Source organism: Pseudophryne corroboree, unplaced genomic scaffold (assembly GCF_028390025.1).
Source record: "Pseudophryne corroboree isolate aPseCor3 unplaced genomic scaffold, aPseCor3.hap2 scaffold_142, whole genome shotgun sequence".
Classification (NCBI taxonomy): domain Eukaryota; kingdom Metazoa; phylum Chordata; class Amphibia; order Anura; family Myobatrachidae; genus Pseudophryne; species Pseudophryne corroboree.
In genome coordinates, this window is record NW_026968046.1 from 1,281,658 (window position 1) to 1,352,714 (window position 71,057).

Sequence of the window (71,057 nt, forward strand, 5' to 3'; positions counted from 1 at the left end):
TTTCAAACCCCCTCTTATGGTGTAGGGTACCTGGCCTTCTCTGATGTAATCAGAGTTAGATTTGATTAAGTGATTTTATAAAAAAACAGCTAGGAAGCACAATTTAGCAGTGGGTTGCAGAGAAAAAGAAATATGCTGGCAGAAAAATCCAATTGAGTGATTAAACAGCTCTTCATTTTCTGGCTTTATTTTTATGCTAACTAATTTGTTCTCTGAAAAGTGTCCACAAAGCCAAGTGTCTGATTAACATCTTTGTAGGGATGGTTTTTAACCTATTACTAAATTAAACTTGCTTCATTGGAAAGGCAGCAAGATGCATCCTCATTTCAATATCTACGGAAATAATACAGGTTGACACCAGGAAACATTAACGCCACTGCATCTTTGCTGTTTTCTCATGTGGAAGTCTGTTTAATGTGAAAACAAGGTGATATCTAATTAGCACACAGGTAAGGAATTAAGAAAATCTTTATTTAAGGGTGAAGATGTTTCTCACAAAATCGTTGCCCCAATGCATCATTGAAATTCAAGCTGGAAAGATGATTTTAATATATCACTTGTACATTTTGTATTGCTCTTCTGGTGACAATGTAGTTTGTTTTTGTCAATTACCATTATAATAATAGGGTAAAGAAAATTAAGTGGATTTTTGAAAGAAAACAATACTGTCAATATACTATTAAAACAAATTAAAATGGTAAAAGTTATTGTACTTTAAGTAAAAATAAAAGAGCAAAAATATCAATCCCAGTTTTGGATTACTTTAATTAACAATAAAAAATGCATATAGCAGAGGATAGTTTCATTCTGCCTACCTCTGGGTTATGGGCCCAGCATGTTTCCAATGCAGTACTCTGCTGCACATGTAAGTGCAAGAGATCCTGAAGCACTCACTCATCATGGGAAAGTACCAATGTGTTTCTTCGTTGGTTGATGGAAGAAACATCTTACAAAAACTCTCCAGATTATTGACTTTTTAAAGTTTTTCTAGGAAACATTCTAGATGAATGCTTATTAGCCTTTGTCAGTAAGTACTTTTGCAAAGTGTCGCTGTGGCGCAATCAGTTAGTGTGTACGGCTATTAACCAAAAGGTTGGTGGTTCAATCCCACCCAGGGACGTAATTGACCTTGTTATCAGATTTTGTTGATCTTTAAGTAGACAAGTCAAAATTTCGAAAACCCCTGTTATGGTGTAGGGTACCTGGCCTTCTCTGATGTAATCAGAGTTAGATTTGATTCAGTGATTTTATAAAAACAGCTAGGAAGCACAATTTAGCAGTGGGTTGCAGAGAAAAAGAAATATGCTGGCAAAAAAATCCAATTGAGTGATTAAACAGCTCTTCATTTTCTGGCTTTATTTTTATGCTAACAAATTTGTTCTCTGAAAAGTGTCCACAAAGCCAAGTATCTAATTAACATCTTTGTAGGGATGGTTTTTCACCTATTACTAAATTAAACTTGCTTCATTGGAAAGGCAGCAAGATGCATCCTCATTTCAATATCTACTGAAATAATACAGGTTGACACCAGGAAACATTAACGCCACTGCATCCTTGCTGCTTTCTCATGTGGAAGTCTGTTTAATGTGAAAACAAGGTGATATCTAATTAGCACACAGGTAAGGAATTAAGAAAATCTTTATTTAAGGGTGAAGATGTTTCTCACAAAATCGTTGCCCCAATGCATCATTGAAATTCAAGCTGGAAAGATGATTTTAATATATCACTTGTACATTTTGTATTGCTCTTCTGGTGACAATGTAGTTTGCTTTTGTCAATTACCATTTTAATAATCGGGTAAAGAAAATTAATTGGATTTTTGAAAGAAAACAATACTGTCAATATACTATTAAAACAAATTAAAATGGTAAAAGTTAATGTACTTTAAGTAAAAATAAAAGAGCAAAAATATCAATCCCAGTTTTGGATTACTTTAATTAACAAAAAAAAATGCATATAGCAGAGGATAGTTTCAATCTGCCTACCTCTGGGTTATGGACCCAGCATGCTTCCATTACAGTACTCTGCTGCACATGTAAGTGCAAGAGATCCTGAAGCACTCACTCATCATGGGAAAGTACCAATGTGTTTCTTCATTGGTTGATGGAAGAAACATCTTACAAAAACTCTCCACATTATTGACTTTTTAAAATGTTTCTAGGAATCGTTCTAGATGAATGCTTATTAGCCTTTGTCAGTATGTACTTTTGCAAAGTGTCGCTGTGGCGCAATCAGTTAGTGTGTAAGGCTATTAACCAAAAGGTTGGTGGTTCAATCCCACCAGGGACTTAATTGACCTTGTTATCAGATTTTGGTGATCTTTAAGTAGACAAGTCAAAATTTCAAACCCCCTGTTATGGTGTAGGGTACCTGGCCTTCTCTGATGTAGTTAGATTTGATTCAGTGATTTTATAAAAACAGCTAGGAAGCACAATTTAGCAGAGGGTTGCAGAGAAAAAGAAATATGTTGGCAGAAAAATCCAATTGAGTGATTAAACAGCTCTTCATTTTCTGGCTTTATTTTTATGCTAACTAATTTGTTCTCTGAAAAGTGTCCACAAAGCCAAGTATCTGATTAACATATTTGTAGGGATGGTTTTTCATCTATTACTAAATTAAACTTGCTTCATTGGAAAGGCAGCAAGATGCATCCTCATTTCAATATCTACTGAAATAATACAGGTTGACACCAGGAAACATTAACGCCACTGCATCCTTGCTGCTTTCTCATGTGGAAGTCTGTTTAATGTGAAAACAAGGTGATATCTAATTAGCACACAGGTAAGGAATTAAGAAAATCTTTATTTAAGGGTGAAGATGTTTCTCACATAATCGTTGCCCCAATGCATCATTGAAATTCAAGCTGGAAAGATGATTTTAATGTATCACTTGTACATTTTGTATTGCTCTTCTGGTGACAATGTAGTTTGTTTTTGTCAATTACCATTTTAATAATCGGGTAAAGAAAATTAATTGGATTTTTGAACGAAAACAATACTGTCAATATACTATTAAAACAAATTAAAATGGTAAAAGTTATTGTACTTTAAGTAAAAATAAAAGCTAAAATATCAATCCCAGTTTTGGATTACTTTAATGAACAAAAAAAAATGCATATAGCAAAGGATAGTTTCAATCTGCCTACCTCTGGGTTATGGGCCCAGCATGCTTCCATTGCAGTACTCTGCTGCACATGTAAGTGCAAGAGATCCTGAAGCACTCACTCATCATGCGAAAGTACCAATGTGTTTCTTCGTTGGTTGCTGGAAGAAACATCTTACAAAAACTCTCCAGATTATTGACTTTTTAAAGTTTTTTTAGGAAACGTTCTAGATGAATGCTTATTAGTCTTTGTCAGTATGTACTTTTTGCAAAGTGTCTCTGTGGCGCAATTGGTTAGTGTGTTCAGCTATTAATCAAAAAGTTGGTGGTTCAATCCCACCCAGGGACATAATTGACCTTGTGATCAGATTTTGGTGATATTTAAGTAAACAAGTCAAAATTGCAAACCCCCTCTTATGGTGTAGGGTACCTGGCCTTCTCTGATGTAATCAGAGTTAGATTTGATTAAGTGATTTTATAAAAAAAACAGCTAGGAAGCACAATTTAGCAGTGGGTTGCAGAGAAAAAGAAAAATGCTGGCAGAAAAATCCAATTGAGTGATTAAACAGCTCTTCATTTTCTGGCTTTATTTTTATGATAACAAATTTGTTCTCTGAAAAGTGTCCACAAAGCCAAGTATCTGATTAACATTTTTGTAGGGATGGTTTTTCACCTATTACTAAATTAAACTTGCTTCATTGGAAAGGCAGCAAGATGCATCCTCATTTCAATATCTACGGAAATAATACAGGTTGACACCAGGAAACATTAACGCCACTGCATCTTTGCTGTTTTCTCATGTGGAAGTCTGTTTAATGTGAAAACAAGGTGATATCTAATTAGCACACAGGTAAGGAATTAAGAAAATCTTTATTTAAGGGTGAAGATGTTTCTCACAAAATCGTTGCCCCAATGCATCATTGAAATTCAAGCTGGAAAGATGATTTTAATATATCACTTGTACATTTTGTATTGCTCTTCTGGTGACAATGTAGTTTGTTTTTGTCAATTACCATTTTAAAAATCGGGTAAAGAAAATTAATTGGATTTTTGAAAGAAAACAATACTGTCAATATACTATTAAAACAAATTAAAATGGTAAAAGTTATTGTACTTTAAGTAAAAATAAAAGCTAAAATATCAATCCCAGTTTTGGATTACTTTAATGAACAAAAAAAAAATGCATATAGCAAAGGATAGTTTCAATCTGCCTACCTCTGGGTTATGGGCCCAGCATGCTTCCAGTGCAGTACTCTGCTGCACATGTAAGTGCAAGAGATCCTGAAGCACTCACTCATCATGCGAAAGTACCAATGTGTTTCTTCATTGGTTGCTGGAAGAAACATCTTACAAAAACTCTCCAGATTATTGACTTTTTAAAGTTTTTCTAGGAAACGTTCTAGATGAATGCTTATTAGTCTTTGTCAGTATGTACTTTTTGCAAAGTGTCTCTGTGGCGCAATCGGTTAGTGTGTTCAGCTATTAATCAGAAGGTTGGTGGTTCAATCCCACCCAGGGACGTAATTGACCTTGTGATCAGATTTTGGTAATATTTAAGTAGACAAGTCAAAATTGCAAAACCCCTATTATGGTGTAGGGTACCTGGCCTTCTCTGATGTAATCAGAGTTAGATTTGATTAAGTGATTTTATAAAAAAAACAGCTAGGAAGCACAATTTAGCAGTGGGTTGCAGAGAAAAAGAAAAATGCTGGCAGAAAAATCCAATTGAGTGATTAAACAGCTCTTCATTTTCTGGCTTTATTTTTATGATAACAAATTTGTTCTCTGAAAAGTGTCCACAAAGCCAAGTATCTGATTAACATCTTTGTAGGGATGGTTTTTCACCTATTACTAAATTAAACTTGCTTCATTGGAAAGGCAGCAAGATGCATCCTCATTTCAATATCTACGGAAATAATACAGGTTGACACCAGGAAACATTAACGCCACTGCATCTTTGCTGTTTTCTCATGTGGAAGTCTGTTTAATGTGAAAACAAAGTGATATCTAATTAGCACACAGGTAAGGAATTAAGAAAATCTTTATTTAAGGGTGAAGATGTTTCTCACAAAATCGTTGCCCCAATGCATCATTGAAATTCAAGCTGGAAAGATGATTTTAATATATCACTTGTACATTTTGTATTGCTCTTCTGGTGACAATGTAGTTTGTTTTTGTCAATTACCATTTTAATAATCGGGTAAAGAAAAGTAATTGGATTTTTGAAAGAAAACAATACTGTCAATATACTATTAAAACAAATTAAAATGGTAAAAGTTATTGTACTTTAAGTAAAAATAAAAGAGCAAAAATATCAATCCCAGTTTTGGATTACTTTAATTAACAAAAAAAAAATTCATATAGCAGAGGATAGTTTCAATCTGCCTACCTCTGGGTTATGGACCCAGCATGCTTTCATAACAGTACTCTGCTGCACATGTAAGTGCAAGAGATCCTGAAGCACTCACTCATCATGGGAAAGTACCAATGTGTTTCTTCATTGGTTGATGGAAGAAACATCTTACAAAAACTCTCCAGATTATTGACTATTTAAAGTTTTTATAGGAAACGTTCTAGATGAATGCTTATTAGCCTTTGTCAGTATGTACTTTTGCAAAGTGTCGCTGTGGCGCAATCAGTTAGTGTGTACAGCTATTAACCAAAAGGTTGGTGGTTCAATCCCACCCAGGGACATAATTGACCTTGTTATCAGATTTTGTTGATCTTTAAGTAGACAAGTCAAAATTTCGAAAACCCCTGTTATGGTGTAGGGTACCTGGTCTTCTCTGATGTAATCAGAGTTAGATTTGATTCAGTGATTTTATAAAAACAGCTAGGAAGCACAATTTAGCAGTGGGTTGCAGAGAAAAAGAAATATGCTATCAAAAAAATCCAATTGAGTGATTAAACAGCTCTTCATTTTCTGGCTTTATTTTTATGCTAACAAATTTGTTCTCTGAAAAGTGTCCACAAAGCCAAGTCTCTGATTAACACCTTTGTAGGGATGGTTTTTCACCTATTACTAAATTAAACTTGCTTCATTGGAAAGGCAGCAAGATGCATCCTCATTTCAATATCTACTGAAATAATACAGGTTGACACCAGGAAACATTAACGCCACTGCATCCTTGCTGCTTTCTCATGTGGAAGTCTGTTTAATGTGAAAACAAGGTGATATCTAATTAGCACACAGGTAAGGAATTAAGAAAATCTTTATTTAAGGGTGAAGATGTTTCTCACAAAATCGTTGCCCCAATGCATAATTGAAATTCAAGCTGGAAAGATGATTTTAATATATCACTTGTACATTTTGTATTGCTCTTCTGGTGACAATGTAGTTTGTTTTTGTCAGTTACCATTTTAATAATCGGGTAAAGAAAATTAATTGGATTTTTGAAAGAAAACAATACTGTCAATATACTATTAAAACAAATTAAAATGGTAAAAGTTATTGTACTTTAAGTAAAAATAAAAGCTAAAATATCAATCCCAGTTTTGGATTACTTTAATGAACAAAAAAAAATGCATATAGCAGAGGATAGTTTCAATCTGCCTACCTCTGGGTTATGGACCCAGCATGCTTCCATTACAGTACTCTGCTGCACATGTAAGTGCAAGAGATCCTGAAGCACTCACTCATCATGGGAAAGTACCAATGTGTTTCTTCATTGGTTGATGGAAGAAACATCTTACAAAAACTCTCCACATTATTGACTTTTTAAAATGTTTCTAGGAATCGTTCTAGATGAATGCTTATTAGCCTTTGTCAGTAAGTACTTTTGCAAAGTGTCGCTGTGGCGCAATCAGTTAGTGTGTAAGGCTATTAACCAAAAGGTTGGTGGTTCAATCCCACCCAGGGACATAATTGACCTTGTTATAAGATTTTGGTGATCTTTAAGCAGACAAGTCAAAATTTCAAACCCCCTGTTATGGTGTAGGGTACCTGGCCTTCTCTGATGTAATCAGAGTTAGATTTGATTCAGTGATTTTATAAAAACAGCTAGGAAGCACAATTTAGCAGTGGGTTGCAGAGAAAAAGAAATATGCTGGCAGAAAAATCCAATTGAGTGATTAAACAGCTCTTCATTTTCTGGCTTTATTTTTAAACTAATTTGTTCTCTGAAAAGTGTCCACAAAGCCAAGTATCTGATTAACATATTTGTAGGGATGGTTTTTCACCTATTACTAAATTAAACTTGCTTCATTGGAAAGGCAGCAAGATGCATCCTCATTTCAATATCTACTGAAATAATACAGGTTGACACCAGGAAACATTAACGCCACTGCATCCTTGCTGCTTTCTCATGTGGAAGTCTGTTTAATGTGAAAACAAGGTGATATCTAATTAGCACACAGGTAAGGAATTAAGAAAATCTTTATTTAAGGGTAAAGATGTTTCTCACAAAATCATTGCCCCAATGCATCATTGAAATTCAAGCTGGAAAGATGATTTTAATATATCACTTGTACATTTTGTATTGCTCTTCTGGTGACAATGTAGTTTGTTTTTGTCAATTACCATTTTAATAATAGGGTAAAGAAAATTAAGTGGATTTTTGAAAGAAAACAATACTGTCAATATACTATTAAAACAAATTAAAATGGTAAAAGTTATTGTACTTTAAGTAAAAATAAAAGCTAAAATATCAATCCCAGTTTTGGATTACTTTAATGAACAAAAAAAAAATGCATATAGCAAAGGATAGTTTCAATCTGCCTACCTCTGGGTTATGGGCCCAGCATGCTTCCATAGCAGTTCTCTGCTGCACATGTAAGTGCAAGAGATCCTGAAGCACTCACTCATCATGCGAAAGTACCAATGTGTTTCTTCATTGGTTGCTGGAAGAAACATCTTACAAAAACTCTCCAGATTATTGACTTTTTAAAGTTTTTCTAGGAAACGTTCTAGATGAAAGCTTATTAGTCTTTGTCAGTATATTCTTTTTGCAAAGTGTCTCTGTGGCGCAATCGGTTAGTGTGTTCAGCTATTAATCAAAAGGTTGGTGGTTCAATCCCACCCAGGGACGTAATTGACCTTGTGATCAGATTTTGGTGATATTTAAGTAGACAAGTCAAAATTGCAAACCCCCTCTTATAGTGTAGGGTACCTGGCCTTCTCTGATGTAATCAGAGTTAGATTTGATTAAGTGATTTTATAAAAAAACAGCTAGGAAGCACAATTTAGCAGTGGGTTGCAGAGAAAAAGAAAAATGCTGGCAGAAAAATACAATTGAGTGATTAAACAGCTCTTCATTTTCTGGCTTTATTTTTATGATAACAAATTTGTTCTCTGAAAAGTGTCCACAAAGCCAAGTATCTGATTAACATATTTGTAGGGATGGTTTTTCACCTATTACTAAATTAAACTTGCTTCATTGGAAAGGCAGCAAGATGCATCCTCATTTCAATATCTACTGAAATAATACAGGTTGACACCAGGAAACATTAACGCCACTGCATCCTTGCTGCTTTCTCATGTGGAAGTCTGTTTAATGTGAAAACAAGGTGATATCTAATTAGCACACAGGTAAGGAATTAAGAAAATCTTTATTTAAGGGTAAAGATGTTTCTCACAAAATCATTGCCCCAATGCATCATTGAAATTCAAGCTGGAAAGATGATTTTAATATATCACTTGTACATTTTGTATTGCTCTTCTGGTGACAATGTAGTTTGTTTTTGTCAATTACCATTTTAATAATAGGGTAAAGAAAATTAAGTGGATTTTTGAAAGAAAACAATACTGTCAATATACTATTAAAACAAATTAAAATGGTAAAAGTTATTGTACTTTAAGTAAAAATAAAAGCTAAAATATCAATCCCAGTTTTGGATTACTTTAATGAACAAAAAAAAAATGCATATAGCAAAGGATAGTTTCAATCTGCCTACCTCTGGGTTATGGGCCCAGCATGCTTCCATTGCAGTACTCTGCTGCACATGTAAGTGCAAGAGATCCTGAAGCCCTCACTCATCATGCGAAAGTACCAATGTGTTTCTTCATTGGTTGCTGGAAGAAACATCTTACAAAAACTCTCCAGATTATTGACTTTTTAAAGTTTTTCTAGGAAACGTTCTAGATGAATGCTTATTAGTCTTTGTCAGTATATTCTTTTTGCAAAGTGTCTCTGTGGCGCAATCGGTTAGTGTGTTCAGATATTAATCAAAAGGTTGGTGGTTCAATCCCACCCAGGGACGTAATTGACCTTGTGATCAGATTTTGGTGATATTTAAGTAGACAAGTCAAAATTGCAAACCCCCTCTTATGGTGTAGGGTACCTGGCCTTCTCTGATGTAATCAGAGTTAGATTTGATTAAGTGATTTTATAAAAAAACAGCTAGGAAGCACAATTTAGCAGTGGGTTGCAGAGAAAAAGAAAAATGCTGGCAGAAAAATACAATTGAGTGATTAAACAGCTCTTCATTTTCTGGCTTTATTTTTATGATAACAAATTTGTTCTCTGAAAAGTGTCCACAAAGCCAAGTCTCTGATTAACACCTTTGTAGGGATGGTTTTTCACCTATTACTAAATTAAACTTGCTTCATTGGAAAGGCAGCAAGATGCATCCTCATTTCAATATCTACTGAAATAATACAGGTTGACACCAGGAAACATTAACGCCACTGCATCCTTGCTGCTTTCTCATGTGGAAGTCTGTTTAATGTGAAAACAAGGTGATATCTAATTAGCACACAGGTAAGGAATTAAGAAAATCTTTATTTAAGGGTGAAGATGTTTCTCACAAAATCGTTGCCCCAATGCATCATTGAAATTCAAGCTGGAAAGATGATTTTAATATATCACTTGTACATTTTGTATTGCTCTTCTGGTGACAATGTAGTTTGTTTTTGTCAGTTACCATTTTAATAATCGGGTAAAGAAAATTAATTGGATTTTTGAAAGAAAACAATACTGTCAATATACTATTAAAACAAATTAAAATGGTAAAAGTTATTGTACTTTAAGTAAAAATAAAAGCTAAAATATCAATCCCAGTTTTGGATTACTTTAATGAACAAAAAAAAATGCATATAGCAGAGGATAGTTTCAATCTGCCTACCTCTGGGTTATGGACCCAGCATGCTTCCATTACAGTACTCTGCTGCACATGTAAGTGCAAGAGATCCTGAAGCACTCACTCATCATGGGAAAGTACCAATGTGTTTCTTCATTGGTTGATGGAAGAAACATCTTACAAAAACTCTCCACATTATTGACTTTTTAAAATGTTTCTAGGAATCGTTCTAGATGAATGCTTATTAGCCTTTGTCAGTAAGTACTTTTGCAAAGTGTCGCTGTGGCGCAATCAGTTAGTGTGTAAGGCTATTAACCAAAAGGTTGGTGGTTCAATCCCACCCAGGGACATAATTGACCTTGTTATCAGATTTTGGTGATCTTTAAGCAGACAAGTCAAAATTTCAAACCCCCTGTTATGGTGTAGGGTACCTGGCCTTCTCTGATGTAATCAGAGTTAGATTTGATTCAGTGATTTTATAAAAACAGCTAGGAAGCACAATTTAGCAGTGGGTTGCAGAGAAAAAGAAATATGCTGGCAGAAAAATCCAATTGAGTGATTAAACAGCTCTTCATTTTCTGGCTTTATTTTTATGCTAACTAATTTGTTCTCTGAAAAGTGTCCACAAAGCCAAGTATCTGATTAACATATTTGTAGGGATGGTTTTTCACCTATTACTAAATTAAACTTGCTTCATTGGAAAGGCAGCAAGATGCATCCTCATTTCAATATCTACTGAAATAATACAGGTTGACACCAGGAAACATTAACGCCACTGCATCCTTGCTGCTTTCTCATGTGGAAGTCTGTTTAATGTGAAAACAAGGTGATATCTAATTAGCACACAGGTAAGGAATTAAGAAAATCTTTATTTAAGGGTAAAGATGTTTCTCACAAAATCATTGCCCCAATGCATCATTGAAATTCAAGCTGGAAAGATGATTTTAATATATCACTTGTACATTTTGTATTGCTCTTCTGGTGACAATGTAGTTTGTTTTTGTCAATTACCATTTTAATAATAGGGTAAAGAAAATTAAGTGGATTTTTGAAAGAAAACAATACTGTCAATATACTATTAAAACAAATTAAAATGGTAAAAGTTATTGTACTTTAAGTAAAAATAAAAGCTAAAATATCAATCCCAGTTTTGGATTACTTTAATGAACAAAAAAAAAATGCATATAGCAAAGGATAGTTTCAATCTGCCTACCTCTGGGTTATGGGCCCAGCATGCTTCCATAGCAGTACTCTGCTGCACATGTAAGTGCAAGAGATCCTGAAGCACTCACTCATCATGCGAAAGTACCAATGTGTTTCTTCATTGGTTGCTGGAAGAAACATCTTACAAAAACTCTCCAGATTATTGACTTTTTAAAGTTTTTCTAGGAAACGTTCTAGATGAAAGCTTATTAGTCTTTGTCAGTATATTCTTTTTGCAAAGTGTCTCTGTGGCGCAATCGGTTAGTGTGTTCAGCTATTAATCAAAAGGTTGGTGGTTCAATCCCACCCAGGGACGTAATTGACCTTGTGATCAGATTTTGGTGATATTTAAGTAGACAAGTCAAAATTGCAAACCCCCTCTTATAGTGTAGGGTACCTGGCCTTCTCTGATGTAATCAGAGTTAGATTTGATTAAGTGATTTTATAAAAAAACAGCTAGGAAGCACAATTTAGCAGTGGGTTGCAGAGAAAAAGAAAAATGCTGGCAGAAAAATACAATTGAGTGATTAAACAGCTCTTCATTTTCTGGCTTTATTTTTATGATAACAAATTTGTTCTCTGAAAAGTGTCCACAAAGCCAAGTATCTGATTAACATATTTGTAGGGATGGTTTTTCACCTATTACTAAATTAAACTTGCTTCATTGGAAAGGCAGCAAGATGCATCCTCATTTCAATATCTACTGAAATAATACAGGTTGACACCAGGAAACATTAACGCCACTGCATCCTTGCTGCTTTCTCATGTGGAAGTCTGTTTAATGTGAAAACAAGGTGATATCTAATTAGCACACAGGTAAGGAATTAAGAAAATCTTTATTTAAGGGTAAAGATGTTTCTCACAAAATCATTGCCCCAATGCATCATTGAAATTCAAGCTGGAAAGATGATTTTAATATATCACTTGTACATTTTGTATTGCTCTTCTGGTGACAATGTAGTTTGTTTTTGTCAATTACCATTTTAATAATAGGGTAAAGAAAATTAAGTGGATTTTTGAAAGAAAACAATACTGTCAATATACTATTAAAACAAATTAAAATGGTAAAAGTTATTGTACTTTAAGTAAAAATAAAAGCTAAAATATCAATCCCAGTTTTGGATTACTTTAATGAACAAAAAAAAAATGCATATAGCAAAGGATAGTTTCAATCTGCCTACCTCTGGGTTATGGGCCCAGCATGCTTCCATTGCAGTACTCTGCTGCACATGTAAGTGCAAGAGATCCTGAAGCACTCACTCATCATGCGAAAGTACCAATGTGTTTCTTCATTGGTTGCTGGAAGAAACATCTTACAAAAACTCTCCAGATTATTGACTTTTTAAAGTTTTTCTAGGAAACGTTCTAGATGAATGCTTATTAGTCTTTGTCAGTATATTCTTTTTGCAAAGTGTCTCTGTGGCGCAATCGGTTAGTGTGTTCAGCTATTAATCAAAAGGTTGGTGGTTCAATCCCACCCAGGGACGTAATTGACCTTGTGATCAGATTTTGGTGATATTTAAGTAGACAAGTCAAAATTTCAAAAACCCCTGTTATGGTGTAGGGTACCTGGCCTTCTCTGATGTAATCAGAGTTAGATTTGATTCAGTGATTTTATAAAAACAGCTAGGAAGCACAATTTAGCAGTGGTTTGCAGAGAAAAAGAAATATGCTGGCAAAAAAATCCAATTGAGTGATTAAACAGCTCTTCATTTTCTGGCTTTATTTTTATGCTAACAAATTTGTTCTCTGAAAAGTGTCCACAAAGCCAAGTATCTGATTAACATCTTTGTAGGGATGGTTTTTCACCTATTACTAAATTAAACTTGCTTCATTGGAAAGGCAGCAAGATGCATCCTCATTTCAATATCTACTGAAATAATACAGGTTGACACCAGGAAACATTAACGCCACTGCATCCTTGCTGCTTTCTCATGTGGAAGTCTGTTTAATGTGAAAACAAGGTGATATCTAATTAGCACACAGGTAAGGAATTAAGAAAATCTTTATTTAAGGGTGAAGATGTTTCTCACAAAATCGTTGCCCCAATGCATCATTGAAATTCAAGCTGGAAAGATGATTTTAATATATCACTTGTACATTTTGTATTGCTCTTCTGGTGACAATGTAGTTTGTTTTTGTCAATTACCATTTTAATAATAGGGTAAAGAAAATTAAGTGGATTTTTGAAAGAAAACAATACTGTCAATATACTATTAAAACAAATTAAAATGGTAAAAGTTATTGTACTTTAAGTAAAAATAAAAGAGCAAAAATATCAATCCCAGTTTTGGATTACTTTAATTAACAAAAAAAAATGCATATAGCAGAGGATAGTTTCAATCTGCCTACCTCTGGGTTATGGGCCCAGCATGCTTCCATTGCAGTACTCTGCTGCACATGTAAGTGCAAGAGATCCTGAAGCACTCACTCATCATGGGAAAGTACCAATGCGTTTCTTCATTGGTTGATGGAAGAAACATCTTACAAAATCTCTCCAGATTATTGACTTTTTAAAGTTTTCTAGGAATTGTTCTAGATGAATGCTTATTAGCCTTTGTCAGTATGTACGTTTGCAAAGTGTCTCTGTGGTGCAATCGGTTAGTGTGTTTGGTTATTAACCAAAGGGTTGGTGGTTCAATCCCACCCAGGGATGTTATTGACCTTGTCATCAGATTTTGGTGATCTTTAAGTAGACAAGTCAAAATTTCAAACCCCGTCTTATGGTGTAGGGTACCTGGCCTACTCTGATGTAATCAGAGTTAGATTTGATTAAGTGATTTTATCAAAAAACAGCTAGGAAGCACAATTTAGCAGTGGGTTGCAGAGAAAATGAAATATGCTGGCAGAAAAATCCAATTGAGTGATTAAACAGCTCTTCATTTTCTGGCTTTATTTTTATGCTAACAAATTTGTTCTCTGAAAAGTGTCCACAAAGCCAAGTATCGGATTAACATCTTTGTAGGGATGGTTTTTCACCTATTACTAAATTAAACTTGCTTCATTGGAAAGGCAGCAAGATGCATCCTCATTTCAATATCTACTGAAATAATACAGGTTGACACCAGGAAACATTAACGCCACTGCATCCTTGCTGCTTTCTCATGTGGAAGTCTGTTTAATGTGAAAACAAGGTGATATCTAATTAGCACACAGGTAAGGAATTAAGAAAATCTTTATTTAAGGGTGAAGATGTTTCTCACAAAATCGTTGCCCCAATGCATCATTGAAATTCAAGCTGGAAAGATGATTTTAATATATCACTTGTACATTTTGTATTGCTCTTCTGGTGACAATGTAGTTTGTTTTTGTCAATTACCATTTTAATAATCGGGTAAAGAAAATTAAGTGGATTTTTGAAAGAAAACAATACTGTCAATATACTATTAAAACATATTAAAATGGTAAAAGTTATTGTACTTTAAGTAAAAATAAAAGAGAAAAAATATCAATCCCAGTTTTGGATTACTTTAATTAACAAAAAAAAAATGCATATAGCAGAGGATAGTTTCAATCTGCCTACCTCTGGGTTATGAACCCAGCATGCTTTCATTACAGTACTCTGCTGCACATGTAAGTGCAAGAGATCTTGAAGCACTCACTCATCATGGGAAAGTAACAATGTGTTTCTTCGTTGGTTGATGGAAGAAACATCTTACAAAAACTCTCCAGATTATTGACTTTTAAAAGTTTTTCTAGGAAACGTTCTAGATGAATGCTTATTAGCCTTTGTCAGTATGGACTTTTGCAAAGTGTCTCTGTGGCGCAATTGGTTAGTGTGATTGGTTATTAACCAAAGGGTTGGTGGTTCAATCCCACCCAGGGATGTAATTGACCTTGTTATCAGATTTTGGTGATCTTTAAGTAGACAAGTCAAAATTTCAAAAACCCCTGTTATGGTGTAGGGTACCTGGCCTTCTCTGATGTAATCAGAGTTAGATTTGATTCAGTGATTTTATAAAAACAGCTAGGAAGCACAATTTAGCAGTGGTTTGCAGAGAAAAAGAAATATGCTGGCAAAAAAATCCAATTGAGTGATTAAACAGCTCTTCATTTTCTGGCTTTATTTTTATGCTAACAAATTTGTTCTCTGAAAAGTGTCCACAAAGCCAAGTATCTGATTAACATCTTTGTAGGGATGGTTTTTCACCTATTACTAAATTAAACTTGCTTCATTGGAAAGGCAGCAAGATGCATCCTCATTTCAATATCTACTGAAATAATACAGGTTGACACCAGGAAACATTAACGCCACTGCATCCTTGCCGATGATAACCTCAAGTTGGGTCATTCGGTGCTGCAGAGTCGTACGCACTCTTCCACCCGTTCAAGAGCTTTGGTATAACCCCATGGTTCTTAATGTGACCCCAGCATCCTCTAGGTCGTATGAGAAAATAGGATTTTAATACCTACCGGTAAATCCTTTTCTCTTAGTCTGTAGAGGATGCTGGGCACCCGTCCCAGTCCATACTGTGTCTGCAGTTATTACTTGTGGTTATACACATGTTGTGTTATGGTTCTGGTCAGCTTTTTGCTGCAATTGTTCATGCCGTTGGCTTGTGTTCTGTTGAATGCCACGTTCTGCGGCATGCTTAAGGTGTGAGCTGGTAAGATGCTCACCTTAGTTTAACAATAAATCCTTTCCTCGAAATGTCCGTCTCCCTGGGCACAGTTCCTATAACTGGAGTCTGGAGGAGGGGCATAGAGGGAGGAGCCAGTTCACACCCTTTGATAGTCTTAAAGTGCCCATGTCTCTTGCGGATCCCGTCTATACCCCATGGTTCTTAATGTGACCCCAGCATCCTCTACGGACTAAGAGAAAAGGATGCCCTTGCGCACTATCCTGACTTCTCCTCCCGTCTGCTTACTTTGTGCCTTCCAACGCACAATGCGAACTACAGGTGGTGCTGCAGGGCCCACACCCTTTTACTTGCCTTACAGAACAGCTCTGGAGCTGTTACAGTGCCCAGCTGCTGCAAGAAATCAGCTTGAATGCTTCAGGGGATGGGGCATGGCCAACATGAGCCCCACACCAAAGGAGGGTGTGGGTGTTTAATGAGAACTAGGGGTCATCCAAGCACTGCAAAAGGCCGCCATGCCCTGCACGCCCCTTTTCTCTTTTCATATGCAGATGAGGGTTCCAGCCAACTTTGGCCCACTGCTTGGATAACATCACTGTATGCAAATCCGTCTGCTGCAGACCTTCCCCCAGGAATGCTTGTACTTGATGTTGCATATGGTTTGATATTTGATGGTGCTTCAGTATTAGGCAGCCTTCCGCCCTCCCATGTTCATCTGAAAAGATGTGGTCTCCCTGCAGTTGTTGTCCCCAGACGAGAGTTCCCTTGTGCTTCCTCAGTTGAATCTCCTTAACTTGACGGGGGAGGGGCTGCCCGAGCAGCCACCCTCCCCAGCCCTATCCCAACTCATACTTATTTTGCATATGAGATCTCTTGATCATGAAGATTGTTCTCACAGGGTGAGGTTCATCCATTATATTTTAAAATAGGAAGGTACAAATTACATATTTGAATTGCATTTATGTGCTGGATTGAAATGTCCCGTCCCCCCCCCTTCCATTCTCAATTGTGCCCGTCAGCAGCTATTCTAAGGTTGCTGCCAATGGGTGTGACACATTAATTTCTTCTGTGGGGTACACTGGACTCCACAAGGATTCACATTGGGGTGTAGAGTAGGATCTTGATCTGAGGCACCAACCGGCTCAAAGCTTTTGACTGTTCCCAAGATGCTCAGTGCATTCTCCTCTATAACCCCGCTTCCATGAACAGGGAGCTCAGTTTGTAGTTGGTGCCTTCAGTAGCAGGCCACTTAACAGGGGCCTGCCTCAGGCAGCCTATTCTTAGCTATAAATTTTGACAAGAAAAGAAGAACTTGTTTTATGAGAATCTACAAGGGCTGCAGCAGGCTAGGTCTAATAGACATCTTTACTGCAGCTTCATCACTCCCAGCGGCGCTGTATACTCCCATGCCCTGGTTGCTGGGTCACTGCAGCGGAGGCTCCGGTTTCATCCTAAGGTCAGTCACACACACACCACCCTTCCGGATCACGAGGCCGCTGATGAAGGGGAGCGTGGCCGTAGGGGGTGGACCGTGTGCGCACTGGCGTGGACACTGATTACTGGGCAGCCGCTCCACTAGCCACCAGGTACAGTTAAGGAGCACAGGTCTGGGGGTTTTTCTCCTATATTAACCCAATTTTGTACTGCCCGCAGCGCATTGTGATAGGTAATAGGGCCTGATTCAGGTTGGATTGCAATCACAATAAGCGATCCAACTGCAAAAATTGCTAAGAGCATACGCATGTGCCTGCATTTTCTGTGGCACCCCGCAGAGAATGCGATCGCCTCTGCCTGTCAATCGGGGCGGGGGGGGGGGGATAGGTGGGTCAGCAACACTCCATTTCCAAGTCAGGGATGGAGCGGTGCGGGGGCAAGGCTTCAAAATGGGGTCTGCAACGGAGGAGACACAGGGGGCGTGGTCACAGCGGCTGTATGACATCACATTCAGCCGCTGTGATCACAAAAATGGTGGCGGCTTCCTGCGCGCACATACAGTCTGCACCAGCAGGAGGCTACATCATTTTTTATGATCACGCTGAACTGCAGTGCGACTGCAATTACAGCATGGACAAGAAGGGAGGCGTCATGCTGGGTGGCCATGCCCTTTCACTGTGCAGGAGCCAGCACCGCTCACACACTAGTCCCCGGGTGCAGCCCCCAACCCCCGGGACACCCGGAGCAACAAAATGTAGATTCAGGCCACCAGGCCACGCCCCTACCTATGAAACCATGCCTCCTTTTTACCATTGCGCTGCTTATCTGCGCGCACTGCATTACAATCTCCCTCGCCACCTCTCTGGGTGTCACCAGTGATAGTGACACCTCTGCCATGCTTGTAGCAGCTGGTCCTAAGATCTACGCCTCAAGCCCTGAGTGTTTGCCCTTGTGACTTGTTGATCATCATAGCGAAGCAGATGCTTACAGAAAACTGCAGGGGCTTAGATTGAAAATAAAAAAATTGATAGGTATAAGGTAGAGAGGAGCGGGTTCGGTTCTCCGAGAACCGAATTCCCCACGAACTCCACGTTGTTTACACTGGTCCGAGGCAGGCTCGGTTGTTCCCGCCTGACTCGGAAAACCTGAAAAAGGGAAAATGTCATCATCCCGCTGTCGGATTCTCGCGAGATTCGGATTCCATATAAAGAGCTGCGCGTTGCCGCCATTTTTACTCGTGCATTGAAGATAGAGCGGAATGGACGTGGCTATGTTCTCTCAGTGGAAATCTCAATATCAGTGCTCAGTATCAGTGGTTACTTATTGCTGCTCAGTAATACTAGTAGTGTGTCTCTCCTGCTCAGTGTCAGTTCTCAGTAGTATCCTCATCAGTGCTCAGTATCACTGCTCATTGTCTTGTGCTGCATTGTGGTGCTCAGCATACTACAGTACATTACTAATAGTCCAGTGCTGCATCTTGCTGCTCAGTGTCAGTTCTAGTATCCTCATCAGTGCTCACTATCACTCTTCATTGCATTTTGGTTTTCTGTATACTACAGTAACATAGTAATATAGTAACATATAGTAACATAGTTTTTGAGGTTGAATAGAGGCAAATTGCCCATCGTGTTCAACCTGTTTTAAGTTGTGATGATTCTACATACTTGCTGAATAATGTTTTATGACTAGTTAGCTACTATAACTCATGTTACCCCCGGATTAACCATGTTGATATTTTAAGTATTATAACCTTGGATAGCTTTTTCATTCAGAAATGTATCCATTCCTTTTTTAAATCCAATTACAGAGTCCACCATTACCACCTTCCCTGGCAGGGAATTCCACATCCTGATTGCCCTAACAGTGAAGATCATAGTATCTCACCTGGCAGGTAAGTAGGAGTTGGGCTAGAGCTGTGGAGGATTGCTGCTCGGGCACCCCCTGTCAAGTGAAGGAGATCCAACTGAGGCAGCACAAGGGAACTCTCGAAAGAAGAACAAGGCTAGAGGAAGATCTGAGACAAAGAAATCTGACTTTTACCAGAGCTGACCAGAGGAAAGCACAAACACAGTCCCCCACTACCACAAATAATGCAGTCGAGTTTCCCACATTTGGGGAAATCACAGGGGTCAGCATACCCAGAATGCAATGAATGAACCTCACCCTGGGAGAACAATCTTCATGACCATGGTATCTCCTATGCAAAATAAGTATGATTTGGGATAGGGCTGGGGAGGGCCGCTGCTCAGGCACATCTCTGTCAAGTAAAGGAGATTCAACTGAGGCAGCACAAGGGAACTCTCATCTGGGGACAACAACTGCAGGGAGAACACATATTTTCAGATGAAAATCTTGGTCATGCTCTGGTTTCTCTTCAGAACGAACAAATCTTTCGCCTTTTACTAAAGATTTCCGTGGAGAGGAGCAAAACTGAGTTTTACCTCAATTTTTGCATGCCCCATCTTTTTGGGGTTTCTTTTATCGGTTTAAAGATAGAATGAGTGTGCTTTAATGAAAGCTCATTTGCATAGAAATGACAGTAAATGTTTGTTTCTTTTCAAACAGAACTTTCTTGACCATGCTACTTGCTTGAAAGATCTGGGAGCACATGGAATACAGTACAAACCATGCTTATAGCAAGGAGAAGCCAGGTGAGAAATCTGCTTTCTTTCAAATTGGGCGCTCACTTTGATCTGAATGAGGACTGCTGGCATGGCACTCAGGCGACAGGTGGAATCTTGGTCATGCTCTGGTTTCTCTTCAGAACTAACAAATATTTCGCCTTTTATTAAAGATTTCCGTGGAGAGGAGCAAAACTGAGTTTTATCTCAATTTTTGCATGCCCCATATTATTGGGGTTTCTTTTATCAGTTTAAAGACAGAACGAGTGTGCTTTCTTGTTAGCTTTAATGTAAGTTTATTTGTATAACAATGACAGTAAATGTCTGTTTCTTTTCAAGCAGAACTTTCTTGACCATACTAATTGCTTGAAAGATCTGGGAGCACATGGAAAAGAGTACAAACCATGCTTATAGCAAGGGGAAGCCTGGTGAGAAATCTGCTTTCTTTCTTTCAAATTGGGTGCTCACTTTGAGCTGAATGAGGACTGCTGGCATCAGGGCCGGCTCTAGGCATGTTCGAATAGAGCGGCCGCGCAGGGCGCCACCCTTAATGGGCGCCTCGCGCTGGCGCCGCCATATTCGATGCTGGAGCCGGCCCTGTGTGTGTGCTGCTGCAGCATTTGGCGGTCGCGCTGTGTATGCGCGCTGCGCGGCGCCGGTATCTAACGTCAGACGCCGGCGCCGCGCATAGCCCGCCTGCACAAGTGGCCGCCCACCCGCCCGCCAGCCCGGACCCAGGCTCAGGCTCACTCGCCCGGCCTCCCGCCCGCCCGCCAGCGCTCCCACACAGGCGGACAGCAGTACTCCTCCCCAGCGCCGCAGGTATTTTTTTTTGGGGGGGGGGGGGAGATCCGCACTGTGGGGGCATTTCTGGCACACAGGGGGCATTTTTGGTTATGTGGGGGCATTTCTGGCACTGTGGGGGCATTTCTGGCTCTGTGGGGGGCATTTCTGGCACTGTGGGGGCATTTCTGGCACTGTGGGGGCATTGCATATCTGGCTCTGTGGGGGCATATTTGGCACTGTGGGGACATATCTGGCCCTGTGGGGGCATATCAGGCACTGTGGGGACATTTCTGGCACTGTGGGGGCATTTCTGGCACTGTGTGGGCATTTCTGGCACTGTGGGGGCATTTCTGGCACTGTGGGGGCATTTATCTGGCTCTGTGGGGGCATTTATCTGGCTCTGTGGGGGCATTTATCTGGCTCTGTGGGGGCATTTATCTGGCACTGTGGGGGCATTTCTGGCACTGTGGGGGCATTTCTGGCACTGTGGGGACATATCAGGCACTGTGGGGGCATATCTGGCACTGTGGGGGCATATCTGGCACTGTGGGGGCATATCTGGCACTGTGGGGGCATTTCTGGCACTGTGGGGGCATTTCTGGCACTGTGGGGGCATTTATCTGGCTCTGTGGGGGCATTTATCTGGCACTGTGGGGGCATTTATCTGGCACTGGGGGCATTTATCTGGCACTGTGGGGGCATTTCTGGCACCGTGGGGGCATATCTGGCACTGTGGGGGCATATCTGGCACTGTGGGGACATATCTGGCACTGTGGGGGCATTTATCTGGCTCTGTGGGGGCATTTATGTATCAGGCACCGTGGGGGCATTTATGTATCAGGCACCGTGGGGGCATTTATGTATCATGCACCGTGGGGGCATTTATGTATCATGCACCGTGGGGGCATTTATGTATCAGGCACCGTGGGGACATTTATGTATCTGGCACCGTGGGGGCATTTATGTATCTGGCACCGTGGGGGCATTTATGTATCTGGCACCGTGGGGGCATTTATGTATCAGGCACCGTGGGGGCATTTATGTATCTGGCACCGTGGGGGCATTTATGTATCTGGCACCGTGGGGGCATTTATGTATCTGGCACCGTGGGGGCATTTCTTGCACTGTGGGGGCATTTCTTGCACTGTGGGGACATTTCTTGCACTGTGGGGGCATATCTTGCACTGTGAGGGCATTAATGTATGTGGCACTGTGGGGGCATATCTGCGCTGTGGGGGCATTTATCCATCTGGAACTGTGTGGCCATTTATGTAGCTGGCACTGCTGGGGGGCATGTCACGTGTAGCTGGCACTGCTGGGGGGCATGTCATGTGTAGCTGGCACTGCTGGGGGGCATATCATGTAGTGTTCCCGCTAGGCGTCTGTGGCTGGGCAGTGTGTCTCAGTGCTCTACCTGGCGCAATGTGTCTAACGTGCTCTTATAGGAGGTTCTACCTGGTGCAATGTGTATTAGCTGCACTACTGTGTGGTGTAATGTGAATTGCCACTATAATGTGGCTACGCACCTTCCCCACGAAGTAACTCCCCTAAATTTTTGCTGCGCGCCTTCGGCGCGCACTGTCCATGCTTTAGCGTGTGGAAATGGGAACAACAAGCATTACAGTATGTACATCATTTTGCCCACCTAACTTAAAAATGTGCCCTCCCTGTGATCAGCAACCTGCCCTAAAAAGTGAACACTAGCACGTGTAGCTGGCACTGCTGGAGGGCATGTCATGTGTAGCTGGCACTGCTGGGGGACGAGACCACGCCCACTTTTTCAAGAGGCCACGCCCACTTTTCCAAGGGCGCGCGCGCCTTCGGCGCGCGCATGGTGGGGGGCACTTTTACATTTTCTCGCTCAGGGTGCTAGTAGGCCTGGAGCCGGCCCTGGCTGGCATGGCACTCAGGCGACAGGTGGAATCTTGGTCATGCTCTGGTTTCTCTTCAGAACGAACAAATCTTTCGCCTTTTACTAAAGATTTCCGTGGAGAGGAGCAAAACTGAGTTTTATCTCAAATTTTGCATGCCCCATCTTATTGGGGTTTTATTTTATCGGTTTAAAGATAGAACGAGTGTGCTTTAATGTAAGCTCATTTGCATAGAAATGACAGTAAATGTTTGTTTCTTTTCAAACAGAACTTTCTTGACTATACTAATTGCTTGAAAGATCTGGGAACACATGGAAAAAAATACAAACCATGTTTATAGCTAGGGGAAGCCTGGTGAGAAATCTGCTTTCTTTCTTTCAAATTGGGTGCTCACTTTGAGCTGAATAAGAACTGCTGGCAAGGCACTCAGGCGACAGGTGGAATCTTGGTCATGCTCTGGTTTCTCTTCAGAACGAACAAATCTTTCGCCTTTTACTAAAGATTTCAGTGGAGAGGAGCAAAACTGAGTTTTATCTCATTTTTTCCTTGCCCCATCTTATTGGGGTTTTATTTTATCTGTTTAAAGATAGAACGAGTGTGCTTTAATGTAAGCTCATTTGCATAGAAATTACAGTAAATGTTTGTTTCTTTTCAAACAGAACTTTCTTGACCACACTAATTGCTTGAAAGATCTGGGAGCACATGGAAAAGAGTACAAACCATGTTTATAGCAGGGGTAAGCCTGGTGAGAAATCTGCTTTCTTTCATTCAAATTGGGTGCTCACTTTCAGCTGAATGAGAACTGCTGGCATGGCACTCAGGCGACAGGTGGAATCTTGGTCATGCTCTGGTTTCTCTTCAGAACTAACAAATATTTCGCCTTTTATTAAAGATTTCCGTGGAGAGGAGCAAAACTGAGTTTTATCTCAATTTTTGCATGCCCCATATCATACCTCCCAACTGTCCCGATTTTCGCGGGACAGTCCCGTTTTTTGGGGACTGTCCCGCTGTCCCACCTGCGGGCCGCAGTGTCCCGCGGTGGGGAGGACAGTTGGGAGGCTCTGTCTGTCGCTGCCCTGCTTAGCAGAGCAGCGGTGAATAGACGCTGTGCGCATGCGCACAGCGTCTATTCACTGAAGTCAGAGGGAGAGGTGGCATGCCAGCGGCTCACAGAGCGCTGGGCATGCCCCCTCAGTGCCGAAAACGGGGGCGTGACTCGCGATCGCGGGTCCTCCCGCGAAGTCACACCCCCTTTTACTTAGGCCACGCTGCAATTGTTCATGCCGTTGGCTTGTGTCCTGTTGAATGCCACGTTCTGCGGCATGCTTAAGGTGTGAGCTGGTAAGATGCTCACCTTAGTTTAACAATAAATCCTTTCCTCGAAATGTCCGTCTCCCTGGGCACAGTTCCTATAACTGGAGTCTGGAGGAGGGGCATAGAGGGAGGAGCCAGTTCACACCCTTTGATAGTCTTAAAGTGCCCATGTCTCTTGCGGATCCCGTCTATACCCCATGGTTCTTAATGTGACCCCAGCATCCTCTACGGACTAAGAGAAAAGGATGCCCTTGCGCACTATCCTGACTTCTCCTCCCGTCTGCTTACTTTGTGCCTTCCAACGCACAATGCGAACTACAGGTGGTGCTGCAGGGCCCACACCCTTTTACTTGCCTTACAGAACAGCTCTGGAGCTGTTACAGTGCCCAGCTGCTGCAAGAAATCAGCTTGAATGCTTCAGGGGATGGGGCATGGCCAACATGAGCCCCACACCAAAGGAGGGTGGGGGTGTTTAATGAGAACTAGGGGTCATCCAAGCACTGCAAAAGGCCGCCATGCCCTGCACGCCCCTTTTCTCTTTTCATATGCAGATGAGGGTTCCAGCCAACTTTGGCCCACTGCTTGGATAACATCACTGTATGCAAATCCGTCTGCTGCAGACCTTCCCCCAGGAATGCTTGTACTAGATGTTGCATATGGTTTGATATTTGATGGTGCTTCAGTATTAGGCAGCCTTCCGCCCTCCCATGTTCATCTGAAAAGATGTGGTCTCCCTGCAGTTGTTGTCCCCAGACGAGAGTTCCCTTGTGCTTCCTCAGTTGAATCTCCTTAACTTGACGGGGGAGGGGCTGCCAGAGCAGACACCCTCCCCAGCCCTATCCCAACTCATACTTATTTTGCATATGAGATTTCTTGATCATGAAGATTGTTCTCACAGGGTGAGGTTCATCCATTATATTTTAAAATAGGAAGGTACAAATTACATATTTGAATTGCATTTATGTGCTGGATTCAAATGTCCCCCCCCCCCTTCCATTCTCAATTGTGCCCGTCAGCAGCTATTCTAAGGTTGCTGCCAATGGGTGTGACACATTAATTTCTTCTGTGGGGTACACTGGACTCCACAAGGATTCACATTGGGGTGTAGAGTAGGATCTTGATCTGAGGCACCAACCGGCTCAAAGCTTTTGACTGTTCCCAAGATGCTCAGTGCATTCTCCTCTATAACCCCGCTTCCATGAACAGGGAGCTCAGTTTGTAGTTGGTGCCTTCAGTAGCAGGCCACTTAACAGGGGCCTGCCTCAGGCAGCCTATTCTTAGCTATAAATTTTGACAAGAAAAGAAGAACTTGTTTTATGAGAATCTACAAGGGCTGCAGCAGGCTAGGTCTAATAGACATCTTTACTGCAGCTTCATCACTCCCAGCGACGCTGTATACTCCCGTGCCCTGGTTGCTGGGTCACTGCAGCGGAGGCTCCGGTTTCATCCTAAGGTCAGTCACACACACACCACCCTTCCGGATCACGAGGCCGCTGTTGAAGGGGAGCGTGGCCGTAGGGGGTGGACCGTGTGCGCACTGGCGTGGACACTGATTACTGGGCAGCCGCTCCACTAGCCACCAGGTACAGTTAAGGAGCACAGGTCTGGGGGTTTTTCTCCTATATTAACCCAATTTTGTACTGCCCGCAGCGCATTGTGATAGGTAATAGGGCCTGATTCAGGTTGGATTGCAATCACAATAAGCGATCCAACTGCAAAAATTGCTAAGAGCATACGCATGTGCCTGCATTTTCTGCGGCACCCCGCAGAGAATGCGATCGCCTCTGCCTGTCAATCGGGGCGGGGGGGGGGGGGATAGGTGGGTCAGCAACACTCCATTTCCAAGTGAGGGATGGAGCGGTGCGGGTGCAAGGCTTCAAAATGGGGTCTGCAATGGAGGAGACACAGGGGGCGTGGTCACAGCGGCTGTATGACATCACATTCAGCCGCTGTGATCACAAAAATGGTGGCGGCTTCCTGCGCGCACATACAGTCTGCACCAGCAGGAGGCTACACCATTTTTTATGATCACGCTGAACTGCAGTGCGACTGCAATTACAGCATGGTCAAGAAGGGAGGCGTCATGCTGGGTGGCCATGCCTTTTCACTGTGCAGGAGCCAGCACCGCTCACACACTAGTCCCCGGGTGCAGTCCCCAACCCCCGGGACACCCGGAGCAACAAAATGTAGATTCAGGCCACCAGGCCACGTCCCTACCTATGAAACCATGCCTCCTTTTTACCATTGCGCTGCTTATCTGCGCGCACTGCATTACAATCTCCCTCGCCACCTCTCTGGGTGTCACCAGTAATAGTGACACCTCTGCCATGCTTGTAGCAGCTGGTCCTAAGATCTACGCCTCAAGCCCTGAGTGTTTGCCCTTGTGACTTGTTGATCATCATAGCGAAGCAGATGCTTACAGAAAACTGCAGGGGCTTAGATTGAAAATAAAAAAATTGATGGGTATAAGGTAGAGAGGAGCGGGTTCGGTTCTCCGAGAACCGAATTCCCCACGAACTCCACGTGGTTTACACTGGTCCGAGGCAGGCTCGGTTGTTCCCGCCTGACTCGGAAAACCTGAACAAGGGAAAATGTCATCATCCCGCTGTCGGATTCTCGCGAGATTCGGATTCCATATAAAGAGCTGCGCGTTGCCGCCATTTTTACTCGTGCATTGAAGAGAGAGCGGAATGGACGTGGCTATGTTCTCTCAGTGGAAATCTCAATAGCAGTGCTCAGTATCAGTGGTTACTTATTGCTGCTCAGTAATACTAGTAGTGTGTCTCTCCTGCTCAGTGTCAGTTCTCAGTAGTATCCTCATCAGTGCTCAGATCACTGCTCATTGTCTTGTGCTGCATTGTGGTGCTCAGCATACTACAGTACATTACTAATAGTCCAGTGCTGCATCTTGCTGCTCAGTGTCAGTTCTAGTATCCTCATCAGTGCTCACTATCACTGTTCATTGCATTTTGGTTTTCTGTATACTACAGTAACATAGTAATATAGTAACATATAGTAACATAGTTTTTGAGGTTGAATAGAGGCAAATTGCCCATCGTGTTCAACCTGTTTTAAGTTGTGATGATTCTACATACTTGCTGAATAATGTTTTATGACTAGTTAGCTACTATAACTCATGTTACCCCCGGATTAACCATGTTGATATTTTAAGTATTATAACCTTGGATAGCTTTTTCATTCAGAAATGTATCCATTCCTTTTTTAAATCCAATTACAGAGTCCGCCATTACCACCTTCCCTGGCAGGGAATTCCACATCCTGATTGCCCTAACAGTGAAGATCATAGTATCTCACCTGGCAGGTAAGTAGGAGTTGGGCTAGAGCTGTGGAGGATTGCTGCTCGGGCACCCCCTGTCAAGTGAAGGAGATCCAACTGAGGCAGCACAAGGGAACTCTCGAAAGAAGAACAAGGCTAGAGGAAGATCTGAGACAAAGAAATCTGACTTTTACCAGAGCTGACCAGAGGAAAGCACAAACACAGTCCCCCACTACCACAAATAATGCAGTCGAGTTTCCCACATTTGGGGAAATCACAGGGGTCAGCATACCCAGAATGCAATGAATGAACCTCACCCTGGGAGAACAATCTTCATGACCATGGTATCTCCTATGCAAAATAAGTATGATTTGGGATAGGGCTGGGGAGGGCCGCTGCTCAGGCACATCTCTGTCAAGTAAAGGAGATTCAACTGAGGCAGCACAAGGGAACTCTCATCTGGGGACAACAACTGCAGGGAGAACACATATTTTCAGATGAAAATCTTGGTCATGCTCTGGTTTCTCTTCAGAACGAACAAATCTTTCGCCTTTTACTAAAGATTTCCGTGGAGAGGAGCAAAACTGAGTTTTACCTCAATTTTTGCATGCCCCATCTTTTTGGGGTTTCTTTTATCGGTTTAAAGATAGAATGAGTGTGCTTTAATGAAAGCTCATTTGCATAGAAATTACAGTAAATGTTTGTTTCTTTTCAAACAGAACTTTCTTGACCATGCTACTTGCTTGAAAGATCTGGGAGCACATGGAATACAGTACAAACCATGCTTATAGCAAGGAGAAGCCAGGTGAGAAATCTGCTTTCTTTCAAATTGGGCGCTCACTTTGATCTGAATGAGGACTGCTGGCATGGCACTCAGGCGACAGGTGGAATCTTGGTCATGCTCTGGTTTCTCTTCAGAATGAACAAATCTTTCGCCTTTTATTAAAGATTATCCGTGGAGAGGAGCAAAACTGAGTTTTATCTCAATTTTTGCATGCCCCATATTATTGGGGTTTCTTTTATCAGTTTAAAGACAGAACGAGTGAGCTTTCTTGTTGGCTTTAATGTAAGTTTATTTGTATAACAATGACAGTAAATGTCTGTTTCTTTTCAAGCAGAACTTTCTTGACCATACTAATTGCTTGAAAGATCTGGGAGCACATGGAAAAGAGTACAAACCATGCTTATAGCAAGGGGAAGCCTGGTGAGAAATCTGCTTTCTTTCTTTCATATTGGGTGCTCACTTTGAGCTGAATGAGGACTGCTGGCATGGCACTCAGGCGACAGGTGGAATCTTGGTCATGCTCTGGTTTCTCTTCAGAATGAACAAATCTTTCGCCTTTTATTAAAGATTATCCGTGGAGAGGAGCAAAACTGAGTTTTATCTCAATTTTTGCATGCCCCATATTATTGGGGTTTCTTTTATCAGTTTAAAGACAGAACGAGTGAGCTTTCTTGTTGGCTTTAATGTAAGTTTATTTGTATAACAATGACAGTAAATGTCTGTTTCTTTTCAAGCAGAACTTTCTTGACCATACTAATTGCTTGAAAGATCTGGGAGCACATGGAAAAGAGTACAAACCATGCTTATAGCAAGGGGAAGCCTGGTGAGAAATCTGCTTTCTTTCTTTCATATTGGGTGCTCACTTTGAGCTGAATGAGGACTGCTGGCATGGCACTCAGGCGACAGGTGGAATCTTGGTCATGCTCTGGTTTCTCTTCAGAACGAACAAATCTTTCGCCTTTTACTAAAGATTTCCGTGGAGAGGAGCAAAACTGAGTTTTATCTAAATTTTTGCATGCCCCATATTATTGGGGTTTCTTTTATCTGTTTAAAGACAGAACGAGTGTGCTTTCTTGTTAGCTTTAATGTAAGTTGCCATAGATGCAGTGAAACACGCGTGTAGGGCACGGCGTGTCCTCGTGTATTTGACTCATGTGAAATGTTATAAAACAAAAATATATGATTATGATGTTAGCTGTTAGTCTCCACTAATAGGGAATAGAAGCTGAGCTATAAGAAAGGAATACACTAGATATGATGTCACTTAGCAATTACAATGTCTAAAGTGCATACAGATAGCTACTAATAACTCTTGATAAGAAAGTATATCAGTGTGGGTATATTTATATGATGGGATATTGGGACTAGTGAATATATATCACTCCTGCTGTCCAGATTGGCAATAACCAGACAATTATGATAAGAGTAGAGATGTCACATGGGCTGCTATAGATATTAATTTAATGCTGTATGTGTCATTTGTTACAAATGGATACATTTTCTATGAGTCAGCCTAGCAGCTGCATGTTCTAACAGAACACTATCCTCACACAGAATCTGCTAACCTTGAGATAACTAAATGACAGTGTGTAACAGTCTCTTTACTATAAGACTGTTACAAAGTAATATATATATTTGAAGTCAGTCTAGCAGCTGTGTGTTCCAGCAGTTTATAAGACAAAGAAAATCTCCTATTGTGGAATCTAGACACATGGGACTGCTGGCCTGTGTCATACTATTTCTATGTAATACCAGTAACATGTATATAACTGTTACATAATTGTTACAAATGGATAAATCTTTGAGTCAGCCTAGCAGCTGCATGTCCTAACAGGACACCATAAATCCTTTACAGTGTAACAAATTGATTGGTAACACTTAAAGGCTGGAGAGCAGTTATATGCCTTACTAGCATACTCAATATACCACATTATTACACCAGTTACCACGATTATTGACAGCGCATTTGATATATTATATTACCCTCACACTGAGTCTGTTTACCTTTAGATAACTAAGTGACCGAATATGTAACAGTTTCTCTATCATAAGACTGTTACAAAGTGAGATAGATATATTTGGAAGTCAGTCAAACAGCTGTGTGTTTCAGCGGTTTATAAGAAAATTCCTCATTGTGGAATCTGGACCACTAAGGGTTATTATATATATAGCACATGGAATTGCCACATCTCCCTATATGATAATTTCATTACACTGTAACATAATAAGAATTAACTCTTTAACAGTGTAAATAGAGAGTAATGAATCTCTGACACATGGAATATATTATTTCTTAGATGAATTGGATAAACCATTATGACAGACACTTTGCTTCCTAATAAGAATTGAGGTGGCTATACCTCTAAGGAAAGCATTATTGCCTACGCCTAGATCAGATTAAATAAGATCTGGCTGAATATATGAAGGAAGGTTGCTATTTATATGAGAATTGGAATTGCTATATTCCTTAAGGCAACCCCACCGATTGATATATGTTGTCAATTAAGTATATCTGAACGGCTATATCTGGACCAGATTTAATAAGATCTGGCTGATTATATGAAGGAGGGCTGCTATTTATATTGGAATTGCCATATTCCTTAAGGCAACCGCACCTGTTGGTATATCTCGCCAATTAACTATATCTAAACAGCTAAATTAAAGCTATTCATCATTTTTTTAGTTTGGATATTAATAAATATGATCTTTCCATGATGCATAGAGATTTCCCTATCAAGTGATTCCTTATCCGATATAGAAAGCTATCCCCCTATGGTATTGAATTTAGGAATATAGTCTTAGGGGACACAGAGAAATAAGTGATCCCCATCTACCTAAGCACCCCACAAATTGGAGGTTAGCTTACCGGTTATACTCAATCACCCCCACAAATTCGCCAATGGGGATGGCTTCCCGGGAGGTAACCCCTATTGAGTGAAGGGAGTATATAGGATACGACCCAGTGGTACCTGACGACATAGATACTAACAGCTATTTAATAACATTACGCTAGAAAGTGATTATTAGCAACATATATATCTATATAAACAACCCCGCCAGGGTTGTGCCTTCAAAAATAATCACACACGGACACGCTTTTTAAACCTTTTTTTCACATCTCTTTATTCTTCTTATGCACATGTATGTTAGTTCTGTGATTTTAACCTTTATGTTTCACTGCAGTTTGGGATAATAATATTAATATTTATCCAATTTTAATACATACTTAATAAAGGTTATATTTTATGATTCATTCATTCTGTCCAGTGCGTCAACAGTGCAGATTTCTTCTTGTTTTTTCTCCCAAATTCTATAACAATGACAGTAAATGTTGTTACTTTTCAAACAGAACTTTCTTGACCATGCTACTTGCTTGAAAGATCTGGGAGCACATGGAAAACAGTACAAACCATGCAGTATCACAAGAGCCTTTATTTGATCTTTCATGAAGATAGAGCAGAATTGAGGACACGTCAACAATTTCTGCCGAAGGTGGTTCATCTTTCCACATGGTGCCTTTGGCCACTGACACCTTCGTTGAGTCAAAGTCTCTGGCTGTGGTCAGAACTTTGAAAATTTATGTCACCAGAACGGTTCAGATTAGGAAAACAGAGGCTCTGTTTGTCCTGTATGCTCCCAACAGGATTGGGTGTCCTGCTTCCATGTAGACCATTATGCGCTGGATCTGTGGTAAGATTCAGCATGCTCATTCCACGGCAGGATTGCCGTTACTGAAATAGGTGAAGACCCATTCTACTAGAAAGGTGGGTTCATCCTGGGCAGCTGGTCGGGGAGTCTCGGCATTGCAATTTTGCCGAGCAGCTATTTAGTAAACACTTTTGCTAAGTTTTACAAGTTTGATACCTTGGCTGATGATAACCTCAAGTTGGGTCATTCGGTGCTGCAGAGTCGTACGCACTCTCCCACCCGTTCAAGAGCTTTGGTATAACCCCATGGTTCTTAATGTGACCCCAGCATCCTCTAGGTCGTATGAGAAAATAGGATTTTAATACCTACCGGTAAATCCTTTTCTCTTAGTCCGTAGAGGATGCTGGGCACCCGTCCCAGTCCATACTGTGTCTGCAGTTATTACTTGTGGTTATACACATGTTGTGTTATGGTTCTGGTCAGCTTTTTGCTGCAATTGTTCATGCCGTTGGCTTGTGTTCTGTTGAATGCCACGTTCTGCGGCATGCTTAAGGTGTGAGCTGGTAAGATGCTCACCTTAGTTTAACAATAAATCCTTTCCTCGAAATGTCCGTCTCCCTGGGCTCAGTTCCTATAACTGGAGTCTGGAGGAGGGGCATAGAGGGAGGAGCCAGTTCACACCCTTTGAAAGTCTTAAAGTGCCCATGTCTCTTGCGGATCCCGTCTATACCCCATGGTTCTTAATGTGACCCCAGCATCCTCTACGGACTAAGAGAAAAGGATGCCCTTGCGCACTATCCTGACTTCTCCTCCCGTCTGCTTACTTTGTGCCTTCCAACGCACAATGCGAACTACAGGTGGTGCTGCAGGGCCCACACCCTTTTACTTGCCTTACAGAACAGCTCTGGAGCTGTTACAGTGCCCAGCTGCTGCAAGAAATCAGCTTGAATGCTTCAGGGGATGGGGCATGGCCAACATGAGCCCCACACCAAAGGAGGGTGGGGGTGTTTAATGCGAACTAGGGGTCATCCAAGCACCGCAAAAGGCCGCCATGCCCTGCATGCCCCTTTTCTCTTTTCATATGCAGATGAGGGTTCCAGCCAACTTTGGTCCACTGCTTGGATGACATCACCGTATGCAAATCCGTCTTCTGCAGACCTTCCCCCTGGAATGCTTGTACTAGTTGTTGCATATGGTTTGATATTTGATGGTGCTTCAATATTAGGCAGCCTTCCACCCTCCCATGTTCATCTGAACAGATGTGGTCTCCCTGCAGTTGTTGTCCCCAGACGAGAGTTCCCTTGTGCTGGGTGTCACCAGTGATAGTGACACCTCTGCCATGCTTGTAGCAGCTGGTCCTAAGATCTACGCCTCAAGCCCTGAGTGTTTGCCCTTGTGACTTGTTGATCATCATAGCGAAGCAGATGCTTACAGAAAACTGCAGGGGCTTAGATTGAAAATAAAAAAATTGATGGGTATAAGGTAGAGAGGAGCGGGTTCGGTTCTCCGAGAACCGAATTCCCGACGAACTCCACGTGGTTTACACTGGTCCGAGGCAGGCTCGGTTGTTCCCGCCTGACTCGGAAAACCTGAACAAGGGAAAATGTCATCATCCCGCTGTCGGATTCTCGCGAGATTCGGATTCCATATAAAGAGCTGCGCGTTGCCGCCATTTTTACTCGTGCATTGAAGAGAGAGCGGAGAGGACGTGGCTATGTTCTCTCAGTGGAAATCTCAATATCAGTGCTCAGTATCAGTGGTTACTTATTGCTGCTCAGTAATACTAGTAGTGTGTCTCTCCTGCTCAGTGTCAGTTCTCAGTAGTATCCTCATCAGTGCTCAGTATCACTGCTCATTGTCTTGTGCTGCATTGTGGTGCTCAGCATACTACAGTACATTACTAATAGTCCAGTGCTGCATCTTGCTGCTCAGTGTCAGTTCTAGTATCCTCATCAGTGCTCACTATCACTGCTCATTACATTGTGGTGTTCTGTATACTACAGTAACATAGTAATATAGTAACATATAGTAACATAGTTTTTGAGGTTGAATAGAGGCAAATTGCCCATCGTGTTCAACCTGTTTTAAGTTGTGATGATTCTACATACTTGCTGAATAATGTCTTATGACTAGTTAACTACTATAACTCATGTTACCCCCGGATTAACCATGTTGATATTTTAAGTATTATAACCTTGGATAGCTTTTTCATTCAGAAATGTATCCATTCCTTTTTTAAATCCAATTACAGAGTCCGCCATTACCACCTTCCCTGGCAGGGAATTCCACATCCTGATTGCCCTAACAGTGAAGATCATAGTATCTCACCTGGCAGGTAAGTAGGAGTTGGGCTAGAGCTGTGGAGGATTGCTGCTCGGGCACCCCCTGTCAAGTGAAGGAGATCCAACTGAGGCAGCACAAGGGAACTCTCGAAAGAAGAACAAGGCTAGAGGAAGATCTGAGACAAAGAAATCTGACTTTTACCAGAGCTGACCAGAGGAAAGCACAAACACAGTCCCCCACTACCACAAATAATGCAGTCGAGTTTCCCACATTTGGGGAAATCACAGGGGTCAGCATACCCAGAGTGCAATGAATGAACCTCACCCTGGGAGAACAATCTTCATGACCATGGTATCTCCTATGCAAAATAAGTATGATTTGGGATAGGGCTGGGGAGGGCCGCTGCTCAGGCACATCTCTGTCAAGTAAAGGAGATTCAACTGAGGCAACACAAGGGAACTCTCATCTGGGGACAACAACTGCAGGGAGAACACATATTTTCAGATGAACATGGGAGGGCAGAAGGCTGCCTAATACTGAAGCACCCCCAAACAACAAACCAAATGCAACTACTAGTGCAAGCATTCCTGGGGGAAGGCCTGCAGCAGATGGATTTGCATATGGTGATGTCATCCAAGCAGTGGGTCAAAGTTGGCTTCAACCCTCGTCTGCATATGAAAATAAAAATGGGGTGTGCAGGGCATGGCGGCCTTTTGCGGCGCTTGGATGACCCCTAGTTCGCATTAAACACCTCCACCTTCCTTCGGTGTGGGGCTCATGTTGGCTATGCCCCAGCCCCTGAAGCATTCAAGCTGATTTCTTGCAGCAGCTGGGCACTGTAACAGCTCCAGAGCTGCTCTGTAAAGCAAGTAAAAGGGTGTGGGCCCTGCAGCACTACCTGTAGTTTGCATTGTGCTTTGGAAGGCACAAAGTAAGCAGACGGGAGAAGTCAGGATAGTGCACAAGGGCATAGAAGGGAGCGGCTCAAGAAAAGAGAAGTGGAAACAGACAGCAAACTAGGCTGGAGAGAGACCTGAGACAAAGAGATCTGAATTATACGAGAGCCGACCAGAGGAAACACAAATTATGTAATCAAGTGTCCCACATTTGGGGAAATCGTAGGAGCAGCACACCCAGAGTGCATTGGGTGAGCCTTGCCCTGGGAGAAGCACCTTCCTGATCATAGTATCTCACCTGGCAGGTAAGTAGGAGTTGGGCTAGAGCTGGGGAGGGTCGCTGTTCGGGCACCCCCCTGTCAAGTGAAGGAGCTCCAACTGAGGCAGCACAAGGAAACTCTCGAAAAAAGAACAAGGCTAGAGGAAGATCTGAGACAAAGAAATCTGACTTTTACCAGAGCTGACCAGAGGAAAGCACAAACACAGTCCCCCACTACCACAAATAATGCAGTCGAGTTTCCCACATTTGGGGAAATCACAGGGGTCAGCATACCCAGAATGCAATGAATGAACCTCACCCTGGGAGAACAATCTTCATGACAATGGTATCTCCTATGCAAAATAAGTATGATTTGGGATAGGGCTGGGGAGGGCCGCTGCTCAGGCACATCTCTGTCAAGTAAAGGAGATTCAACTGAGGCAGCACAAGGGAACTCTCATCTGGGGACAACAACTGCAGGGAGAACACATATTTTCAGATGAACATGGGAGAGCAGAAGGCTGCCTAATACTGAAGCACCCCCAAACAACAAACCAAATGCAACAACTAGTACAAGCATTCCTGGGAAAAGGTCTGCAGAAGACGGATTTGCATACGGTGATGTCATCCAAGCAGTGGGCCAAAGTTGGCTGGAACCCTCATCTGCATATGAAAAGAGAAAAGGGGTATGCAGGGCATGGCGGCCTTTTGCGGCGCTTGGATGACCCTTAGTTCGCATTAAACACCTCCACCCTCCGTCGGTGTGGGGCTCATGTTGGCTATGCCCCAGCCCCTGAAGCATTCAAGCTGATTTCTTGCAGCAGCTGGGCACTGTAACAGCTCCAGAGCTGCTCTGAAAGGCAAGTAAAAGGGTGTGGGCCCTGCAGCACTACCTGTAGTATGCATTGTGCGTTGGAAGGCACAAAGTAAGCAGACAGGAGAAGTCAGGAGAGTGCACAAGGGCATAGAAGGCAGCGGCTCAAGAAAAGAGAAGTGGAAACAGACAGCAATCTAGGCTGGAGAGAGACCTGAGACAAAGAGATCTGAATTATACGAGAGCCGACCAGGGGAAACACAAATTATGCAGTCAAGTTTCCCACATTTGGGGAAATCGCAGGAGCAGCACACCCAGAGTGCAATGGGTGAGCCTTGCCCTGGGAGAAGCACCTTCATGATCATAGTATCTCACCTGGCAGGTATGTAGGAGTTGGGCTAGAGCTGGGGAGGGTCGCTGCTTGGGTACCCCCCTGTCAAGTGAAGGAGATCAAACTGAGGCAGCACAATGGAACTCTCGAAAGAAGAACAAGGCTAGAGGAAGATCTGAGACAAAGAAATCTGACTTTTACCAGAGCTGACCAGAGGAAAACACAAACACAGTCCCCCACTACCACAAATAATGCAGTTGAGTTTACCACATTTGGGGAAATCACAGGGGTCAGCATACCCAGAATGCAATGAATGAACCTCACCCTGGGAGAACAATCTTTATGACCATGGTATCTCCTATGCAAAATAAGTATGATTTGGGATAGGGCTGGGGAGGGCCGCTGCTCAGGCACATCTCTGTCAAGTAAAGGAGATTCAACTGAGGCAGCACAAGGGAACTCTCATCTGGGGACAACAACTGCAGGGAGAACACATATTTTCAGATGAACATGGGAGGGCAGAAGGCTGCCTAATACTGAAGCACCCCCAAACAACAAACCAAATGCAACAACTAGTTCAAGCATTCCAGGGGGAAGGTCTGCAGAAGACGGATTTGCATACAGTGATGTCATCCAAGCAGTGGGCCAAAGTTGGCTGGAACCCTCATCTGCATATGAAAAGAGAAAAGGGGTATGCAGGGCAGGGCGGCCTTTTGCGGCGCTTGGATGACCCTTAGTTCGCATTAAACACCCCCACCCTCCTTCGGTGTGGGGCTCATGTTGGCCATGCCCCAGCCCCTGAAGCAATCAAGCTGATTTCTTTCAGCAGCTTGGCACTGTAACAGCTCCAGAGCTGCTCTGTAAGGCAAGTAAAAGGGTGTGGGCCCTGCAGCACTACCTGTAGTTTGCATTGTGCATCGGAAGGCACAAAGTAAGCAGACAGGAGGAGAAGTCAGGATAGTGCACAAGGGTGTAGAAGGGAGGGGCTCAAGAAAAAAGAAGTGGAAACAGACAGCAAACTAGGCTGGAGAGAGACCTGAGACAAAGAGATCTGAATTATATGAGAGCCGACTAGGGGAAACACAAATTATGCAGTCAAGTTTCCCACATTTGGGGAAATCGCAGGGGCAGCACACCCAGAGTGCAATGGGTGAGCCTTGCCCTGGGAGAAGCAACTTCATGATCATAGTATCTAACCTGGCAGGTAAGTAGGAGTTGGGCTAGAGCTGGGGAGGGTCGCTGCTCGGGCACCCCCCTGTCAAGTGAAGGAGATCCAACTGAGGCAGCACAAGGGAACTCTTGAAAGAAGAACAAGGCTAGAGGAAGATCTGAGACAAAGAAATCTGACTTTTACCAGAGCTGACCAGAGGAAAGCACAAACACAGTCCCCCACTACCACAAATAATGCAGTTGAGTTTCCCACATTTGGGGAAATCACAGAGGTCAGCATACCCAGAATGCAATGAATGAACCTAACCCTGGGAGAACAATCTTCATGACCATGTTATCTCCTATGCAAAATAAGTATGATTTGGGATAGGGCTGGGGAGGGCCGCTGCTCAGGCACATCTCTGTCAAGTAAAGGAGATTCAACTGAGGCAGCACAAGGGAACTCTCATCTGGGGACAACAACTGCAGGGAGAACACATATTTTCAGATGAACATGGGAGGGCAGAAGGCTGCCTAATACTGAAGCACCCCCAAACAACAAACCAAATGCAACAACTAGTGCAAGCATTCCTGGGGGAAGGCCTGCCGCAGATGGATTTGCATATGGTGATGTCATCCAAGCAGTGGGTCAAAGTTGGCTTCAACCCTCGTCTGCATATGAAAAGAGAAAAGGGGCATGCAGGGCATGGCGGCCTTTTGCGGCGCTTGGCTGACCCCTAGTTTGCATTAAACACCTCCACCCTCCGTCGGTGTGGGGCTCTTGTTGGCTATGCCCCAGCACCTGAAGCATTCAAGCTGATTTCTTGCTGCAGCTGGGCACTGTAACAGCTCCAGAGCTGCTCTGTAAGGCAAGGTAAAAGGGTGTGGGCCCTGCAGCACTACCTGTAGTTTGCATTGTGCGTTGGAAGGCACAAAGTAAGCAGACAGGAGAAGTCAGGAGAGTGCACAAGGGCATAGAAGGCAGCGGCTCAAGAAAAGAGAAGTGGAAACAGACAGCAAACTAGGCTGGAGAGAGACCTGAGACAAAGAGATCTGAATTACACCAGGTCCGTCATTATATTATATATACCTACAGTAGTTATATATATTTTTTTTTATATCATTAATTATCATCTCTATACTAGCAGACGCAGTACGGTAGTCCACGGCTGTGGCTATCTCTGTGTCGTCAGTGCTCATCCATAATTGTATACCTACCTACCTGTGGTGGAAGTTTTTTTCTATCTTCTTCATACTAGTAGTTTAGCAGTCTGCTGACAGTGTCCACCAGGTCCGTCATTATATTATATATACCTACAGTAGTTATATATATTTTTTTTTTATATCATTAATTATCATCTCTATACTAGCAGACGCAGTACGGTAGTCCACGGCTGTAGCTACCTCTGTGTCGTCAGTCACTCGTCATCCATAAGTATACTAGTATCCATCCATCTCCATTGTTTACCTGAGGTGCCTTTTAGTTGTGCCTATTAAAATATGGAGAACAAAAATGTTGAGGTTCCAAAAATAGGGAAAGATCAAGATCCACTTCCACCTCGTGCTGAAGCTGCTGCCACTAGTCATGGCCGAGACGATGAAATTCCATCAACGTCGTCTGCCAAGGCCGATGCCCAATGTCATAGTACAGAGCATGTAAAATCCAAAACACAAAAGATCAGTAAAAAAAGGACTCAAAAATCTAAATAAAAATCGTCGGAGGAGAAGCGTAAACTTGCCAATATGCCATTTACCACACGGAGTGGCAAGGAACGGCTGAGGCCCTGGCCTATGTTCATGGCTAGTGGTTCAGCTTCACATGAGGATGGAAGCACTCAGCCTCTCGCTAGAAAAATGAAAAGACTTAAGCTGGCAAAAGCACAGCAAAGAACTGTGCGTTCTTCAAAATCACAAATCCACAAGGAGAGTCCAATTGTGTCGGTTGCGATGCCTGACCTTCCCAACACTGGACGTGAAGAGCATGCACCTTCCACCATTTGCACGCCCCCTGCAAGTGCTGGAAGGAGCACCCGCAGTCCAGTTCCTGATAGTCAGATTGAAGATGTCAGTGTTGAAGTACACCAGGATGAGGAGGATATGGGTGTTGCTGGCGCTGGGGAGGAAATTGACAAGGAGGATTCTGATGGTGAGGTGGTTTGTTTAAGTCAGGCACCCGGCGAGACACCTGTTGTCCATGGGAGGAATATGGCCATTGACATGCCTGGTGAAAATACCAAAAAAATCAGCTCTTCGGTGTGGAAGTATTTCAACAGAAATGCGGACAACAGGTGTCAAGCCGTGTGTTGCCTTTGTCAAGCTGTAATAAGTAGGGGTAAGGACGTTAACCACCTCGGAACATCCTCCCTTATACGTCACCTGCAGCGCATTCATCATAAGTCAGTGACAAGTTCAAAAACTTTGGGCGACAGCGGAAGCAGTCCACTGACCAGTAAATCCCTTCCTCTTGTAACCAAGCTCACGCAAACCACCCCACCAACTCCCTCAGTGTCAATTTCCTCCTTCCCCAGGAATGCCAATAGTCCTGCAGGCCATGTCACTGACAATTCTGACGAGTTCTCTCCTGCCTGGGATTCCTCCGATGCATCCTTGAGTGTAACGCCTACTGCTGCTGGCGCTGCTGTTGTTGCTGCTGGGAGTCGATGGTCATCCCAGAGGGGAAGTCGTAAGACCACTTTTACTACTTCCACCAAGCAATTGACTGTCCAACAGTCTTTTGCAAGGAAGATGAAATATCACAGCAGTCATCCTGCTGCAAAGCGGATAACTGAGGCCTTGGCATCCTGGGCAGTGAGAAACGTGGTTCCGGTATCCATCATTACTTCAGAGCCAACTATAGACTTGATTGAGGTACTGTGTCCCCGGTACCAAATACCATCTAGGTTCCATTTCTCTAGGCAGGCGATACCGAAAATGTACACAGACCTCAGAAAAAGACTCACCAGTGTCCTAAAAAATGCAGTTGTACCCAATGTCCACTTAACCACGGACATGTGGACAAGTGGAGCAGGGCAGACTCAGGACTATATGACTGTGACAGCCCACTGGGTAGATGTATTGACTCCCGCCGCAAGAACAGCAGCGGCGGCACCAGTAGCAGCATCTCGCAAACGCCAACTCTTTCCTAGGCAGGCTACGCTTTGTATCACCGCTTTCCAGAATACGCACACAGCTGAAAACCTCTTACGGCAACTAAGGAAGATCATCACAGAATGGCTTACCCCAATTGGACTCTCCTGTGGATTTGTGGCATCGGACAACGCCAGCAATATTGTGCGTGCATTATATCTGGGCAAATTCCAGCACGTCCCATGTTTTGCACATACCTTGAATTTGGTGGTGCAGAATTATTTAAAAAACGACAGGGGCGTGCAAGAGATGCTGTCGGTGGCCACAAGAATTGCGGGACACTTTCGGCGTACAGGCACCACGTACAGAAGACTGGAGCAACACCAAAAACGCCTGAACCTGCCCTGCCATCATCTGAAGCAAGAAGTGGTAACGAGGTGGAATTCAACCCTCTATATGCTTCAGAGGATGGAGGAGCAGCAAAAGGCCATTCAAGCCTATACATCTGACCACGATATAGGAGGTGGAATGCACCTGTCTCAAGCGCAGTGGAGAATGATTTCAACGTTGTGCAAGGTTCTGCAACCTTTTGAACTTGCCACACGTGAAGTCAGTTCAGACACTGCCAGCCTGAGTCAGGTCATTCCCGTCATCAGGCTTTTGCAGAAGAAGCTGGAGACATTGAAGGAGGAGCTAAGACAGAGCGATTCCGCTAGGCATGTGGGACTTGTGGATGGAGCCCTTCATTCGCTTAACCAGGATTCACGGGTGGTCAATCTGTTGAAATCAGAGCACTACATTTTGGCCACCGTGCTCGATCCTAGATTTAAAACCTACGTTGTATCTCTCTTTCCGGCAGACACAAGTCTGCAGGGGTTCAAAGACCTGCTGGTGAGAAAATTATCAAGTCAAGCGGAACTTGATCGGTCAACAGCTCCTCCTTCACATTCTCCCGCAATTGGGGGTGCGAGGAAAAGGCTCAGAATTCCGAGCCCACCCGCTGGCGGTGATGCAGGGCAGTCTGGAGCGACTGCTGATGCTGACATCTGGTCCGGACTGAAGGACCTGCCAACGATTACGGACATGTCGTCTACTGTCACTGCATATGATTCTCTCACCATTGAAAGAATGGTGGAGGATTATATGAGTGACCGCATCCAAGTAGGCACGTCAGACAGTCCGTACGTATACTGGCAGGAAAAAGAGGCAATTTGGAGGCCCTTGCACAAACTGGCTTTATTCTACCTAAGTTGCCCTCCCACAAGTGTGTACTCCGAAAGAGTGTTTAGTGCCGCCGCTCACCTTGTCAGCAATCGGCGTACGAGGTTACTTCCAGAAAATGTGGAGAAGATGATGTTCATTAAAATGAATTATAATCAATTTCTCCGTGGAGACATTGACCAGCAGCAATTGCCTCCACAAAGTATACAGGGAGCTGAGATGGTGGATTCCAGTGGGGACGAATTGATAATCTGTGAGGAGGGGGATGTACACGGTGATGAATCGGAGGATGATGAGGTGGACATCTTGCCTCTATAGAGCCAGTTTGTGCAAGGAGAGATTAATTGCTTCTTTTTTGGTGGGGGTCCAAACCAACCCGTCATTTCAGTCACAGTCGTGTGGCAGACCCTGTCACTGAAATGATGGGTTGGTTAAAGTGTGCATGTCCTGTTTATACAACATAAGGGTGGGTGGGAGGGCCCAAGGCAATTCCACCTTGCACCTCTTTTTTCTTTTATTTTTCTTTGCGTCATGTGCTGTTTGGGGAGTGTTTTTTGGAAGGGCCATCCTGCGTGACACTGCAGTGCCACTCCTAGATGGGCCAGGTGTTTGTGTCGGCCACTTGGGTCGCTGAGCTTAGTCACACAGCTACCTCATTGCGCCTCTTTTTTTCTTTGCGTCATGTGCTGTTTGGGGAGTGTTTTTTGGAAGGGCCATCCTGCGTGACACTGCAGTGACACTCCTAGATGGGCCAGGTGTTTGTGTCGTCCACTTGGGTCGCTGAGCTTAGTCACACAGCTACCTCATTGCGCCTCTTTTTTTCTTTGCGTCATGTGCTGTTTGGGGAGTGTTTTTTGGAAGGGCCATCCTGCGTGACACTGCAGTGCCACTCCTAGATGGGCCAGGTGTTTGTGTCGGCCACTTGGGTCGCTGAGCTTAGTCACACAGCTACCTCATTGCGCCTCTTTTTTTCTTTGCGTCATGTGCTGTTTGGGGAGTGTTTTTTGGAAGGGCCATCATGCGTGACACTGCAGTGCCACTCCTAGATGGGCCAGGTGTTTGTGTCGGCCACTTGGGTCACTGAGCTTAGTCATCCAGCGACCTCGGTGCAAATTTTAGGACTAAAAATAATATTGTGAGGTGTGAGGTGTTAAGAATAGACTGAAAATGAGTGGAAATTATGGTTATTGAGGTTAATAATACTTTGGGATCAAAATGACTCCCAAATTCTATGATTTGAGCTGTTTTTTAGGGTTTTTTGAAAAAAACACCCGAATCCAAAACACACCCGAATCCGACAAAAAAAATTCGGTGAGGTTTAGCCAAAACGCGTTCGAACCCAAAACACGGCCGCGGAACCGAACCCAAAACCAAAACACAAAACCCGAAAAATTTCCGGTGCACATCTCTAGTGGCCATGCCATGTCACTGTGCAGGAGCCAGCACCGCTCACACACTAGTCCCCGGTGCAGCCCCCAACCCCCGGGACACCCGGAGCAACAAAATGTAGATTCAGGCCACCAGGCCACGCCCCTACCTATGAAACCATGCCTCCTTTTTACCATTGCGCTGCTTATCTGCGCGCACTGCATTACAATCTCCCTCGCCACCTCTCTGGGTGTCACCAGTGATAGTGACACCTCTGCCATGCTTGTAGCAGCTGGTCCTAAGATCTACGCCTCAAGCCCTGAGTGTTTGCCCTTGTGACTTGTTGATCATCATAGCAAAGCAGATGCTTACAGAAAACTGCAGGGGCTTAGATTGAAAATAAAAAAAATTGATGGGTATAAGGTAGAGAGGAGCGGGTTCGGTTCTCCGAGAACCGAATTCCCCACGAACTCCACGTGGTTTACACTGGTACGAGGCAGGCTCGGTTGTTCCCGCCTGACTCGGAAAACCTGAACAAGGGAAAATGTCATCATCCCGCTGTCGGATTCTCGCGAGATTCGGATTTCATATAAAGAGCTGCGCGTTGCCGCCATTTTTACTCGTGCATTGAAGAGAGAGCGGAGAGGACGTGGCTATGTTCTCTCAGTGGAAATCTCAATATCAGTGCTCAGTATCAGTGGATACTTATTGCTGCTCAGTAATACTAGTAGTGTGTCTCTCCTGCTCAGTGTCAGTTCTCAGTAGTATCCTCATCAGTGCTCAGTATCACTGCTCATTGTCTTGTGCTGCATTGTTGTGCTCAGCATACTACAGTACATTACTAATAGTCCAGTGCTGCATCTTGCTGCTCAGTGTCAGTTCTAGTATCCTCATCAGTGCTCACTATCACTGCTCATTGCATTGTGGTGTTCTGTATACTACAGTAACATAGTAATATAGTAACATATAGTAACATAGTTTTTGAGGTTGAATAGAGGCAAATTGCCCATCGTGTTCAACCTGTTTTAAGTTGTGATGATTCTACATACTTGCTGAATAATGTTTTATGACTAGTTAGCTACTACAACTCATGTTACCCCCGGATTAACCATGTTGATATTTTAAGTATTATAACCTTGGATAGCTTTTTCATTCAGAAATGTATCCATTCCTTTTTTAAATCCAATTACAGAGTCCGCCATTACCACCTTCCCTGGCAGGGAATTCCACATCCTGATTGCCCTAACAGTGAAGATCATAGTATCTCTCCTGGCAGGTAAGTAGGAGTTGGGCCAGAGCTGTGGAGGATTGCTGCTCGGGCACCCCCTGTCAAGTGAAGGAGATCCAACTGAGGCAGCACAAGGGAACTCTCGAAAGAAGAACAAGGCTAGAGGAAGATCTGAGACAAAGAAATCTGACTTTTACCAGAGCTGACCAGAGGAAAGCACAAACACAGTCCCCCACTACCACAAATAATGCAGTCGAGTTTCCCACATTTGGGGATATCACAGGGGTCAGCATACCCAGAATGCAATGAATGAACCTCACCCTGGGAGAACAATCTTCATGACCATGGTATCGCCTATGCAAAATAAGTATGATTTGGGATAGGGCTGGGGAGGGCCGCTGCTCAGGCACATCTCTGTCAAGTAAAGGAGATTCAACTGAGGCAGCACAAGGGAACTCTCATCTGGAGACAACAACTGCAGGGAGAACACATATTTTCAGATGAACATGGGAGGGCAGAAGGCTGCCTAATACTGAAGCACCCCCAAACAACAAACCAAATGCAACAACTAGTACAAGCATTCCTGGGGGAAGTTCTGCAGAAGATGGATTTGCATACGGTGATGTCATCCAAGCAGTGGGCCAAAGTTGGCTGGAACCCTCATCTGCATATGAAAAGAGAAAAGGGGTATGCAGGGCATGGCGGCCTTTTGCGGCGCTTGGATGACCCTTAGTTCGCATTAAACACCCAAACCCTCCTTCGGTGTGGGGCTCATGTTGACAATGCCCCAGCCCCTGAAGCATTCAAGCTGATTTCTTACAGCAGCTTGGCACTGTAACAGCTCCAGAGCTGCTCTGTAAGGCAAGTAAAAGGGTGTGTAGTTTGCATTGTGCATTGGAAGGCACAAAGTAAGCAGACAGGAGGAGAAGTCAGGATAGTGCACAAGGGTATAAAAGGGAGGGGCTCAAGAAAAAAGAAGTGGAAACAGACAGCAAACTAGGCTGGAGAGAGACCTGAGACAAAGAGATCTGAATTATACGAGAGCCGACCAGGGGAAACACAAATTATGCAGTCAAGTTTCCCACATTTGGGGAAATCGCAGGGGCAGCACACCCAGAGTGCAATGGGTGAGCCTTGCCCTGGGAGAAGCACCTTCATGATCATAGTATCTCACCTGGCAGGTAAGTAGGAGTTGGGCTTGAGCTGGGGAGGGTCGCTGCTCGGGCACCCCCCTGTCAAGTGAAGGAGATCCAACTGAGGCAGCACAAGGGAACTCTTGAAAGAAGAACAAGGCTAGAGGAAGATCTGAAACAAAGAAATCTGACTTTTACCAGAGCTGACCAGAGGAAAACACAAACACAGTCCCCCACTACCACAAATAATGCAGTCGAGTTACCCACATTTGGGGAAATCACAGGGGTCAGCATACCCAGAATGCAATGAATGAACCTCACCCTGGGAGAATAATCTTCATGACCATGGTATCTCCTATGCAAAATAAGTATGATTTGGGATAGGGCTGGGGAGGGCCGCTGCTCAGGCACATCTCTGTCAAGTAAAGGAGATTCAACTGAGGCAGCACAAGGGAACTCCAGCATCCTCTACAGACTAAGAGAAAAGGATTTACCGGTAGGTATTAAAATCCTATTTTCTCATACGACCTAGAGGATGCTGGGGTCACATTAAGAACCATGGGGTTATACCAAAGCTCTTGAACGGGTGGAAGAGTGCGTACGACTCTGCAGCACCGAATGACCCAACTTGAGGTTATCATCGGCAAGGATGCAGTGGCGTTAATGTTTCCTGGTGTCAACCTGTATTATTTCAGTAGATATTGAAATGAGGATGCATCTTGCTGCCTTTCCAATGAAGCAAGTTTAATTTAGTAATAGGTGAAAAACCATCCCTACAAAGATGTTAATCAGATACTTGGCTTTGTGGACACTTTTCAGAGAACAAATTTGTTAGCATAAAAATAAAGCCAGAAAATGAAGAGCTGTTTAATCACTCAATTGGATTTTTTTGCCAGCATATTTCTTTTTCTCTGCAAACCACTGCTAAATTGTGCTTCCTAGCTATTTTTATAAAATCACTGAATCAAATCTAACTCTGATTACATCAGAGAAGGCCAGGTACCCTACACCATAACAGGGGTTTTTGAAATTTTGACTTGTCTACTTAAAGATCACCAAAATCTGATAACAAGGTCAATTACATCCCTGGGTGGGATTGAACCACCAACCCTTTGGTTAATAACCAATCACACTAACCAATTGCGCCACAGAGACACTTTGCAAAAGTCCATACTGACAAAGGCTAATAAGCATTCATCTAGAACGTTTCCTAGAAAAACTTTAAAAAGTCAATAATCTGGAGAGTTTTTGTAAGATGTTTCTTCCATCAACCAACGAAGAAACACATTGTTACTTTCCCATGATGAGTGAGTGCTTCAAGATCTCTTGCACTTACATGTGCAGCAGAGTACTGTAATGAAAGCATGCTGGGTTCATAACCCAGAGGTAGGCAGATTGAAACTATCCTCTGCTATATGCATTTTTTTTTTGTTAATTAAAGTAATCCAAAACTGGGATTGATATTTTTTCTCTTTTATTTTTACTTAAAGTACAATAACTTTTACCATTTTAATATGTTTTAATAGTATATTGACAGTATTGTTTTCTTTCAAAAATCCACTTAATTTTCTTTACCCGATTATTAAAATGGTAATTGACAAAAACAAACTACATTGTCACCAGAAGAGCAATACAAAATGTACAAGTGATATATTAAAATCATCTTTCCAGCTTGAATTTCAATGATGCATTGGGGCAACGATTTTGTGAGAAACATCTTCACCCTTAAATAAAGATTTTCTTAATTCCTTACCTGTGTGCTAATTAGATATCACCTTGTTTTCACATTAAACAGACTTCCACATGAGAAAGCAGCAAGGATGCAGTGGCGTTAATGTTTCCTGGTGTCAACCTGTATTATTTCAGTAGATATTGAAATGAGGATGCATCTTGCTGCCTTTCCAATGAAGCAAGTTTAATTTAGTAATAGGTGAAAAACCATCCCTACAAAGATGTTAATCCGATACTTGGCTTTGTGGACACTTTTCAGAGAACAAATTTGTTAGCATAAAAATAAAGCCAGAAAATGAAGAGCTGTTTAATCACTCAATTGGATTTTTCTGCCAGCATATTTCATTTTCTCTGCAACCCACTGCTAAATTGTGCTTCCTAGCTGTTTTTTGATAAAATCACTTAATCAAATCTAACTCTGATTACATCAGAGTAGGCCAGGTACCCTACACCATAAGAGGGGGTTTGAAATTTTGACTTGTCTACTTAAAGATCACCAAAATCTGATGACAAGGTCAATAACATCCCTGGGGGGATTGAACCACCAACCCTTTGGTTAATAACCAAACACACTAACCGATTGCACCACAGAGACACTTTGCAAAAGTACATACTGACAAAGGCTAATAAGCATTCATCTAGAACGTTTCCTAGAAAACTTTAAAAAGTCAATAATCTGGAGAGATTTTGTAAGATGTTTCTTCCATCAACCAATGAAGAAACGCATTGGTACTTTCCCATGATGAGTGAGTGCTTCAGGATCTCTTGCACTTACATGTGCAGCAGAGTACTGCAATGGAAGCATGCTGGGCCCATAACCCAGAGGTAGGCAGATTGAAACTATCCTCTGCTATATGCATTTTTTTTTGTTAATTAAAGTAATCCAAAACTGGGATTGATATTTTTGCTCTTTTATTTTTACTTAAAGTACAATAACTTTTACCATTTTAATTTGTTTTAATAGTATATTGACAGTATTGTTTTCTTTCAAAAATCCACTTAATTTTCTTTACCCTATTATTAAAATGGTAATTGACAAAAACAAACTACATTGTCACCAGAAGAGCAATACAAAATGTACAAGTGATATATTAAAATCATCTTTCCAGCTTGAATTTCAATGATGCATTGGGGCAACGATTTTGTGAGAAACATCTTCACCCTTAAATAAAGATTTTCTTAATTCCTTACCTGTGTGCTAATTAGATATCACCTTGTTTTCACATTAAACAGACTTCCACATGAGAAAGCAGCAAGGATGCAGTGGCGTTAATGTTTCCTGGTGTCAACCTGTATTATTTCAGTAGATATTGAAATGAGGATGCATCTTGCTGCCTTTCCAATGAAGCAAGTTTAATTTAGTAATAGGTGAAAAACCATCCCTACAAAGATGTTAATCCGATACTTGGCTTTGTGGACACTTTTCAGAGAACAAATTTGTTAGCATAAAAATAAAGCCAGAAAATGAAGAGCTGTTTAATCACTCAATTGGATTTTTCTGCCAGCATATTTCATTTTCTCTGCAACCCACTGCTAAATTGTGCTTCCTAGCTGTTTTTTGATAAAATCACTTAATCAAATCTAACTCTGATTACATCAGAGTAGGCCAGGTACCCTACACCATAAGAGGGGGTTTGAAATTTTGACTTGTCTACTTAAAGATCACCAAAATCTGATGACAAGGTCAATAACATCCCTGGGTGGGATTGAACCACCAACCCTTTGGTTAATAACCAAACACACTAAACGATTGCACCACAGAGACACTTTGCAAAAGTACATACTGACAAAGGCTAATAAGCATTCATCTAGAACGTTTCCTAGAAAACTTTAAAAAGTCAATAATCTGGAGAGATTTTGTAAGATGTTTCTTCCATCAACCAATGAAGAAACGCATTGGTACTTTCCCATGATGAGTGAGTGCTTCAGGATCTCTTGCACTTACATGTGCAGCAGAGTACTGCAATGGAAGCATGCTGGGCCCATAACCCAGAGGTAGGCAGATTGAAACTATCCTCTGCTATATGCATTTTTTTTTGTTAATTAAAGTAATCCAAAACTGGGATTGATATTTTTGCTCTTTTATTTTTACTTAAAGTACAATAACTTTTACCATTTTAATTTGTTTTAATAGTATATTGACAGTATTGTTTTCTTTCAAAAATCCACTTAATTTTCTTTACCCTATTATTAAAATGGTAATTGACAAAAACAAACTACATTGTCACCAGAAGAGCAATACAAAATGTACAAGTGATATATTAAAATCATCTTTCCAGCTTGAATTTCAATGATGCATTGGGGCAACGATTTTGTGAGAAACATCTTCACCCTTAAATAAAGATTTTCTTAATTCCTTACCTGTGTGCTAATTAGATATCACCTTGTTTTCACATTAAACAGACTTCCACATGAGAAAGCAGCAAGGATGCAGTGGCGTTAATGTTTCCTGGTGTCAACCTGTATTATTTCAGTAGATATTGAAATGAGGATGCATCTTGCTGCCTTTCCAATGAAGCAAGTTTAATTTAGTAATAGGTGAAAAACCATCCCTACAAAGATGTTAATCAGATACTTGGCTTTGTGGACACTTTTCAGAGAACAAATTTGTTAGCATAAAAATAAAGCCAGAAAATGAAGAGCTGTTTAATCACTCAATTGGATTTTTTTGCCAGCATATTTCTTTTTCTCTGCAAACCACTGCTAAATTGTGCTTCCTAGCTGTTTTTATAAAATCACTGAATCAAATCTAACTCTGATTACATCAGAGAAGGCCAGGTACCCTACACCATAACAGGGGTTTTTGAAATTTTGACTTGTCTACTTAAAGATCACCAAAATCTGATAACAAGGTCAATTACGTCCCTGGGTGGGATTGAACCACCAACCTTTTGGTTAATAGCCGTACACACTAACTGATTGCGCCACAGCGACACTTTGCAAAAGTACATACTGACAAAGGCTAATAAGCATTCATCTAGAACGTTTCCTAGAAAAACTTTAAATAGTCAATAATCTGGAGAGTTTTTGTAAGATGTTTCTTCCATCAACCAATGAAGAAACACATTGGTACTTTCCCATGATGAGTGAGTGCTTCAGGATCTCTTGCAATTACATGTGCAGCAGAGTACTGTAATGGAAGCTCGCTGGGTCCATAACCCAGAGGTAGGCAGATTGAAACTATCCTCTGCTATATGCATTTTTTTTTGTTAATTAAAGTAAACCAAAACTGGGATTGATATTTTTGCTCTTTTATTTTTACTTAAAGTACAATAACTTTTACCATTTTAATTTGTTTTAATAGTATATTGACAGTATTGTTTTCTTTCAAAAATCCACTTAATTTTCTTTACCCGATTATTAAAATGGTAATTGACAAAAACAAACTACATTGTCACCAGAAGAGCAATACAAAATGTACAAGTGATATATTAAAATCATCTTTCCAGCTTGGATTTCAATGATGCATTGGGGCAACGATTTTGTGAGAAACATCTTCACCCTTAAATAAAGATTTTCTTAATTCCTTACCTGTGTGCTAATTAGATATCACCTTGTTTTCACATTAAACAGACTTCCACATGAGAAAACAGCAAAGATGCAGTGGCGTTAATGTTTCATGGTGTCAACCTGTATTATTTCCGTAGATATTGAAATGAGGATGCATCTTGCTGCCTTTCCAATGAAGCAAGTTTAATTTAGTAATAGGTGAAAAACCATCCCTACAAAGATGTTAATCAGATACTTGGCTTTGTGGACACTTTTCAGAGAACAAATTTGTTATCATAAAAATAAAGCCAGAAAATGAAGAGCTGTTTAATCACTTAATTGTATTTTTCTGCCAGCATTTTTCTTTTTCTCTGCAACCCACTGCTAAATTGTGCTTCCTAGCTGTTTTTTTATAAAATCACTTAATCAAATCTAACTCTGATTACATCAGAGAAGGCCAGGTACCCTACACCATAAGAGGGGGTTTGCAATTTTGACTTGTCTACTTAAATATCACCAAAATCTGATCACAAGGTCAATTACGTCCCTGGGTGGGATTGAACCACCAACCTTTTGATTAATAGCTGAACACACTAACCGATTGCGCCACAGAGACACTTTGCAAAAAGAATATACTGACAAAGACTAATAAGCATTCATCTAGAACGTTTCCTAGAAAAACTTTAAAAAGTCAATAATCTGGAGAGTTTTTGTAAGATGTTTCTTCCAGCAACCAATGAAGAAACACATTGGTACTTTCGCATGATGAGTGAGTGCTTCAGGATCTCTTGCACTTACATGTGCAGCAGAGTACTGCAATGGAAGCATGCTGGGCCCATAACCCAGAGGTAGGCAGATTGAAACTATCCTTTGCTATATGCATTTTTTTTTTTGTTCATTAAAGTAATCCAAAACTGGGATTGATATTTTAGCTTTTATTTTTACTTAAAGTACAATAACTTTTACCATTTTAATTTGTTTTAATAGTATATTGACAGTATTGTTTTCTTTCAAAAATCCACTTAATTTTCTTTACCCTATTATTAAAATGGTAATTGACAAAAACAAACTACATTGTCACCAGAAGAGCAATACAAAATGTACAAGTGATATATTAAAATCATCTTTCCAGCTTGAATTTCAATGATGCATTGGGGCAATGATTTTGTGAGAAACATCTTTACCCTTAAATAAAGATTTTCTTAATTCCTTACCTGTGTGCTAATTAGATATCACCTTGTTTTCACATTAAACAGACTTCCACATGAGAAAGCAGCAAGGATGCAGTGGCGTTAATGTTTCCTGGTGTCAACCTGTATTATTTCAGTAGATATTGAAATGAGGATGCATCTTGCTGCCTTTCCAATGAAGCAAGTTTAATTTAGTAATAGGTGAAAAACCATCCCTACAAATATGTTAATCAGATACTTGGCTTTGTGGACACTTTTCAGAGAACAAATTTGTTATCATAAAAATAAAGGCAGAAAATGAAGAGCTGTTTAATCACTCAATTGTATTTTTCTGCCAGCATTTTTCTTTTTCTCTGCAACCCACTGCTAAATTGTGCTTCCTAGCTGTTTTTTTATAAAATCACTTAATCAAATCTAACTCTGATTACATCAGAGAAGGCCAGGTACCCTACACCATAAGAGGGGGTTTGCAATTTTGACTTGTCTACTTAAATATCACCAAAATCTGATCACAAGGTCAATTACGTCCCTGGGTGGGATTGAACCACCAACCTTTTGATTAATAGCTGAACACACTAACCGATTGCGCCACAGAGACACTTTGCAAAAAGAATATACTGACAAAGACTAATAAGCATTCATCTAGAACGTTTCCTAGAAAAACTTTAAAAAGTCAATAATCTGGAGAGTTTTTGTAAGATGTTTCTTCCAGCAACCAATGAAGAAACACATTGGTACTTTCGCATGATGAGTGAGTGCTTCAGGATCTCTTGCACTTACATGTGCAGCAGAGTACTGCAATGGAAGCATGCTGGGCCCATAACCCAGAGGTAGGCAGATTGAAACTATCCTTTGCTATATGCATTTTTTTTTTGTTCATTAAAGTAATCCAAAACTGGGATTGATATTTTAGCTTTTATTTTTACTTAAAGTACAATAACTTTTACCATTTTAATTTGTTTTAATAGTATATTGACAGTATTGTTTTCTTTCAAAAATCCACTTAATTTTCTTTACCCTATTATTAAAATGGTAATTGACAAAAACAAACTACATTGTCACCAGAAGAGCAATACAAAATGTACAAGTGATATATTAAAATCATCTTTCCAGCTTGAATTTCAATGATGCATTGGGGCAATGATTTTGTGAGAAACATCTTTACCCTTAAATAAAGATTTTCTTAATTCCTTACCTGTGTGCTAATTAGATATCACCTTGTTTTCACATTAAACAGACTTCCACATGAGAAAGCAGCAAGGATGCAGTGGCGTTAATGTTTCCTGGTGTCAACCTGTATTATTTCAGTAGATATTGAAATGAGGATGCATCTTGCTGCCTTTCCAATGAAGCAAGTTTAATTTAGTAATAGGTGAAAAACCATCCCTACAAATATGTTAATCAGATACTTGGCTTTGTGGACACTTTTCAGAGAACAAATTAGTTAGCATAAAAATAAAGCCAGAAAATGAAGAGCTGTTTAATCACTCAATTGGATTTTTCTGCCAGCATATTTCTTTTTCTCTGCAACCCACTGCTAAATTGTGCTTCCTAGCTGTTTTTATAAAATCACTGAATCAAATCTAACTCTGATTACATCAGAGAAGGCCAGGTACCCTACACCATAACAGGGGGTTTGAAATTTTGACTTGTCTGCTTAAAGATCACCAAAATCTGATAACAAGGTCAATTAAGTCCCTGGGTGGGATTGAACCACCAACCTTTTGGTTAATAGCCTTACACACTAACTGATTGCGCCACAGCGACACTTTGCAAAAGTACTTACTGACAAAGGCTAATAAGCATTCATCTAGAACGATTCCTAGAAACATTTTAAAAAGTCAATAATGTGGAGAGTTTTTGTAAGATGTTTCTTCCATCAACCAATGAAGAAACACATTGGTACTTTCCCATGATGAGTGAGTGCTTCAGGATCTCTTGCACTTACATGTGCAGCAGAGTACTGTAATGGAAGCATGCTGGGTCCATAACCCAGAGGTAGGCAGATTGAAACTATCCTCTGCTATATGCATTTTTTTTTTGTTCATTAAAGTAATCCAAAACTGGTATTGATATTTTAGCTTTTATTTTTACTTAAAGTACAATAACTTTTACCATTTTAATTTGTTTTAATAGTATATTGACAGTATTGTTTTCTTTCAAAAATCCAATTAATTTTCTTTACCCGATTATTAAAACGGTAACTGACAAAAACAAACTACATTGTCACCAGAAGAGCAATACAAAATGTACAAGTGATATATTAAAATCATCTTTCCAGCTTGAATTTCAATGATGCATTGGGGCAACGATTTTGTGAGAAACATCTTCACCCTTAAATAAAGATTTTCTTAATTCCTTACCTGTGTGCTAATTAGATATCACCTTGTTTTCACATTAAACAGACTTCCACATGAGAAAGCAGCAAGGATGCAGTGGCGTTAATGTTTCCTGGTGTCAACCTATATTATTTCAGTAGATATTGAAATGAGGATGCATCTTGCTGCCTTTCCAATGAAGCAAGTTTAATTTAGTAATAGGTGAAAAACCATCCCTACAAAGGTGTTAATCAGAGACTTGGCTTTGTGGACACTTTTCAGAGAACAAATTTGTTATCATAAAAATAAAGCCAGAAAATGAAGAGCTGTTTAATCACTCAATTGTATTTTTCTGCCAGCATTTTTCTTTTTCTCTGCAACCCACTGCTAAATTGTGCTTCCTAGCTGTTTTTTTATAAAATCACTTAATCAAATCTAACTCTGATTACATCAGAGAAGGCCAGGTACCCTACACCATAAGAGGGGGTTTGCAATTTTGACTTGTCTACTTAAATATCACCAAAATCTGATCACAAGGTCAATTACGTCCCTGGGTGGGATTGAACCACCAACCTTTTGATTAATAGCTGAACACACTAACCGATTGCGCCACAGAGACACTTTGCAAAAAGAATATACTGACAAAGACTAATAAGCATTCATCTAGAACGTTTCCTAGAAAAACTTTAAAAAGTCAATAATCTGGAGAGTTTTTGTAAGATGTTTCTTCCAGCAACCAATGAAGAAACACATTGGTACTTTCGCATGATGAGTGAGTGCTTCAGGATCTCTTGCACTTACATGTGCAGCAGAGTACTGCAATGGAAGCATGCTGGGCCCATAACCCAGAGGTAGGCAGATTGAAACTATCCTTTGCTATATGCATTTTTTTTTTGTTCATTAAAGTAATCCAAAACTGGGATTGATATTTTAGCTTTTATTTTTACTTAAAGTACAATAACTTTTACCATTTTAATTTGTTTTAATAGTATATTGACAGTATTGTTTTCTTTCAAAAATCCACTTAATTTTCTTTACCCTATTATTAAAATGGTAATTGACAAAAACAAACTACATTGTCACCAGAAGAGCAATACAAAATGTACAAGTGATATATTAAAATCATCTTTCCAGCTTGAATTTCAATGATGCATTGGGGCAATGATTTTGTGAGAAACATCTTTACCCTTAAATAAAGATTTTCTTAATTCCTTACCTGTGTGCTAATTAGATATCACCTTGTTTTCACATTAAACAGACTTCCACATGAGAAAGCAGCAAGGATGCAGTGGCGTTAATGTTTCCTGGTGTCAACCTGTATTATTTCAGTAGATATTGAAATGAGGATGCATCTTGCTGCCTTTCCAATGAAGCAAGTTTAATTTAGTAATAGGTGAAAAACCATCCCTACAAATATGTTAATCAGATACTTGGCTTTGTGGACACTTTTCAGAGAACAAATTAGTTAGCATAAAAATAAAGCCAGAAAATGAAGAGCTGTTTAATCACTCAATTGGATTTTTCTGCCAGCATATTTCTTTTTCTCTGCAACCCACTGCTAAATTGTGCTTCCTAGCTGTTTTTATAAAATCACTGAATCAAATCTAACTCTGATTACATCAGAGAAGGCCAGGTACCCTACACCATAACAGGGGGTTTGAAATTTTGACTTGTCTGCTTAAAGATCACCAAAATCTGATAACAAGGTCAATTATGTCCCTGGGTGGGATTGAACCACCAACCTTTTGGTTAATAGCTGTACACACTAACTGATTGCGCCACAGCGACACTTTGCAAAAGTACATACTGACAAAGGCTAATAAGCATTCATCTAGAACGTTTCCTATAAAAACTTTAAATAGTCAATAATCTGGAGAGTTTTTGTAAGATGTTTCTTCCATCAACCAATGAAGAAACACATTGGTACTTTCCCATGATGAGTGAGTGCTTCAGGATCTCTTGCACTTACATGTGCAGCAGAGTACTGTTATGAAAGCATGCTGGGTCCATAACCCAGAGGTAGGCAGATTGAAACTATCCTCTGCTATATGCATTTTTTTTTTGTTAATTAAAGTAATCCAAAACTGGGATTGATATTTTTGCTCTTTTATTTTTACTTAAAGTACAATAACTTTTACCATTTTAATTTGTTTTAATAGTATATTGACAGTATTGTTTTCTTTCAAAAATCCAATTAATTTTCTTTACCCGATTATTAAAATGGTAATTGACAAAAACAAACTACATTGTCACCAGAAGAGCAATACAAAATGTACAAGTGATATATTAAAATCATCTTTCCAGCTTGAATTTCAATGATGCATTGGGGCAACGATTTTGTGAGAAACATCTTCACCCTTAAATAAAGATTTTCTTAATTCCTTACCTGTGTGCTAATTAGATATCACTTTGTTTTCACATTAAACAGACTTCCACATGAGAAAACAGCAAAGATGCAGTGGCGTTAATGTTTCCTGGTGTCAACCTGTATTATTTCCGTAGATATTGAAATGAGGATGCATCTTGCTGCCTTTCCAATGAAGCAAGTTTAATTTAGTAATAGGTGAAAAACCATCCCTACAAAGATGTTAATCAGATACTTGGCTTTGTGGACACTTTTCAGAGAACAAATTTGTTATCATAAAAATAAAGCAAGAAAATGAAGAGCTGTTTAATCACTCAATTGGATTTTTCTGCCAGCATTTTTCTTTTTCTCTGCAACCCACTGCTAAATTGTGCTTCCTAGCTGTTTTTTTAATAAAATCACTTAATCAAATCTAACTCTGATTACATCAGAGAAGGCCAGGTACCCTACACCATAAGAGGGGTTTTGCAATTTTGACTTGTCTACTTAAATATTACCAAAATCTGATCACAATGTCAATTACGTCCCTGGGTGGGATTGAACCACCAACCTTCTGATTAATAGCTGAACACACTAACCGATTGCGCCACAGAGACACTTTGCAAAAAGTACATACTGACAAAGACTAATAAGCATTCATCTAGAACGTTTCCTAGAAAAACTTTAAAAAGTCAATAATCTGGAGAGTTTTTGTAAGATGTTTCTTCCAGCAACCAATGAAGAAACACATTGGTACTTTCGCATGATGAGTGAGTGCTTCAGGATCTCTTGCACTTACATGTGCAGCAGAGTACTGCACTGGAAGCATGCTGGGCCCATAACCCAGAGGTAGGCAGATTGAAACTATCCTTTGCTATATGCATTTTTTTTTTGTTCATTAAAGTAATCCAAAACTGGGATTGATATTTTAGCTTTTATTTTTACTTAAAGTACAATAACTTTTACCATTTTAATTTGTTTTAATAGTATATTGACAGTATTGTTTTCTTTCAAAAATCCAATTAATTTTCTTTACCCGATTTTTAAAATGGTAATTGACAAAAACAAACTACATTGTCACCAGAAGAGCAATACAAAATGTACAAGTGATATATTAAAATCATCTTTCCAGCTTGAATTTCAATGATGCATTGGGGCAACGATTTTGTGAGAAACATCTTCACCCTTAAATAAAGATTTTCTTAATTCCTTACCTGTGTGCTAATTAGATATCACCTTGTTTTCACATTAAACAGACTTCCACATGAGAAAACAGCAAAGATGCAGTGGCGTTAATGTTTCCTGGTGTCAACCTGTATTATTTCCGTAGATATTGAAATGAGGATGCATCTTGCTGCCTTTCCAATGAAGCAAGTTTAATTTAGTAATAGGTGAAAAACCATCCCTACAAAAATGTTAATCAGATACTTGGCTTTGTGGACACTTTTCAGAGAACAAATTTGTTATCATAAAAATAAAGCCAGAAAATGAAGAGCTGTTTAATCACTCAATTGGATTTTTCTGCCAGCATTTTTCTTTTTCTCTGCAACCCACTGCTAAATTGTGCTTCCTAGCTGTTTTTTTATAAAATCACTTAATCAAATCTAACTCTGATTACATCAGAGAAGGCCAGGTACCCTACACCATAAGAGGGGGTTTGCAATTTTGACTTGTCTACTTAAATATCACCAAAATCTGATCACAAGGTCAATTATGTCCCTGGGTGGGATTGAACCACCAACTTTTTGATTAATAGCTGAACACACTAACCAATTGCGCCACAGAGACACTTTGCAAAAAGTACATACTGACAAAGACTAATAAGCATTCATCTAGAACGTTTCCTAAAAAAACTTTAAAAAGTCAATAATCTGGAGAGTTTTTGTAAGATGTTTCTTCCAGCAACCAACGAAGAAACACATTGGTACTTTCGCATGATGAGTGAGTGCTTCAGGATCTCTTGCACTTACATGTGCAGCAGAGTACTGCAATGGAAGCATGCTGGGCCCATAACCCAGAGGTAGGCAGATTGAAACTATCCTTTGCTATATGCATTTTTTTTTGTTCATTAAAGTAATCCAAAACTGGGATTGATATTTTAGCTTTTATTTTTACTTAAAGTACAATAACTTTTACCATTTTAATTTGTTTTAATAGTATATTGACAGTATTGTTTTCTTTCAAAAATCCAATTAATTTTCTTTACCCGATTTTTAAAATGGTAATTGACAAAAACAAACTACATTGTCACCAGAAGAGCAATACAAAATGTACAAGTGATATATTAAAATCATCTTTCCAGCTTGAATTTCAATGATGCATTGGGGCAACGATTTTGTGAGAAACATCTTCACCCTTAAATAAAGATTTTCTTAATTCCTTACCTGTGTGCTAATTAGATATCACCTTGTTTTCACATTAAACAGACTTCCACATGAGAAAACAGCAAAGATGCAGTGGCGTTAATGTTTCCTGGTGTCAACCTGTATTATTTCCGTAGATATTGAAATGAGGATGCATCTTGCTGCCTTTCCAATGAAGCAAGTTTAATTTAGTAATAGGTGAAAAACCATCCCTACAAAAATGTTAATCAGATACTTGGCTTTGTGGACACTTTTCAGAGAACAAATTTGTTATCATAAAAATAAAGCCAGAAAATGAAGAGCTGTTTAATCACTCAATTGGATTTTTCTGCCAGCATTTTTCTTTTTCTCTGCAACCCACTGCTAAATTGTGCTTCCTAGCTGTTTTTTTATAAAATCACTTAATCAAATCTAACTCTGATTACATCAGAGAAGGCCAGGTACCCTACACCATAAGAGGGGGTTTGCAATTTTGACTTGTCTACTTAAATATCACCAAAATCTGATCACAAGGTCAATTATGTCCCTGGGTGGGATTGAACCACCAACTTTTTGATTAATAGCTGAACACACTAACCAATTGCGCCACAGAGACACTTTGCAAAAAGCACATACTGACAAAGACTAATAAGCATTCATCTAGAACGTTTCCTAAAAAAACTTTAAAAAGTCAATAATCTGGAGAGTTTTTGTAAGATGTTTCTTCCAGCAACCAACGAAGAAACACATTGGTACTTTCGCATGATGAGTGAGTGCTTCAGGATCTCTTGCACTTACATGTGCAGCAGAGTACTGCAATGGAAGCATGCTGGGCCCATAACCCAGAGGTAGGCAGATTGAAACTATCCTTTGCTATATGCATTTTTTTTTGTTCATTAAAGTAATCAAAAACTGGGATTGATATTTTAGCTTTTATTTTTACTTAAAGTACAATAACTTTTACCATTTTAATTTGTTTTAATAGTATATTGACAGTATTGTTTTCTTTCAAAAATCCAATTAATTTTCTTTACCCGATTATTAAAATGGTAATTGACAAAAACAAACTACATTGTCACCAGAAGAGCAATACAAAATGTACAAGTGATATATTAAAATCATCTTTCCAGCTTGAATTTCAATGATGCATTGGGGCAACGATTTTGTGAGAAACATCTTCACCCTTAAATAAAGATTTTCTTAATTCCTTACCTGTGTGCTAATTAGATATCACCTTGTTTTCACATTAAACAGACTTCCACATGAGAAAGCAGCAAGGATGCAGTGGCGTTAATGTTTCCTGGTGTCAACCTGTATTATTTCAGTAGATATTGAAATGAGGATGCATCTTGCTGCCTTTCCAATGAAGCAAGTTTAATTTAGTAATAGGTGAAAAACCATCCCTACAAAGATGTTAATCCGATACTTGGCTTTGTGGACACTTTTCAGAGAACAAATTTGTTAGCATAAAAATAAAGCCAGAAAATGAAGAGCTGTTTAATCACTCAATTGGATTTTTCTGCCAGCATATTTCATTTTCTCTGCAACCCACTGCTAAATTGTGCTTCCTAGCTGTTTTTTGATAAAATCACTTAATCAAATCTAACTCTGATTACATCAGAGTAGGCCAGGTACCCTACACCATAAGAGGGGGTTTGAAATTTTGACTTGTCTACTTAAAGATCACCAAAATCTGATAACAAGGTCAATAACATCCCTGGGTGGGATTGAACCACCAACCCTTTGGTTAATAACCAAACACACTAACCGATTGCACCACAGAGACACTTTGCAAAAGTACATACTGACAAAGGCTAATAAGCATTCATCTAGAACGTTTCCTAGAAAACTTTAAAAAGTCAATAATCTGGAGAGATTTTGTAAGATGTTTCTTCCATCAACCAATGAAGAAACGCATTGGTACTTTCCCATGATGAGTGAGTGCTTCAGGATCTCTTGCACTTACATGTGCAGCAGAGTACTGCAATGGAAGCATGCTGGGCCCATAACCCAGAGGTAGGCAGATTGAAACTATCCTCTGCTATATGCATTTTTTTTTGTTAATTAAAGTAATCCAAAACTGGGATTGATATTTTTGCTCTTTTATTTTTACTTAAAGTACAATAACTTTTACCATTTTAATTTGTTTTAATAGTATATTGACAGTTTTGTTTTCTTTCAAAAATCCACTTAATTTTCTTTACCCTATTATTAAAATGGTAATTGACAAAAACAAACTACATTGTCACCAGAAGAGCAATACAAAATGTACAAGTGATATATTAAAATCATCTTTCCAGCTTGAATTTCAATGATGCATTGGGGCAACGATTTTGTGAGAAACATCTTCACCCTTAAATAAAGATTTTCTTAATTCCTTACCTGTGTGCTAATTAGATATCACCTTGTTTTCACATTAAACAGACTTCCACATGAGAAAGCAGCAAGGATGCAGTGGCGTTAATGTTTCCTGGTGTCAACCTGTATTATTTCAGTAGATATTGAAATGAGGATGCATCTTGCTGCCTTTCCAATGAAGCAAGTTTAATTTAGTAATAGGTGAAAAACCATCCCTACAAAGATGTTAATCCGATACTTGGCTTTGTGGACACTTTTCAGAGAACAAATTTGTTAGCATAAAAATAAAGCCAGAAAATGAAGAGCTGTTTAATCACTCAATTGGATTTTTCTGCCAGCATATTTCATTTTCTCTGCAACCCACTGCTAAATTGTGCTTCCTAGCTGTTTTTTGATAAAATCACTTAATCAAATCTAACTCTGATTACATCAGAGTAGGCCAGGTACCCTACACCATAAGAGGGGGTTTGAAATTTTGACTTGTCTACTTAAAGATCACCAAAATCTGATGACAAGGTCAATAACATCCCTGGGTGGGATTGAACCACCAACCCTTTGGTTAATAACCAAACACACTAACCGATTGCACCACAGAGACACTTTGCAAAAGTACATACTGACAAAGGCTAATAAGCATTCATCTAGAACGTTTCCTAGAAAACTTTAAAAAGTCAATAATCTGGAGAGATTTTGTAAGATGTTTCTTCCATCAACCAATGAAGAAACGCATTGGTACTTTCCCATGATGAGTGAGTGCTTCAGGATCTCTTGCACTTACATGTGCAGCAGAGTACTGCAATGGAAGCATGCTGGGCCCATAACCCAGAGGTAGGCAGATTGAAACTATCCTCTGCTATATGCATTTTTTTTTTGTTAATTAAAGTAATCCAAAACTGGGATTGATATTTTTGCTCTTTTATTTTTACTTAAAGTACAATAACTTTTACCATTTTAATTTGTTTTAATAGTATATTGACAGTATTGTTTTCTTTCAAAAATCCACTTAATTTTCTTTACCCTATTATTAAAATGGTAATTGACAAAAACAAACTACATTGTCACCAGAAGAGCAATACAAAATGTACAAGTGATATATTAAAATCATCTTTCCAGCTTGAATTTCAATGATGCATTGGGGCAACGATTTTGTGAGAAACATCTTCACCCTTAAATAAAGATTTTCTTAATTCCTTACCTGTGTGCTAATTAGATATCACCTTGTTTTCACATTAAACAGACTTCCACATGAGAAAGCAGCAAGGATGCAGTGGCGTTAATGTTTCCTGGTGTCAACCTGTATTATTTCAGTAGATATTGAAATGAGGATGCATCTTGCTGCCTTTCCAATGAAGCAAGTTTAATTTAGTAATAGGTGAAAAACCATCCCTACAAAGATGTTAATCAGATACTTGGCTTTGTGGACACTTTTCAGAGAACAAATTTGTTAGCATAAAAATAAAGCCAGAAAATGAAGAGCTGTTTAATCACTCAATTGGATTTTTTTGCCAGCATATTTCTTTTTCTCTGCAAACCACTGCTAAATTGTGCTTCCTAGCTGTTTTTATAAAATCACTGAATCAAATCTAACTCTGATTACATCAGAGAAGGCCAGGTACCCTACACCATAACAGGGGTTTTTGAAATTTTGACTTGTCTACTTAAAGATCACCAAAATCTGATAACAAGGTCAATTACGTCCCTGGGTGGGATTGAACCACCAACCTTTTGGTTAATAGCCGTACACACTAACTGATTGCGCCACAGCGACACTTTGCAAAAGTACATACTGACAAAGGCTAATAAGCATTCATCTAGAACGTTTCCTAGAAAAACTTTAAATAGTCAATAATCTGGAGAGTTTTTGTAAGATGTTTCTTCCATCAACCAATGAAGAAACACATTGGTACTTTCCCATGATGAGTGAGTGCTTCAGGATCTCTTGCAATTACATGTGCAGCAGAGTACTGTAATGGAAGCTCGCTGGGTCCATAACCCAGAGGTAGGCAGATTGAAACTATCCTCTGCTATATGCATTTTTTTTTGTTAATTAAAGTAAACCAAAACTGGGATTGATATTTTTGCTCTTTTATTTTTACTTAAAGTACAATAACTTTTACCATTTTAATTTGTTTTAATAGTATATTGACAGTATTGTTTTCTTTCAAAAATCCACTTAATTTTCTTTACCCGATTATTAAAATGGTAATTGACAAAAACAAACTACATTGTCACCAGAAGAGCAATACAAAATGTACAAGTGATATATTAAAATCATCTTTCCAGCTTGGATTTCAATGATGCATTGGGGCAACGATTTTGTGAGAAACATCTTCACCCTTAAATAAAGATTTTCTTAATTCCTTACCTGTGTGCTAATTAGATATCACCTTGTTTTCACATTAAACAGACTTCCACATGAGAAAACAGCAAAGATGCAGTGGCGTTAATGTTTCATGGTGTCAACCTGTATTATTTCCGTAGATATTGAAATGAGGATGCATCTTGCTGCCTTTCCAATGAAGCAAGTTTAATTTAGTAATAGGTGAAAAACCATCCCTACAAAGATGTTAATCAGATACTTGGCTTTGTGGACACTTTTCAGAGAACAAATTTGTTATCATAAAAATAAAGCCAGAAAATGAAGAGCTGTTTAATCACTTAATTGTATTTTTCTGCCAGCATTTTTCTTTTTCTCTGCAACCCACTGCTAAATTGTGCTTCCTAGCTGTTTTTTTATAAAATCACTTAATCAAATCTAACTCTGATTACATCAGAGAAGGCCAGGTACCCTACACCATAAGAGGGGGTTTGCAATTTTGACTTGTCTACTTAAATATCACCAAAATCTGATCACAAGGTCAATTACATCCCTGGGTGGGATTGAACCACCAACCTTTTGATTAATAGCTGAACACACTAACCGATTGCGCCACAGAGACACTTTGCAAAAAGAATATACTGACAAAGACTAATAAGCATTCATCTAGAACGTTTCCTAGAAAAACTTTAAAAAGTCAATAATCTGGAGAGTTTTTGTAAGATGTTTCTTCCAGCAACCAATGAAGAAACACATTGGTACTTTCGCATGATGAGTGAGTGCTTCAGGATCTCTTGCACTTACATGTGCAGCAGAGTACTGCAATGGAAGCATGCTGGGCCCATAACCCAGAGGTAGGCAGATTGAAACTATCCTTTGCTATATGCATTTTTTTTTTGTTCATTAAAGTAATCCAAAACTGGGATTGATATTTTAGCTTTTATTTTTACTTAAAGTACAATAACTTTTACCATTTTAATTTGTTTTAATAGTATATTGACAGTATTGTTTTCTTTCAAAAATCCACTTAATTTTCTTTACCCTATTATTAAAATGGTAATTGACAAAAACAAACTACATTGTCACCAGAAGAGCAATACAAAATGTACAAGTGATATATTAAAATCATCTTTCCAGCTTGAATTTCAATGATGCATTGGGGCAATGATTTTGTGAGAAACATCTTTACCCTTAAATAAAGATTTTCTTAATTCCTTACCTGTGTGCTAATTAGATATCACCTTGTTTTCACATTAAACAGACTTCCACATGAGAAAGCAGCAAGGATGCAGTGGCGTTAATGTTTCCTGGTGTCAACCTGTATTATTTCAGTAGATATTGAAATGAGGATGCATCTTGCTGCCTTTCCAATGAAGCAAGTTTAATTTAGTAATAGGTGAAAAACCATCCCTACAAATATGTTAATCAGATACTTGGCTTTGTGGACACTTTTCAGAGAACAAATTTGTTATCATAAAAATAAAGCCAGAAAATGAAGAGCTGTTTAATCACTCAATTGTATTTTTCTGCCAGCAATTTTCTTTTTCTCTGCAACCCACTGCTAAATTGTGCTTCCTAGCTGTTTTTTTATAAAATCACTTAATCAAATCTAACTCTGATTACATCAGAGAAGGCCAGGTACCCTACACCATAAGAGGGGGTTTGCAATTTTGACTTGTCTACTTAAATATCACCAAAATCTGATCACAAGGTCAATTACGTCCCTGGGTGGGATTGAACCACCAACCTTTTGATTAATAGCTGAACACACTAACCGATTGCGCCACAGAGACACTTTGCAAAAAGAATATACTGACAAAGACTAATAAGCATTCATCTAGAACGTTTCCTAGAAAAACTTTAAAAAGTCAATAATCTGGAGAGTTTTTGTAAGATGTTTCTTCCAGCAACCAATGAAGAAACACATTGGTACTTTCGCATGATGAGTGAGTGCTTCAGGATCTCTTGCACTTACATGTGCAGCAGAGTACTGCAATGGAAGCATGCTGGGCCCATAACCCAGAGGTAGGCAGATTGAAACTATCCTTTGCTATATGCATTTTTTTTTTGTTCATTAAAGTAATCCAAAACTGGGATTGATATTTTAGCTTTTATTTTTACTTAAAGTACAATAACTTTTACCATTTTAATTTGTTTTAATAGTATATTGACAGTATTGTTTTCTTTCAAAAATCCACTTAATTTTCTTTACCCTATTATTAAAATGGTAATTGACAAAAACAAACTACATTGTCACCAGAAGAGCAATACAAAATGTACAAGTGATATATTAAAATCATCTTTCCAGCTTGAATTTCAATGATGCATTGGGGCAATGATTTTGTGAGAAACATCTTTACCCTTAAATAAAGATTTTCTTAATTCCTTACCTGTGTGCTAATTAGATATCACCTTGTTTTCACATTAAACAGACTTCCACATGAGAAAGCAGCAAGGATGCAGTGGCGTTAATGTTTCCTGGTGTCAACCTGTATTATTTCAGTAGATATTGAAATGAGGATGCATCTTGCTGCCTTTCCAATGAAGCAAGTTTAATTTAGTAATAGGTGAAAAACCATCCCTACAAATATGTTAATCAGATACTTGGCTTTGTGGACACTTTTCAGAGAACAAATTAGTTAGCATAAAAATAAAGCCAGAAAATTAAGAGCTGTTTAATCACTCAATTGGATTTTTCTGCCAGCATATTTCTTTTTCTCTGCAACCCACTGCTAAATTGTGCTTCCTAGCTGTTTTTATAAAATCACTGAATCAAATCTAACTCTGATTACATCAGAGAAGGCCAGGTACCCTACACCATAACAGGGGGTTTGAAATTTTGACTTGTCTGCTTAAAGATCACCAAAATCTGATAACAAGGTCAATTAAGTCCCTGGGTGGGATTGAACCACCAACCTTTTGGTTAGTAGCCTTACACACTAACTGATTGCGCCACAGCGACACTTTGCAAAAGTACTTACTGACAAAGGCTAATAAGCATTCATCTAGAACGATTCCTAGAAACATTTTAAAAAGTCAATAATGTGGAGAGTTTTTGTAAGATGTTTCTTCCATCAACCAATGAAGAAACACATTGGTACTTTCCCATGATGAGTGAGTGCTTCAGGATCTCTTGCACTTACATGTGCAGCAGAGTACTGTAATGGAAGCATGCTGGGTCCATAACCCAGAGGTAGGCAGATTGAAACTATCCTCTGCTATATGCATTTTTTTTTTGTTCATTAAAGTAATCCAAAACTGGTATTGATATTTTAGCTTTTATTTTTACTTAAAGTACAATAACTTTTACCATTTTAATTTGTTTTAATAGTATATTGACAGTATTGTTTTCTTTCAAAAATCCAATTAATTTTCTTTACCCGATTATTAAAATGGTAACTGACAAAAACAAACTACATTGTCACCAGAAGAGCAATACAAAATGTACAAGTGATATATTAAAATCATCTTTCCAGCTTGAATTTCAATGATGCATTGGGGCAACGATTTTGTGAGAAACATCTTCACCCTTAAATAAAGATTTTCTTAATTCCTTACCTGTGTGCTAATTAGATATCACCTTGTTTTCACATTAAACAGACTTCCACATGAGAAAGCAGCAAGGATGCAGTGGCGTTAATGTTTCCTGGTGTCAACCTGTATTATTTCAGTAGATATTGAAATGAGGATGCATCTTGCTGCCTTTCCAATGAAGCAAGTTTAATTTAGTAATAGGTGAAAAACCATCCCTACAAAGGTGTTAATCAGAGACTTGGCTTTGTGGACACTTTTCAGAGAACAAATTTGTTATCATAAAAATAAAGCCAGAAAATGAAGAGCTGTTTAATCACTCAATTGTATTTTTCTGCCAGCATTTTTCTTTTTCTCTGCAACCCACTGCTAAATTGTGCTTCCTAGCTGTTTTTTTTATAAAATCACTTAATCAAATCTAACTCTGATTACATCAGAGAAGGCCAGGTACCCTACACCATAAGAGGGGGTTTGCAATTTTGACTTGTCTACTTAAATATCACCAAAATCTGATCACAAGGTCAATTACGTCCCTGCGTGGGATTGAACCACCAACCTTTTGATTAATAGCTGAACACACTAACCGATTGCGCCACAGAGACACTTTGCAAAAAGAATATACTGACAAAGACTAATAAGCATTCATCTAGAACGTTTCCTAGAAAAACTTTAAAAAGTCAATAATCTGGAGAGTTTTTGTAAGATGTTTCTTCCAGCAACCAATGAAGAAACACATTGGTACTTTCGCATGATGAGTGAGTGCTTCAGGATCTCTTGCACTTACATGTGCAGCAGAGTACTGCAATGGAAGCATGCTGGGCCCATAACCCAGAGGTAGGCAGATTGAAACTATCCTTTGCTATATGCATTTTTTTTTTGTTCATTAAAGTAATCCAAAACTGGGATTGATATTTTAGCTTTTATTTTTACTTAAAGTACAATAACTTTTACCATTTTAATTTGTTTTAATAGTATATTGACAGTATTGTTTTCTTTCAAAAATCCACTTAATTTTCTTTACCCTATTATTAAAATGGTAATTGACAAAAACAAACTACATTGTCACCAGAAGAGCAATACAAAATGTACAAGTGATATATTAAAATCATCTTTCCAGCTTGAATTTCAATGATGCATTGGGGCAATGATTTTGTGAGAAACATCTTTACCCTTAAATAAAGATTTTCTTAATTCCTTACCTGTGTGCTAATTAGATATCACCTTGTTTTCACATTAAACAGACTTCCACATGAGAAAGCAGCAAGGATGCAGTGGCGTTAATGTTTCCTGGTGTCAACCTGTATTATTTCAGTAGATATTGAAATGAGGATGCATCTTGCTGCCTTTCCAATGAAGCAAGTTTAATTTAGTAATAGGTGAAAAACCATCCCTACAAATATGTTAATCAGATACTTGGCTTTGTGGACACTTTTCAGAGAACAAATTAGTTAGCATAAAAATAAAGCCAGAAAATGAAGAGCTGTTTAATCACTCAATTGGATTTTTCTGCCAGCATATTTCTTTTTCTCTGCAACCCACTGCTAAATTGTGCTTCCTAGCTGTTTTTATAAAATCACTGAATCAAATATAACTCTGATTACATCAGAGAAGGCCAGGTACCCTACACCATAACAGGGGGTTTGAAATTTTGACTTGTCTGCTTAAAGATCACCAAAATCTGATAACAAGGTCAATTAAGTCCCTGGGTGGGATTGAACCACCAACCTTTTGGTTAATAGCCTTACACACTAACTGATTGCGCCACAGCGACACTTTGCAAAAGTACTTACTGACAAAGGCTAATAAGCATTCATCTAGAACGATTCCTAGAAACATTTTAAAAAGTCAATAATGTGGAGAGTTTTTGTAAGATGTTTCTTCCATCAACCAATGAAGAAACACATTGGTACTTTCCCATGATGAGTGAGTGCTTCAGGATCTCTTGCACTTACATGTGCAGCAGAGTACTGTAATGGAAGCATGCTGGGTCCATAACCCAGAGGTAGGCAGATTGAAACTATCCTCTGCTATATGCATTTTTTTTTGTTCATTAAAGTAATCCAAAACTGGGATTGATATTTTAGCTTTTATTTTTACTTAAAGTACAATAACTTTTACCATTTTAATTTGTTTTAATAGTATATTGACAGTATTGTTTTCTTTCAAAAATCCAATTAATTTTCTTTACCCGATTATTAAAATGGTAACTGACAAAAACAAACTACATTGTCACCAGAAGAGCAATACAAAATGTACAAGTGATATATTAAAATCATCTTTCCAGCTTGAATTTCAATGATGCATTGGGGCAACGATTTTGTGAGAAACATCTTCACCCTTAAATAAAGATTTTCTTAATTCCTTACCTGTGTGCTAATTAGATATCACCTTGTTTTCACATTAAACAGACTTCCACATGAGAAAGCAGCAAGGATGCAGTGGCGTTAATGTTTCCTGGTGTCAACCTGTATTATTTCAGTAGATATTGAAATGAGGATGCATCTTGCTGCCTTTCCAATGAAGCAAGTTTAATTTAGTAATAGGTAAAAAACCATCCCTACAAAGGTGTTAATCCGAGACTTGGCTTTGTGGACACTTTTCAGAGAACAAATTTGTTAGCATAAAAATAAAGCCAGAAAATGAAGAGCTGTTTAATCACTCAATTGGATTTTTTTGATAGCATATTTCTTTTTCTCTGCAACCCACTGCTAAATTGTGCTTCCTAGCTGTTTTTATAAAATCACTGAATCAAATCTAACTCTGATTACATCAGAGAAGGCCAGGTACCCTACACCATAACAGGGGTTTTCGAAATTTTGACTTGTCTACTTAAAGATCAACAAAATCTGATAACAAGGTCAATTATGTCCCTGGGTGGGATTGAACCACCAACCTTTTGGTTAATAGCTGTACACACTAACTGATTGCGCCACAGCGACACTTTGCAAAAGTACATACTGACAAAGGCTAATAAGCATTCATCTAGAACGTTTCCTATAAAAACTTTAAATAGTCAATAATCTGGAGAGTTTTTGTAAGATGTTTCTTCCATCAACCAATGAAGAAACACATTGGTACTTTCCCATGATGAGTGAGTGCTTCAGGATCTCTTGCACTTACATGTGCAGCAGAGTACTGTTATGAAAGCATGCTGGGTCCATAACCCAGAGGTAGGCAGATTGAAACTATCCTCTGCTATATGCATTTTTTTTTTGTTAATTAAAGTAATCCAAAACTGGGATTGATATTTTTGCTCTTTTATTTTTACTTAAAGTACAATAACTTTTACCATTTTAATTTGTTTTAATAGTATATTGACAGTATTGTTTTCTTTCAAAAATCCAATTAATTTTCTTTACCCGATTATTAAAATGGTAATTGACAAAAACAAACTACATTGTCACCAGAAGAGCAATACAAAATGTACAAGTGATATATTAAAATCATCTTTCCAGCTTGAATTTCAATGATGCATTGGGGCAACGATTTTGTGAGAAACATCTTCACCCTTAAATAAAGATTTTCTTAATTCCTTACCTGTGTGCTAATTAGATATCACTTTGTTTTCACATTAAACAGACTTCCACATGAGAAAACAGCAAAGATGCAGTGGCGTTAATGTTTCCTGGTGTCAACCTGTATTATTTCCGTAGATATTGAAATGAGGATGCATCTTGCTGCCTTTCCAATGAAGCAAGTTTAATTTAGTAATAGGTGAAAAACCATCCCTACAAAGATGTTAATCAGATACTTGGCTTTGTGGACACTTTTCAGAGAACAAATTTGTTATCATAAAAATAAAGCAAGAAAATGAAGAGCTGTTTAATCACTCAATTGGATTTTTCTGCCAGCATTTTTCTTTTTCTCTGCAACCCACTGCTAAATTGTGCTTCCTAGCTGTTTTTTTAATAAAATCACTTAATCAAATCTAACTCTGATTACATCAGAGAAGGCCAGGTACCCTACACCATAAGAGGGGGTTTGCAATTTTGACTTGTCTACTTAAATATCACCAAAATCTGATCACAAGG

At 39.9% G+C, this 71,057-nt stretch overlaps 20 non-coding genes and 1 pseudogene across 20 annotated transcripts; 9 read left to right on the forward strand and 12 right to left on the reverse strand.

Moving 5' to 3' along the window:
• Positions 1 to 19,386: 19,386 nt before the first annotated feature.
• On the reverse strand, positions 19,387 to 19,550 carry LOC134996553 (U1 spliceosomal RNA). The gene has a single exon (XR_010199226.1). It is a non-coding gene; the product is annotated as a U1 spliceosomal RNA (small nuclear RNA).
• A 144-nt stretch (positions 19,551 to 19,694) lies between these two features.
• Positions 19,695 to 19,810, forward strand: LOC134995942 (U5 spliceosomal RNA). The gene has a single exon (XR_010198651.1). It is a non-coding gene; the product is annotated as a U5 spliceosomal RNA (small nuclear RNA).
• A 270-nt stretch (positions 19,811 to 20,080) lies between these two features.
• On the forward strand, positions 20,081 to 20,196 carry LOC134996077 (U5 spliceosomal RNA). The gene has a single exon (XR_010198785.1). It is a non-coding gene; the product is annotated as a U5 spliceosomal RNA (small nuclear RNA).
• A 2,478-nt stretch (positions 20,197 to 22,674) lies between these two features.
• LOC134995974 (U5 spliceosomal RNA) lies at positions 22,675 to 22,790 on the forward strand. The gene has a single exon (XR_010198684.1). It is a non-coding gene; the product is annotated as a U5 spliceosomal RNA (small nuclear RNA).
• A 275-nt stretch (positions 22,791 to 23,065) lies between these two features.
• Positions 23,066 to 23,181, forward strand: LOC134996039 (U5 spliceosomal RNA). Its single transcript, XR_010198747.1, has one exon. It is a non-coding gene; the product is annotated as a U5 spliceosomal RNA (small nuclear RNA).
• Positions 23,182 to 23,456: 275 nt separating this feature from the next.
• Positions 23,457 to 23,569, forward strand: LOC134996106 (U5 spliceosomal RNA). The gene has a single exon (XR_010198814.1). It is a non-coding gene; the product is annotated as a U5 spliceosomal RNA (small nuclear RNA).
• Positions 23,570 to 27,409: 3,840 nt separating this feature from the next.
• Positions 27,410 to 27,573, reverse strand: LOC134996565 (U1 spliceosomal RNA). Its single transcript, XR_010199237.1, has one exon. It is a non-coding gene; the product is annotated as a U1 spliceosomal RNA (small nuclear RNA).
• A 144-nt stretch (positions 27,574 to 27,717) lies between these two features.
• LOC134995943 (U5 spliceosomal RNA) lies at positions 27,718 to 27,833 on the forward strand. The gene has a single exon (XR_010198652.1). It is a non-coding gene; the product is annotated as a U5 spliceosomal RNA (small nuclear RNA).
• A 270-nt stretch (positions 27,834 to 28,103) lies between these two features.
• LOC134996094 (U5 spliceosomal RNA) lies at positions 28,104 to 28,220 on the forward strand. The gene has a single exon (XR_010198802.1). It is a non-coding gene; the product is annotated as a U5 spliceosomal RNA (small nuclear RNA).
• Positions 28,221 to 28,506: 286 nt separating this feature from the next.
• On the forward strand, positions 28,507 to 28,623 carry LOC134996095 (U5 spliceosomal RNA). Its single transcript, XR_010198803.1, has one exon. It is a non-coding gene; the product is annotated as a U5 spliceosomal RNA (small nuclear RNA).
• Positions 28,624 to 28,909: 286 nt separating this feature from the next.
• Positions 28,910 to 29,025, forward strand: LOC134995953 (U5 spliceosomal RNA). The gene has a single exon (XR_010198662.1). It is a non-coding gene; the product is annotated as a U5 spliceosomal RNA (small nuclear RNA).
• Positions 29,026 to 34,131: 5,106 nt separating this feature from the next.
• On the reverse strand, positions 34,132 to 34,295 carry LOC134996137 (U1 spliceosomal RNA). The gene has a single exon (XR_010198844.1). It is a non-coding gene; the product is annotated as a U1 spliceosomal RNA (small nuclear RNA).
• Positions 34,296 to 34,966: 671 nt separating this feature from the next.
• Positions 34,967 to 35,129, reverse strand: LOC134995906 (U1 spliceosomal RNA). The gene has a single exon (XR_010198627.1). It is a non-coding gene; the product is annotated as a U1 spliceosomal RNA (small nuclear RNA).
• A 152-nt stretch (positions 35,130 to 35,281) lies between these two features.
• Positions 35,282 to 35,445, reverse strand: LOC134996173 (U1 spliceosomal RNA). The gene has a single exon (XR_010198880.1). It is a non-coding gene; the product is annotated as a U1 spliceosomal RNA (small nuclear RNA).
• A 671-nt stretch (positions 35,446 to 36,116) lies between these two features.
• LOC134996479 (U1 spliceosomal RNA) lies at positions 36,117 to 36,279 on the reverse strand. Its single transcript, XR_010199170.1, has one exon. It is a non-coding gene; the product is annotated as a U1 spliceosomal RNA (small nuclear RNA).
• A 152-nt stretch (positions 36,280 to 36,431) lies between these two features.
• LOC134996169 (U1 spliceosomal RNA) lies at positions 36,432 to 36,595 on the reverse strand. The gene has a single exon (XR_010198876.1). It is a non-coding gene; the product is annotated as a U1 spliceosomal RNA (small nuclear RNA).
• Positions 36,596 to 37,297: 702 nt separating this feature from the next.
• Positions 37,298 to 37,432, reverse strand: LOC134996600 (U1 spliceosomal RNA; annotated as a pseudogene).
• A 152-nt stretch (positions 37,433 to 37,584) lies between these two features.
• LOC134996239 (U1 spliceosomal RNA) lies at positions 37,585 to 37,748 on the reverse strand. Its single transcript, XR_010198944.1, has one exon. It is a non-coding gene; the product is annotated as a U1 spliceosomal RNA (small nuclear RNA).
• A 6,732-nt stretch (positions 37,749 to 44,480) lies between these two features.
• LOC134996236 (U1 spliceosomal RNA) lies at positions 44,481 to 44,644 on the reverse strand. The gene has a single exon (XR_010198941.1). It is a non-coding gene; the product is annotated as a U1 spliceosomal RNA (small nuclear RNA).
• Positions 44,645 to 45,299: 655 nt separating this feature from the next.
• On the reverse strand, positions 45,300 to 45,462 carry LOC134996391 (U1 spliceosomal RNA). The gene has a single exon (XR_010199091.1). It is a non-coding gene; the product is annotated as a U1 spliceosomal RNA (small nuclear RNA).
• A 152-nt stretch (positions 45,463 to 45,614) lies between these two features.
• On the reverse strand, positions 45,615 to 45,778 carry LOC134996271 (U1 spliceosomal RNA). The gene has a single exon (XR_010198974.1). It is a non-coding gene; the product is annotated as a U1 spliceosomal RNA (small nuclear RNA).
• Between the last annotated feature and the right edge of the window lie 25,279 nt (positions 45,779 to 71,057).